Source organism: Equus asinus, chromosome 11 (genome assembly GCF_041296235.1).
Source record: "Equus asinus isolate D_3611 breed Donkey chromosome 11, EquAss-T2T_v2, whole genome shotgun sequence".
Classification (NCBI taxonomy): domain Eukaryota; kingdom Metazoa; phylum Chordata; class Mammalia; order Perissodactyla; family Equidae; genus Equus; species Equus asinus.
In genome coordinates, this window is record NC_091800.1 from 22,250,219 (window position 1) to 22,311,166 (window position 60,948).

Here is a 60,948-nt window from a genome sequence, read left to right on the forward strand (position 1 = left end):
AGAGGTGCAATGAAATGGCTCAGAGCCAGAAGACAGCAGCAGAGCAGGGAGAGAAGGATGAAGTAGACAACTGTTTTGATTGTTTTTAGCACCCAGCATTCATTCTCCCATCTGGAACCAGTATCTCTATTGGTCTCTGGGGAATTACTCCCATTCTTCAGTCTCAGTCTATGTGCAGATATTTTTAGTTTTCCCCACCACACCCCTACGCCAAAGATGAGTTTGTGACTCAGGCCTGGCAAAAGAGGTGAGCATGTGACTCAACTGGAGCTGCTAAGGCACAATGAAACTTTCACATGGACCGTTGTGAACGAGGTACCATATTTTTCAGCTACATTTGAACCTGGGAGGGTATTGTCCTGAACTTGCTGGCAGCCATCGTGCCACCATATAAAGTCTGAGAATGAAGCCAGTACAGAAGACAGAACTAAGAAATGGAGAGACACTGAATCCTAATGATGTCAGTGGAACCAGGTGTCAATGCTTCTGCCTAAAGCCAGTCTTTATCCAGGCTTTTCAGTTACATGAGTCAATATATTCCCTTTTGTATTTGGGCCATTGAGTTGTACTTTATATCACTTATATTCAGATTATTCCTCATAATACCAGGGAGTTCTCCATCCCTGGTTCCTGCTTCTGAGCTAGTCCACTAAATGTATGTTAACTTCTCTGTGCCTCAGTCTCTTTTTCTGTCAAAGGGGATGAGCAATACATAGAATTGTAAGATTAAATGGATGATAAATTTAAAAATATGAATTTGTTCCACAACATTGAGATGCAAAAAAGTCACATTAATTTTTCTAAATTAAATTAAATCTGGCTCTATACCCCCATTACTAAGGTAAGAAAACACCCAATATCAGTCATTTTGGGGGGCCCTTCTCCTTCTTTAGCATGATATACACTGCCCTTAAAAAAATCTTAAGAACGAGCATCTGGTCTTCAGTTGATCATGTGTTTTCAAATTCACAAAAGATATTAAGTTCCAGGATTCAGGAATGAGAAATTTCAACTCTTAGGAATTCTCAAAATCATAAGTTATTTTATAGTTTTATAACATTTTATTTACATATTTTTAATAAATGAGAAATGCTGTTTATTAATATTTTTAAGAAAATATGGCCTAGAAGAAACATTCAAACACTGCAAATGACTATGTAAACATTATTGAAGAACATTTAAATAGCAACTTTTGATGTTCTAGTAAAGTTAACAGTACTGTGTGAAATCGTGTCAAAAGTGCAAAATTAAAGACAGTTTCCGAAATTTGTTTCATGGAAAATCATTTTTAGGATTTGCATAATACATACTGTGTTTAAACTTACTAATTTTTATTTTATTTTCAAGAATAACTAGTTGTTGGTGGATAGGGCCATGAACACACACTCAGAACATGGCAACAGCTGCACAGTACTGGTTAGGTCATGACCCCTTTACTCTTACAGTAAGGAGATAGAGCAAGAATCCTTACGTAGGGAAATTATCCCCCTAGTCTTATCAGCTCAAACTTTTTCCCACACTGAATCATTGCCATGGGCCCTCCACCTGCAAGATAATCTGCCTTTCTCCAGTCCCCATAAGAAAGAAGGAACAGACCCTGCATCTAGGGGACAGCAGCCACAAGTTCCTGAACTGCCACTTAGTCTCCCTAATAAAACCCAAACTTGTTCTTGTGACCCAATGCATGGGACAGGTAATTTAAGCTCTGGATCCCAGTGCCAGTGGAAGTTCTGGATGGCAGGTCTCAAAAAGAAGAGGCCCTTTCATTGCTGGGGCCCCTGCCCTAAGCCTGAGGACTGATAGTGAATTCTCAATATTAATAACTATCACGAAGCCTGCCACTCTAGTGAGAAAATATAGTGCCAGCAGCTGGGCTCTGGGATCCTGCTCCCACTCCATACCCAAGATGTCAGCCCATTCATGCATTTTGATTGTCCTGATATTAGGTGTGGAAAGTAGGGCCTGGTATTGTCTAACTCCAAGGAGCCCTATTCTTATTGTATTCAATGTCAGTGGCAACTCTTGGAACAACACTCTTTTAGGAAAATGATTGATTCCCTTAAAGATGTACAAAACTGTGAGTCCTAGGCGTCAGTACGAAGTATGTTTTGGTAGGTAAATAGTTCCTCATCCTCCCTCTGTTATTTGGCTAATGAGATTTTTTTTGTTTCCCTGAAACCTCCTACTTTCCCATTGTGCTGGGGGAGTATGGGACATGGGAAAAGTGCTGGAAGCAGAGCAAGAGTGGGGCGTCCCTCCAGGATGTACCCCAACTTCATTTGAGATGTCAATTATTAGCTCCCTTGTGTGTGCAAATCCTGATTGCCTCTTCCTCTGTGTGTCTCTGGAAGTAAGCAAACACCTGTACTCAGAAGTGGAATTGCCAGGCCATATGGTAGTTCTATGTTTAATTCCTTCAGGAACCTCCTTACTGGTTTCTGTAGTGGCTGTACCAATTTACATTCCAACCAACAGGGCACAAATGTTCCCTTTTCTCCACATCCTCGCTAACACTCCTTATCTTTTGTCTTTTTTTTTAATAATAATACATCTTAACAGGTGTGAGGTGATATCTCATTGTGATTTTGATTTGCATTTCTCGGATGATTAGTGACGCTGAGCATCTTTTTCTATACTTGTTGGCCATCTGTGTGTCTTCTTCAGAAAAATGTCTATTCAAGTCTTCGGCCCATTTTATGTCAGATTATTAGTCTTTTAGCTATTAAGTTGTATGAGTTTCTTATGTATTTTGGATATTAACCGCTTATCTGATATATATGGTTTGCAAATATTTCCTCCCATTCTGTAGGGTGCCCGTGTCTTTTTGTGGATTGTATCTTTTGTTGTACAGAAGATTTTCTGTTTGATGTAGTCCCACTTGTTTATTTTTGCCAAGATCAACGTTGAGGAGCTATTTCCATATGTTTTATTTTAGGAGTATTATGGGTTCAGGTCTTACATTTAAGTCTTTAATCCACTTTCAGTTAATTTTTGTGAGTGGTATAAGATATGGGTCCAACTTCACTGTTTTGCATGTGGATCTCCAGTTTTCTCTTGCCCTCTTTCTAACTTCTTAAACTGGATGCTTAGCTCACTAATTTTCAGTCTTTATTCCTTTCTAATCCCAGCATATGAAGAAATAAACTCCCCTCTAAATATCGCTTTACCTATTGTGTTAGGGGACCCTAAGACCACTCTCAAGTTCAGGAACTAGCTTGAAGGGCTCACGGTACTCACAAATGCTGTTATACTCATGGTTGTGGTCTATTACATTGAAAGGATGTAGAATACAGTCACCAAAGGAAAAAAGCACATAAGGTAGAGTCCAGGAGGTTACCAGGCACAGCTTCTGGTTGTCCTCTCTCTGTGGAGTTGTGTGAACAGAACCTAATTCTCCTAACAATGATGTGTGACAATGTGTACAAAGTATCTCCAATCAGGGAAGCTCGTCCAAACTTTAATGGATTTTACTGGGGATCAGACACATAGGCTTGGAGCCCTCATGTGATTGACCTTAACTACTCAGTCTCTCGTCCCTCCCAGAGGTCAAATCGATACAGCATGACAAAGGGCCCCAGGCAAACAAAAACAGGTGTTTACCATAAATCACATTATTAGCATAACCTATCTGGCATGGCTCAAGGCCCCAGGTATGCAGACCCTCTTTTTTTTTTGTTAGTTTGTTTTTTTTTGAGGAAGATTAGCCCTGAGCTAACTACTGCCAATCCTCCTCTTTTTTTTCTTTTTTTGCTGAGGAAGACTGGCCCTGAGCTAACATCTATGCCCATCTTCCACTACTTTATATGTGGGACACCTACCACAGCATGGCTTTTGCAAAGTTGTGCCATGTCCACACCTGGGATCCAAACTGGCGAACTCTGGGCCGCCGAGAAGCAGAACGTGTGTACTTAACTGCTGCACCACCAGGCTGGCCCAAGACACTCTTATCAGGCAGGATATTCCAAGGATCATTGGTTATCTCTGGGGAGATGTCTTTAGAATGTACAGAGTTTGAACATCCTAAATCTGCTGAGTTAACCCTTTAATATTCACATTTTATGAGTTAGATCTATAGTTCTACTTTTAAATTTTATTTATTTCTGAATCTATAAACTATTACTTTTTACATTTAAAAAAATGTAAGTATATATTTATACTATATACTAATACTATATACTAATATACTATACTAAACTATATACTAATACTACCATACTATATACCATATACTAATCTACACCTTGCTTTTTTCACTTGAAGTTGTTCCATATCTGTAAAAAAAAAAAAGAACTTTTTCATTCTTTTTATGGCTGCATTTTATCAACCGATTTTCTATTGATAGATGTTAGAGTTTCTTTTTTTCTTTCAATTTTTTGTTATTTCAAATAACAAAGTATGTTATTTCAAATACATACTATATATGTATAATTTTATTCATGTTCTAACATATTTGTAAGATATATCCCTAAAACTAAAATTATTGGATAAAATTTTGTGTTCATCTATAATACTGATAGATATTGCCTATCAAATAAACTATTTTCTATAAAGCTTTCACCACCTTTTAGAGTCTCCTTCTAGCAATGTAAGAGAGGGCCTGCTTCCTCATGCTCTTGCTAAGTCAGTGTATTATAAAAAGTATTCATGTTTGTCAATGCTGTAGGAGTGATAACATTGTAGCATTACCTTTATTTCACTCATTGTGTGTAACGCTGAGCATCTTTTCACATTTGAGTCACTTTTATTCTTTTTCAATGAACTGTTTGTATGTATTTTTTGTCTAGATTTCTGGTGCCTTATTGATCTTTTCCTTATTGATCTGAGGGAGCTTTTTCATGCCAGTGATATTAGCCATCCATACATATTGTGAATTGGAGATATTTTTCCCTTTTTTGTTTACTTTTCTATTTATGTTAGATTTTGCTACACATTTTTTTAAGTTTATATGATTTAATTGATTGGTCTTTTATTTTATGTTTTTTGAGGGTTTTTTGTTATAGTGTACTTTAAAAACTCTTCTCTACTCTAAAATTCTGAAAATATCCTCTAAGAGTTTCTTTTACTAATTTTACTTTATTTTTAAAATTTACTCTTTGATCTGGAATTTTTTTGATATAAGATATAAAGTAGAGCTAAAATCATTTTTGTTCCAAATAGCTACCTAGTTATCCCAACACCATCTATTACATAATCCATCTATTTTTCACTGACTTGAAAAGCCACCTTTACATTGTATATACTGTCACACGTCTTCGGTCTATTTATGGATGTTCTGTTCTGTTTCAGTCGATCAGTCTCTCATCACATGTCAGTACCACACTGGAGTTTTTTTTACGGTTGGGAGATGCGGATGAGGAAGGCTGATGTTGACTTCTGCAGGTTGTAAAATTTTGGTCGAGGTATAACGACATACAGAAAAGTGCACAAATCCTAAGTATAAAGTTCAATGAGTTTTCACATTGTGAACATACAGTATAGTATGTACTTAGTACTCATAACCAGTACTCAGCTCAAGAAGCAGAGCATTACCAGTACCTAGAAGCCCCCATCTAGTCACTTCCCTTGTGAGGGTAACCACTATACTGGATTAATTCTGACTTCTAATAGCATAATTAGTTTCACCAATTTGGAAATTCTGTGAGTTAAATTACTCGGTATCTACTCTTGTGTCTGACTTCTTTCGCCTTACATCTTATGCAACATTACGTTTGTGAGAGTCAGCTACACCGATACATATAGTTGTGGTTCGTTCAATCTCATTGCTGTAGAGTATTACATTGCATAAATATAGCGCTTTTAATTTATTCATTCTACTGTTAAGGGACATTGGGGATTTTTCATTTTTGCTATTATGAATAGTGCTTACATGAACATTTTTAACACGTTATTTGGTGAATATGTTCGTATTTCTTTTGGACATGTAGCTAGGAATGGAATTACTGGGTTGTAGGGTATGCATATGCTCAGCCTAAGAAGCCAAACAGTTTTCCAAAGTGATCATACCGGTGTCTGAGAGTTTCCATTGCTCCACATCCCTGCCAATACTTGGTATTTATAGCAGAAGCTGTTGAGGGCTGCTCGTTTACCCTCAAGCCTTCCCATTTCAGTGCACACCAGCATCATAAACTCTTTCTCTGAGAGTTTCACAGGCCACCCAGACCCCTTTGATCTCCACTCAAACAGGTGAGAAGGGTAGGGGAAGCCCTGAGTAGAGATGTCAACCAATGACTGATGAGAGGTCAGCTCCCTTGACCTTTGGATAGTGTAATTCTGAAACACATCGTCTACACTTGCTGTTGGAGTTCCCCAGCAAGATTAAGCTCCATTTGGCGACAGCCTTTATCTCTTTCCTTTCTTCTCTTACTTTTCTACTCCCCTACTCGTGTTTTAAGTCCTTGTCCCAGGCCTGCTTCTGTGGGAATCCGGACTATCAAAGTCTATTCTTTTTCATTTTGGCCACTGTGGAGGAGAGGTGATTGGGGGGAAAATACATCTAAAAAGGCTCCTAAGAGGAGGAGGTAATAATGAAAAAAGGATTGAGAAACACTGGTTTAGAAATATGATCCATCTCAAATTTATTTTTGTGTATAGTGTAAGGTAGGCTTTCAGTCTCTCTTTTTTTTTTAATTTGCATATGTTTATCCAGTTCGATAATACCATTTGTTGAAAAGACTTTTTTCCCCATTGAATTGTTTTAGCACAATTGTCAGAATGATTGACTATATATATGTGGGTCTCTTTCTGGATTCTATTCTGTTCCTTTGGCTTCTTTGTCTATTACTATGACAATACCACGCTGTCTTGATTACTCTAGTTCTCCAGTAAGTCTTAAATCAAATAGTATAAGCTCTAGCTCTTTTCTTCTTTTTTGAGACTGGTTTGTCTATTTTTGGTGCTTGGCATTTCTATATTAATTTTAGAACCAGTTTGTCATTGTCTACAAAAAGTACCACTGAGATTTTTATTGGGGTTGTGTTCAATCTATAGATCAATCTGAGGAAATCAACAAACTTGAGTATTCCAATCCATCAACATGACGTGCCTCTCCATTTATATGCTTGTATTTTTTATAAATAGGTTTATGTATTTTATGCTATTGCAAATGGTAACTTTTATTTCATTTCTCAATAGTTTCTTGCTAGCTATAGAAATACAATTGATTTTCTTTTATAATTTGATAAGTCATGCAATTATCTTTCTAGCTGCAAATATTGAATTCGTAACAATAATAATATTGTTATTTACTTGTGTTATCTATTAAAACAAAACAAATCCAAAATACTGATGAATGGCAGGATTCACATTGAGTTTGGGGCATTCGTTTTTTGTATAAAATATTGTTGAGTGAACAAGTACCAATTCACACTAAAGTGATAGGTGGGAGAAAATGCTATAGAACATTGTGTTCCTATAATATACAGCAAGGATGATTTTAAACTTTAAGTTTCTTAAGTCCCCATATGAAAGCATTGTAATTCATTTACCTCTTTTTTATGCTACCAGACTTTCTCTACTCTGTAATATTCAATGTTCATCAGCATAATATACCTTACTATATTTATGCATATGTATCTATTTATACCAAACAATATATTTAAGTTACAATATTGTTTAAAGTTAACAAAATAGTTTTAAAGCATAGATAATTTTGTTGAAGCATATTATATGGTAATACTCATAGTACTTATCAAATTTTGCCTTTATGGAAAACCAATACATATCACACTTGGATAAAAATACGAAAGTAGAGTATACATGAAGGTTATGTTGCAACTGTATTCATTTCTTTATTTTATTTTTTCTTTCTTCTCTTTTTTTTATGCATATCCTTATATACTGGTACTTTGTTTCTGTAGGAGATATTCTTAAAAGTAGGATTACTGGGTCAAAGAATATGTATATCTAACAATAAAATAAACATCCATGAACCCATGACTTCACACAGATTGAAACATTTCTAATCTTCTAGAAGCTGCTGGAGGTTGCTCTCTGCTCCATTCCCCCTAGCCTCTCCATAAAGGTGACCATCATCTGAAGGTTATGTTCACAAATTTCTTGCTTTTCTTTATAGTCTACAGAAAGATAGACAGAGACTTACCTAAACAATATATCTTGTTATCTTTATTTTTAAGCTTTATAAAAATGAGTATTATGATGAAATAATATTTACTTTGAAGCAAATTTTGATGACTAAAAAGTTCTCAATAAACACTTAAATCAAATTGCTGGTATTATTTGCATAGTTTACAAAAATGTTACTCTATAAAATATCTAGATAACGTTGTGTTAATAAATATCAATAGCTCTTTGATTTAAAAGTGATGAAAGACAACCTAATTATAATTGTTTTTCATATATCCACATTTTCTTTCAGTGGTATGAAACTGTCTGGATATTTAAAAATAGGTTACTTTGGCAAGAGAAAACTTGCTGAACTCTGGAAAGTACAAAGTAGACACAATGGACGGTTTCTGAACCTGGAGAAGAAAAGATAATTTTCTATAAATGATTTTTTTCACATCTGTGTTTCTTATATTCACATGTAGATATCTCAATTGCTGTATTACCAATTTGCTTCACTAGATGGAGATATGAGGCATAATAATTACAGATGCCTTCAAAAAGGAAAAATAACAACTTGAGAAAATAATTATTTGTAGAGGAGAAACTATTGCTTGTAAGATGTCATCTTAAAGGATATGATCTTCCATGTAGTGAATTGTTCGCTCCAGGGAGAAACATTTGCTGGAGATTGATAATGAGTACTTTATTAGTGAATAATAATTCATTAGTGAACTGAGTGGACTCCTTCTTTTATTCACTCACTCATTTGTTCATTTTTTCATTCAGTGACTAAGCATTTTTCACACCTAGTGTGCCCAACATGGCCAGGCAGCGGGGATATGGAAATAGGAACACAATCCCAGCCCTCAAGGAGCTCACAGCCTCAGTCAAGTAGGGGAGATAAGTACATAAATGATCAATTAGAATACATTTGGGGAAGAACTATCGAACGGATTCACATGAGGTTCAGTGATGGCATCAAGAAAGAAATGACTAGCTCTTATTGAGTAGGAAAAGATGCCTGGGATGAGTTTTAAGGGATGAACAATTCAAGGATGGGAAGAAAACTATAGCAATAGTCCAGACAAAACTTGGTAAAGACCTGAACCAAGTGAGTACCTCTGGGATAGAAAGGAGGAGATAAACGTACAAGATATGGAGGAGGCAGAATAGGTTAACTAAATGACTAAATGATTGCAGGGATCAGAGAGTAGGAAGAAATTTCCTAGATAGTTTAAGGTAAGTGCTGTGGAGGTCAGGATAAAAATTCAACATGACAATGAGAAACTGAAAACAATTTTAATAAAGCACCGCTACTCATATCTTAAATTGTAGACTGCCTCCCCACCCTTTCCCTCTTCTTGAGATCTCACCCCATTCTCTGTTTGCTCTGGCATGTGAACTTGTTCTTCCTGCCAAATGAGTCAGTCTCAGTTAGATTTGTGCTGACATGTATTAAATTTCCTGTAAAAGTAAGAAACTAGTGTGTCATCCCTTTCTCTCCCTCTCCTTTTCCCTCTCCCTCTCTTTCCTTCTCTTGCCTTCTCTCTCTCTCACACACGCACGCCACACACATGCACATACAGGGAAAAGCATATAGAAAAAAGTATAGTGTCATTTGTAGAAAACTACAAATAAAAAGATGTGGAATGACTATTCATACAGCAGAAAAACAACCTTACACTCACAACGAACTCTAAGAAACTGCAGTTTTTACTATTAAGTGTTCTTAAATCCTGGAATGGAATATGGGTCTTACTGCAAGTATCTAAATCATGATACATACTCATCTATTTGCAATAGTTTTCTAAGCTGATTTTTAAGTTCTATTGTTTTATGCAAAAGATTAGAGATCTAGAATTTTAAAGTTTCTGTTTTTGGTCTTCCTTTGAATTTCCACTGTGAATTTAGCTATGTTTTCATTTAACACCCATATGTTGAAGTTTATCTGTCCCTAACACAGAGAGTATATTAATATGTCCTCAGTGAGTGTGTGAGAGTCAGCAAGAAGAAGACTTGCCATGACCCCACAAATCAGCCCAGACAGCCCTGGAGGCAACTTGAGGGAGTAAGAGAGAGCGAAGAGAATCTGAAGTCACAGAGAGCACCTTCCGAACAGGTAGAGTGGAGCAAGCACCAGAAAGAAATGAAACTTTAAAAATTCTGACTTGCGTTTGAAACTTTTGTGTTTTTTTGATTTGCATAATGGGGAAGCAGAATGAATTTACATGTGTATATTTGAGTCCCATCCAGGGATTCTCCCAGCCTCCCATTCATGTCTTCATGTATATCCACATCATTTCTGTCTACATCTGTACCCTTAGCTACACTCAAATCCACTTCTGTATCTTCTCATCTTCTTGCTACCTCATCCCAGCAATCAAATAGAGTGGACAGAAGAGCTTTGGGAGTAACCACAAGGCAACATCGGACGATTAGAACGAACTTGACAAGTACAAACTCCATTGACCTTTATAGTATATTTCTGAGAAAATTTACAAAGAGTTCAAGTCAAAATCGTTTCAAATGTAACACAAGCTGGTGGAAGGAGCATAAGAGGTTTATATCAAAATGTCTTGGGCCGGCCCGGTGGCATAGTGGTTAAGTTTGCTCCCTTTTGACAGCCCAAGTTTGCGGGTTAGGATCCTGGGTGTGGACCTACACCATTCATCAAGCCATGCTGTGGTGGCAACCCACATACAAAATAGAGGAAGATGAGCATAGATGTTAGCTCAGGGCCACTGTTCCTCAAGCAAAAAGAGCAAGATGGACAACAGGTCTTAGCCCAGGGCCAATCTTCCTCACTAAAAAAAAAAAGTCTTGATTTATAGTGATTGATTCTAGGGCTGGAGTAAGAGAAATCTAATCGAGCCTGGAAAATCTTGTGTCAGAAAATAAGGAAATACTCAAAACAATAACAGCCTCACAATGATGAGGCATGACAAAAGAATACAAGATCCAACTTACAAGAGTTCCCAATGGCCAAAGTTGAAACAATTTCAGCAAAAAAATAAATAATGATAGCCTTCGGTTATAATCCATAACAGAAAATAAAAATCCATCAGTCTATACATATTGATATAAATACATTACAAAATTTCCACCACGTAAGTATCACAATATTAATTGTTGCAGGCAAGATCCAGTGATACTGAAATCCATGGGTGAACGTTTGAGGGAAAACAGATATTAGCAGAGTCCCCATGTATCTCCTGCAAGATATTTATCAATTACAAAGGAAAAATAGTAAAATGACAGTGGAGAAACCTGGCGGACATGATCTCAACCAAGAGATCAAGGTTCACTTCACCAGTAATAAGACATATCAACATGTGTATTTCCTGATAAAATGCACTGAGAAAGACACTTCACCTCTGTGGTATTTGTGCCAAAAATACATAACTTCAATCTAATCTGGGAAAACGTTAGACAAATCCCAGTTGAGGGGCATTCTACGAAATACCTGAGAAGTACTGTTCAAAAGTGTCAAGGTCATGAAAGACAAAGACTGAGGAACTCTCCCAGATTAGAAGAAGCTAAGGAGACCTAACAACTAAGTGCAATGTGAGTTTGTGGACTCGATCCTAGAATGACAGTGTAGTCTAGTATAGACAGTGTAGACAGTCTAGTGTCTTTTTGACATTAGAGGGAAAACTGATGAAATTCAAATAGGGTCTGTAGTTTAAGTAATAGTATTGTACCACTGTTAATTTTCTGGTTTTGATAATTGAACTGTGGTTGTGTAATTGTTAACATTAGGGGAAGCTGGATGAAGGGTCCACCTGAACTCTATGTGCTGTTTTAAAACATTTCTATAAATCTAAAATTACCTTAAATTAAAAGTTTTATTTTTTAAGAATTTGGTTCAAATCTCAGCTCTAGCACCTTTTAGTTCTGTGAACTTTCTGGTTATCCTTTTCCTTATTAAACAGGGAGCTAGGATGGATGACCCCTAACCCATTATGGAGAATGGGTTGCTCTCTTACCCACAATATTTGCCTTCCTTTACATCAGCTGGCCAAAGGACCATTGATCAGCAGTTGTTGAAAAGGAGAATCTTGACAACAGTTGTAAAATGATATTTTCAGGTAATTCGTCTCTGCAGTTCAAGTTTCCAGTTTAAGGCAGAATGATATAATTCTCCAGAATGACTGGAGAATTGTTCCCAGTTTATTAAGGGTCAGAAGCTGCTTTAATACATATTATGCCAAGAGGAAACTTACTCTCCCAAAAGTATTGCTAAAGAAAGAGAATTATAGTCTAGAAGAAAACAGAAAAATAGAATACTACCAGTTAAAGAGCAGTGGAATTATGAGGGGTCGTTTTGTTTCCAAGTTTCTTTAATGTCATCATTGTCTTTTTAGAATTTAAAATACATCTGCTAGAAAAAAAATCCTTGTGCTTCTAATGCGTAAACATATTGCTGAAACTGGCCACCTCTGTAATCCTAGCATCTAGAGAGAATGTCCCAGGAATGCTTTGGCAGCTAGAAAATAAATCAGCTTGGCAGAGTTCATTTCCCTTGATACCCTCCCACACACCCACATGTGCATGTCTCTTGACCACTACGGACATTCCATGCTCTCCCCTTCCAACAGCATCCACCTCCCTGTTCTCATTCTCCATGGCCCTTTATCCCTGTAAATACACAGCATCTAATTCAAGCATGAATCTGGGCTCAAGGATACAATGCCCCAACTAGGATGGATCCCCTTTTCATTATGTTTTCCAAGTTTAACTAGGTTTAGTTGTTGACAATCAGAAAATTTCGTCTTATTGACTGTTCCATTTTTTCTCTAGTTTTGAAGTTCTACTCATCAAGGTTGTCCTTCAATGCAACAACCAAGTGTTTTTAATTTCTAAGTGTTTAATTTCTAAGTGTTATAGGAAGTTGAATTTTGGGTTTTTTTTTTTTAAGTATACCAGAAAGTTTCTGCAATCAAATCTCTGTAGAGTAGAAATCACCCAGAAAACTTTCTAGGAGCCCGTTTAGAATGATTTACTTTCAGAAAAACTAGCAAGACCTTTTCATGGGCCTCACCCTCTGGAGTGCTCACAGCCATGTGCCCCAAGGAAAGCACATGCTTTCTGCATTATTTAGCATCGTTACAGCGGTAAGGAAATTACATGGTGGTAGTAATGGTGTTAGGTCAGTACTTGTCGGGATTGCATGACCCCTTCCAGTTGCCTGGAGCTCCACTCAATTGTTTAATGGTAGCCATCTACTCAGAGGTGGCTCCTTTGACACCAGTCCTAGGTTCTACCAGGGAGTGCCTTTAATCTCTAACTGGGATTAATCCAAATATCTGAAGTTTTATCCCGTTGAGCACCAAAAAAAAAAATTATTTAAACTGTTCTTGATGGAATGTTCATGTATTTACTCTTACTTGAATTTAAAATAGACTATATTGCATATAATTTAACATTTCTGGGTAAAGCCTGTTATAAAATGTGATGCCCTGTGGCTAGGGGAATGTATAGCATTGTCTGATTTTGTTTCAATTATTCTAGGACCACACACTTTTGAATTCTTAGGTCATACTTTCAGTTTTTCTCTTTCTCCTTCACTGTCAGGGTGTCAGGCTATTTACTATTATCAATGTGCCTTCCTGTGTACTTTTCTGCTACTTCTAATCTGATGTAGGCTTGGGGATAAGATATCTGGGATCATAACACCGCGTGTACAATGGGATCCATAGATCCAGAGGGAGGCCTGCTAATGTCTCACATTATTAACATGCATATGCTTTTAATATGATCCAGAAGAAGTGAAGGAAGCTAGAAAGAAAAGAAAATGACTCAGTGGACTTCATTCTTGAAAAAATCTCCTTCCAGCAGCAAAATTACAAACACATAAGATTATATAGTTCTTTAATTGAGGCATATTTCATACACAATAAAATGCACAGATCTTCAGTGTACAGATTAAGTTTTGACCCTACCTAGGTAACCATTACCCAAAGCAAGATACAGAGCATTTCGATCACCTCTGTGAAACCAGCAAACAGGTAGACATTGATGATTAAGAAGTTAGGAGCAAAAGTCCTTTTCCTTTTTGCAATTACTGATTATAGCCTTTAGCTGTTCTCCCGCTCATTGTTAACTGTGCTGTTTAGGCAACATGCTATCTGACTCCCACTAGGTTCCTATAGATACCGTCTCCCTGGAGCCTGGGTCACCATAGTAATGGGTATTTGAGCTGTTTTTCAGGGATTAGAACCCCTTGTCCTCTTCAGGCCTGTTGAGACCACCAACCCATCAACTGGGCCAGCGCAGATATCCGATAAGCGACTTTTTGACGTCAAGAGGCTAAAACTCCTCCCTCAGATCATGCTAATGCCGCCTTTTTGTGAACATGCATCCTATGAAGAGCCATGAAGTCTGACTACGCTTGCGCAGATCATCAATTATCTCACCTCTCCTCACCTCCAACCATCTATCTCCACATTTCAGACCACTTTGCCCCCTATCCCATGTATATCCCTGAGTCCCTGTTTTCAGGGAAGTGGATTTGAAACTCATTCTCTTGTTTCCTCACTTCACTGCCTTGTGATTAAAACTCTCTCTCTGCTTCAATCTTGTTGGCTCAGTGTTTGGCTTTCTGGGTGACGGGCAAAAATGAACCTGGGTTCGGTAGCACCTGGAAGTTCCTTGTGCCATTTCAAGCCAATGCTCCCTTCCTTCCACCACCACATACACGTCCAGAGACAACAGTTGTTCCAATTTCTATTGCTATAGATTCATTTTACTACCCTCGAACTTTACATAAATGGAATCATGCAATATGTACTCTTCCATGTCTGGCTTCACTTGTTCAGTATAATGTTTTGGAGATTAAACTTATTGTGTGTTATTGGTGGTCCATTTCTTTTCGCTGTTGAGTAGTAATCTATGTACAAATATGGCACAATTTGTTTATCCAGTCTTCTGTAGATGGAATTTGGATTGTTTCCAGCTTGTTGCTTTTATAAATAAAGCCCTATGAATATTTGTCTTTTTATGGACATATGTTTTTGCTTCTCTTTTTTTTTAAGATTGGCACCTGAGCTAACAATTGTTGCCAAACTTTTTCTTCTTTTTCCTGCTTTATCTCTCCAAATCCCCCTGGGACATAGTTGTATATCTTAGCTGCAGGTCTTTCTAGCTGTGGCATGTGGGACGCCGCCTCAGCATGGCTTGATGAGTGGTGCCATGCCCACGCCCAGGATCTGAACCCACAAAACCCTGGGCTGCTGCAGCAGAGTGCAAGAGCTTAACCACTTGGCCACGGGGCCAGCCCCTGTGTTTCTCTTGAGTAAACACCTAAGAGTGAATTTTTTTAATGGGTCCAATCTTACTACTTGTTTTTATAATGACTTATATTTACATAATCATTTCTTAAATATTATTTATTGGCTTTTAATTTTTAGAATTAACCAAAGACAAAGCAAGTGAAATATAACTGTAATTTCAGAAGAGAGAAAAGACTGGAGAAAAGAGCATGGCAGGTAAAAAGAACAGTACATGCAAAGCCCCTGAGGAAAAAAGCATTTGACGTGTTTGAGGATCTGAGTGAAGGCCATGTGGCTGGAGCATAATGTGTGAAGGGAATAGTGGTAGGAGATCAAGCTGATATGTACAGCTGGGGTCAGATTATGCAGGGCCTGGTAGGCTGCATTAAGCATGCTAGATTTTATCCTAAACCCATCCAACGAATGGTTTTAGGAAGCTGAGTAATATGGTCCATTGTTCTCCATGGAGGAGATGGAAGTATAAAGGAAGAAGCAGACAAAGCTTCATTAGTAAAGCTTTGGAGAGATGGGCGTGGCCTTTTGTAGGCTAGAGATGGAGAAACACGTGCATATTTGAGATATATTTTGGAAGTAGAATTTGAGCTCATGGCATCAACCAAATGAATTTCTAAGTAAAAAATATGGGAAAATTATTTTTATTTTTTTAAATATTGGCACCTGAGCTAACATCTGTTGCCAATCTCTCTTTCTTCTTCTCCTTCTTCTTCTTCTCCTCCTCCTTCTTCTTTTCCTTCTCCTTCCCCTCCTCCTCCTCCTCCTCCTTCCTCTTCTCCCCAAATCACCCCCAGTACATAGTTGTGTAGTCTAGTTATAGGTCCTTTTAGCTGTGCAGCAAATTTTAAGTAAGTGTCCAGGCACTATTTTTGAAATCTTAAATTTATCATCTTTTTGGCGTGGGCTGGTTTTCTATAAATCATTAAAAGATATTGCCAGGACAGCTAAAAGAAATGAGACAAAGGAGAAAAGGCGAGCAAAAAAGCAAAGAATGGGATAGAAAAAGAGATTACCTATTTAATTTCAAGTATTAAGGAGCCAGTCCTAAAAACAGAGAAGTGGGGTATCAACAAACGATGCCTTATTGCAGCCCATCTCACTAAGCTTTTCGAGAAGGATGGGCACAGAGACCTGTTTCTTCTCTTGGTTTCATATCTGCCTCTTTGATGAAATAGGGAAACACTCAAGCCCTTTACTACACAGTGGTGCAGAAACGTTGCTGTCCCCAAAATACGTTTTGTAACACGAACATATGCTTCTGAAATCACTTTAAAACGCATTTTATTTCAGTGAAATAAGTCAGACACAGGAAGACAAATACTGTATGATATCACTTATATATGGAATCTAAAAAAGCTGAACTCAAAGAAACACACTAGAATGGTGATTACCAGGGGCTGAGGGGTGGGGAAAAGAGGAGATGTTGGTCAAAGGGTACAAACTTCTAGTTGTAAGATGAGTAAGTTCTGAGGATCAGATTTACAGTGTGGTGGGCCGGCCCCGTGGCCGAGTGGTTAAGTTTGCGTGCTCTGCTTCGGCAGCCCAGGGTTCAGATCCTGGGCATGGACATGGCACCGCTCACTAGGCCATGTTGAGGCGGCGTCCCACATGCCACAACTAGAAGGACCCACAACTAAAATATACAACTATGTACTGGGGGCGTTGGGGAGAAAAAAAAAAAGAAGATTGGCAACAGTTATTAGCTCAGGTGCCAATCTTTAAAAAAAAAAATTTACAGTGTAGTGATTACAGCTAATAATACTGTATTGTATACTCGAATGTTGCTAAGAGAGAAGATCTTCAATGTTCTCACTACAAAAAAGCAATGGTAATTATGTGACATGAGGCAAGGGTTAGCTAAAATCATTTCTCAATGTAAAAGTGTATCAGATCAATGTGTTGTACATCCTAAACTTACACAATGTTATATGTCAATTACATTTCAATAAAGCTTGAAAAAATAATAACACACATTTATTTTACTAGACTCATTCAATTTGGGATCTAGCCAGTGGCCATGCCAAGGGATAGTGTAAGGAGACTTTACTCATGCCCATCATCTCCTTCGGTCCCCCTGTTGAAGCTCCCAATAAATACACAATAAAGAATAAGATACATGCTCTACAAATGAAGCTTCGAGGCCTATCTGCTAACCCCACTGAATTAGTTTTCTAGGGCTGTTGTAATAAATTACCACAAGCTGAGTGACTTAAAACAAGAGAAATTTATTCTGTCACAGCTCTGGAGGCCAGAAGTCTGAAGTCAAGATGTTGGCAGGGTTGACTCCTTCTGGAGTCTCTGAGGAAGGATTTGTTCCATGCATCGTTCCTAGATGGTGGCTGCCAGCAATTCTTGGAGTTCCTTGGCTTGTAGATGCTTAGCTCCAATCTCTGCCTTCATCTTCACATGGCCTTCCCTACTATGTCTCTCCATGTCTTCTCCTTTTCTGTTCATTACAAGGACTTTTACCATTGGATTTAGGATGTACCCTAAAGCCAAGACAATCTCATGTTGAGATCCTTAATTTAATCACATCTGCAAAGACCCTATTTCCAAATAAGTTCCCATTCACAGATACCGGAGGTTAAGACTTGGGCATAACTTTTTGGAACCACAATTCAACCCACTACACTCACCTTCTAATCTGATTGCTGCCTCTAAGCCTCTCCTATAGAAATTCTGGAAAACCTCTGAGTGTGTCCTCCTGGTTCTCATCTACAGTTCACCACACAGCACGAAAATAACTACCAACTACTGAGTATTTACCAGTGACAGGCACTGTATATGAACATCTATATATGAAAAGAGTGCTGCTATTTTAAATTAATCATTGTTGTTAAAATCTTACTTATAAATAATTTTTAAAAAGCTAACGGTGCCACAAGATTTCTGATGAAGAACAGCAGTCCCTTGTCTCATCATCCTTTTCTAATCCCTTCCTATCCCCTAGAGGAAACTGCATTCAGTTCATTTGACTTTCTGCTAATTTTTACATCCAAGATTATAAATAAAATCCTTATGCTGCTATTTCTTGATTTTTCTATTTTAGACAGTATTTATTGACTTCTTATTATGGACTATGAGAATTTTGCCTCAACTCCTTCATTTCTTTTCCCATTCTCCCAATAGGGGGAGAATATGACAGTTTTGTTTACTTCTGAGCTGAGTAGAGTACTATCATCATGATATGTTTACTTGTACAAATTTTGTTTTTCCTGGAGTTAACAATTGCCTTGTCTTAGTTTTTTGTGTATATACATTTGTTATTCCCAAACTATCAAAATCATTGTAAAATCGCTCTTACTGCTATATTTTCTCATGGCCAAATGCGTCAGGTAATCCATGAATTCCATTTTTCTTGATGTGGGGGACTTTTTCCCAGAAGTGACCATTGTCCTGCTCCAGTTGAGGCCTTGTGCACAGTTGTCCTGACTCTTCCCTTCTCCATCTATTGAGAATTCCTCCTGCTTCTCTTCTATATTGGAGTCGCTGTTTCCTGCCCTTTGTGTCTTCTTGGTTCACTTGCCCCAATTTCATAAAGCACATTATCCAGTAACTTCTTGAGAAAGAAAACATAGGAAGTACCATTTCTGAGACCTTTTGAATCTGAAAATGTCTTGATTGATAGTTTAATTTGATACAGAATGCTTCATTTAAAAAACATTTTTTTCTCTACATTTTACAAGAGTTATTTCATTGTCTCATTAACCTCTGAGTTGCAGTTAAGATGTTTAAGTCTAAGTCTAAATCTGCTCCAACACACATTTTTTTAGCCAGTCTCCCTGTTTTAGCCAGTCGCCCTTATTCCTCATCCATGTCCTCAGTGGTGTTTGGTGCTGCCAAATCCTGAGCTCTCCCAGTGTTCTCTGGAGAAAATCAGCTTCTCCTCATTGGTGTCCCTTTCCTCAGGCCCTTAGGTTCAGCTTTCTTGGGTTGAGGTTTGAGCTTGCTAAGTCAATTACATTCCTCCATCCAGGGGTGACCACAAAAATACTCAACCACTAGGAGGGCATAAGCACTGAAGGGACATTGCCTAAAAACAATCAATAGGGTCATATTAATGTCAACTGATGAGTGCCAATTAAATATTTGCTCTGCCTCCATCCGATTTCTTTTTTCCAAAACTGGTAACATTTCATGTTTATTGTTGTCTCCTTTCCTATTCTCCTTGTCCTTAGGTGTGTTTGCATTTTTATATTCCTTTACTATCATTTTGGTGGGACTTCAGCATAAGTAGAAACAAATGTATGTGTTTAAAAGCTGTGTTTAGCAAAAAGTCTACAAGATGCTCTATTCTGTTATCACATTTACTCCTTAAACCAACCTTATTGTGAAAGGTATTAGCTCCATCTAACAGAAGGAAACTGAGGTACAAATATGTTTACAATGCTTTCTCAAGACTGGATAGGCAATCATTAGTATGGAACAAAGTTCGAATCAGTTGGTCTGGTTCCAAAGTCATGCTCTTGCCTCCCAAAGAGCAAGTATCTCTCAAAGTCCACGGGGGTAATTCCTATAGCCCTCTCTCTACATTAATATGCTTTTCCTAACCTTCTGCTAGTTACACGTTTTTCGAAGTAGGTCAGCTGTCCCCTTGTATTGGAAGCACTTGGAGGTGACTGTTCTAAATGTGGATTCCTGGGTTCCACCCTAGACCCACTGAATCTCAGTCTCATGGAGGTTAGAGATTGAGATTTGCATTTTAAACTAGTTCCTCAGAAGATGATGATTCCTAGACATTTTGAGAAGCATTGCTCTAGTCAATGTATGCCTCTCCAAAGCAGTAACACCAACCATGCCTTACCAACCTGAAATCCTTTTGCTCTTGGGTGAGTTGGGTAGGTCTTAGTGAGTCCAAGCTGTTACACATTAATAGTAGAAAAGAGTATCTCAGATAAGTGAGGGGCAATATTGAGAAGTAAGTGTTCAGAGTCATTTTTCCCAGTATAGAATATCTAAAAATGCTACAACGAAAAACCCCCATAAATATGCACTACAAAAAGTACATTTTTAAAAGCTAGCTTGGGATAAAAATAAGGCAAATGGTAAGAGGACCAGAAAAGACTAGAAAGCAAATCCAAAGGATAAGCTAATGTTTGCACTGATCCTGGTGGCTGGGACATCCCAGGGAGTCAGGAGACAAAGCCTGAAGACTGAGCAGGTGGAAGTCAGACTGTACCCCCACACAAAGTCAGGCTAAAGATGACGACATTGCAGTAAATGAACCAGATAGATTACCCACCACACTAATGTTAGTTGTGAATCTGTTAGAAGAGAATGTTGTGAATAAATTTGCTGTGAGCCCTTTTGAGGGTAAGCATTGCTTAGATACCACTCTAGAAGCCACGCCTCAGAGAGGCAGCTACAACACAGTGGTTAAGACTGTGACCTCTGGAGAAAATTGTTTGCGGTATGATCTTGACCCCATCATTTTCTCATTGTGATCTTGGACAAACTCTTTAACCTCCCTGGGTCTCAATGTCCCTGTCTGGAGACACATAGCTCACAAAGTTGGTGTAGAGATTATATTATTAAATACACGTCAAGCGCCTTCACCAGTGCCTACACAAAGCAAGCTCTCAGCAAATCTTACCTGGGATTACGTACAGTGGTTCCCTGACAGCAAATGTGAAGCAGACGAGGCTCTTTGGGCTTAAGCTTTTAATGTCCAAATAACACCCATTTAGCTTAGTATATAGAAATACAAAGAGTGGTCCTGATTTCTGGTATAAACATTGGCGAGTTATTTCTTTAACATCCTAAACACTGTGAGTATAAGTAGTAGATGCGTTCATAACTACTTCTTCATAGATATGCAATTCCACATATTAATTTCAGGGCCTAATTTATTCTGACTGGATCTAGTCCCTCCTTCTTGTTCTCTGTTCTCATCTCCTGCCATTGGCCCATCACTGCCAGCTCCGGAAACACAACCTCAACATGGCCTATGGCCCATCCCAAACTCAATTGTTCACCAGTTCTGCTGCTGCTATTTATTACCAAATTGGCTTCTTTAACACTTTCAAACATTCTGCTTTGCCAAGCCTGTATAACTTCTACATAAAGTCAACAAACAGCTGTTGATTTTTATAGTCACCACACCCTCTCAAACGCTAGAAAACCGTCAAATTCCCTGAAAGTAAATTTCATATTTAAAAATATTTTTTAAATGGAAAAAAAAAGCCCCCTCTTTTACTTGAATTGTGTCTTATGGGATTGGTCATAAAACTTTAAGTAATAGAACTTTGGATAGGTTATTCCTAGCACCCCAAATGTATCCTGCATTATATCCAGTCATAACTCACTGACGTCATAGGTTGGAAAGGAACATTCAAAATGAAAAGTGGTGTTACAGATCTGGGAAAATTTTTTTCTTCTTCACAAGCTTCCTTTTAGTCTTAAATCAAGTTTTAAATATGTGGAAATTAATTTAAAATTACTCATTAATGACTTTCCTCTTTTGATTCATGTAACTTTCAAACAACCATTATTTATGAATATCATCTTGTGAATCCCCAGAATCAATTGGTTTTTAAAAAGGTGAAGCGAACAATCTTGTCATAATGTTATTTTTACAACTGTGAGCAAGGAACCCACAGCAAATTCCTGCTGCATCTCATATTTTAGAAGGAATTTTTCCTGTAATATCCCATACTTGAAATTTAAATATTTTGTTCTGACATGCAAAAACCAAAGTTTAATGTAATGAATGAGGGGGCCATGTTACTGATTGAGAACACAGCACAAAAGCAACAGAAGAATCTTTTAATAAGAGATGGCTCAAAACAGCCAAAGTCCAACCTACATAAAGCATTGCTCTGCCTTGATTTGCTTGAACAAGAAGTTCTAGTCACAAAGCATTCACCATGGGGATTGTACTTGGAGGATAAGAACATCTGGACCCAGCCATAGTAGAGTAGAAACAGATGGCGACTTCACGGAGGGAGAGATGTGGCTTTTCTACTGCTGAGAGGTGCTCATGTTTTTCCCCCTGTTTTCCTAATAATAATAAACAACTAGGATAACAAGGAAATTGCTTAGGTGTCTCTATCTAATTAGCTTCAAAAAATACTTCATAGTTCTAGAACTTTCCAAAGAAATTGTACATTTGTATCACAAGATGCTATAGTAATAAAACATTACATGTTAAACAAAATATCAATAAAGATCACATCATTATCTTTATACCAGAAATATTTCATTGGATTTTGAATGCGGCCTAGTGCTTACTTTGCTGTCTCCCATCATCCCTCCTCCTTCACCAAATAAAAAGGAAATTACAACATTGTTTAGTGCATATATATAAACTTTGAAGCTAGACTGTCTGGGTTCAAATCCTGACTCAGTGGTTCACTAGCTGTGCCCTGGGGCAAACAAGTTATTTAACTTCTCTGTACTTTACTTTCTTCATCTGTAAAATGGGAATAATACCTTATAGAGTTGATGTGAGGATTAAATGAATTAACTTAATACATGTCAGCACTTAAAACAATGCCAGCACATAGTAGGCACTCAATAAATGTTATGTTAATTTTATTATAATCTTTCAACAGACCTTTCTTCAGGCTGATCATTGATAAATTATGAAATTCCTATCCTTCTTTTCAGTGCCCAATATGATAAGAAATCATGTTGCCTCAGGGACCAGTGGAAAGGACATGGTGTTGGGATCAGAAGATTCTTCCTCAGACACGGTGACAACTGTATAACCTTGAGTGAGTCCTTACTTTCTGCGACTCCCACAGTCATGCAAATTCACTGAGACGTCAGATGCCCATCACCTAAGCTGCTACCTAGGACTCACACAATAAGCAGTTCTTGATTACTGGAAAAAATGGATATCTGTAAGATTCTCTGGGATGTTACTCATAGTGAGCCCTTCTTTATTAAGTTTGTCAAAAGTTGTAGCAGTCAACAAAGCTCTTAAGAGAAATTAGATAAGGAAACAATGTCCATCAGTTCTGAAAGCTTGGTTAAGCCAATTTTGAAGACTAGATTCTAATATTAGGCCAGTTGGTACCCAAAGGTTTCTCTTTGGTTTCTGCTCCCTGTAAGCCAGGGGTTCCTGCCTTCAGGAGCCTCATATATTACGTAAATGAGTGAAACAGTAGAAGAGGGAGTGTTAGCAGCCGTGGAAAACTGGATTGCATGGGCCCCATCAGAAAAAGGATTCTAATTAAAACATTCTGTCCAAAACTCATCTGTAGGCCAAAGTCAATCCTCAAACAACCAGACATCAGCTTCTGTTTTTGCTTTTTAATTGGTATATTTAACTGAACGAGGTTTACATTAACTGGTATTTAGTCTTATTTGCAGTTTTATGCAGTTCTTTGCTAAACTTCTCTTACTAAATTCCTAGATATTTATTCAGGGTGTCCTTTCTCCTCCTCCGTCATCTACTGATGATGCTAACACCATGCATATCTTGCAGCTGTCAGGCACTGTTAAGGGGTATGGCTAGCTTCTCCTAGGAGCTCATTAAAGCCATACCCAGGGGAGTAACTGGAATCATTCAACACTCATTCAACGGGTATTTAGAGAGCACCTAGTCTGAGCATAACCAAACATTACGGTGACATCTAGGCAGGCTTTTCCATTTTCCAGCCCCCATTTTACTAAAAGGATTTGGATTTAGCAAATCATGTCATCAGTTTCCTTTCTTATTCCTATAGACAAGCTGGTGCCTTCCATTTATCAGGAGTAAAGCGTTTTTTTCCTTGTTACTTATAAGTAAAATCACGGCAAATCTGCTTCTAACCTTGCCATTTCTGAGCTTGCTCTAAAGTTGTTCTGAACTCTGTTCAAGTCACCCAAGCCAGGATCTATGAAGCACCAGATACTCTGCTCAACCACATGCTGAGGGTGGTAGGGCTTTTTGTCCCTCTGGGATCTGTGATCTAAAATGACCACCTGTGACTCTGGTAGACATAAAATGGATAAACAGAATTGTAATTGCACTACAAAACCAGACGAAATACAGGGCTGATTTTAGAATGGTAAAGCTCGTAAATTGGTTGTCAGAGGAGAATCACGGCTGTTACTTTAGTCCCACTTACATTTTTTGTTTGCTCTCAGAAATCAGGTTGTTCTCTCCTCATTTGATAGTTGAGGAGACTGAAGCCTGATGGGGTAAACACCCTGCAAATCCTCACAGAGGCTGAGAGACCGGACCTCGGGCTCCTGACAGACAGGACACTCTGCACTGCGCAAGGATGGCCTCCTCCTTTCTGCACTGAGCAACAATCGCCAATTGCCCAAAACCCAGAGAGTGTTTTAGGAACATATTAACTTAAGAATTTCATGTTAGATGTGAGATGACAATGATGATGATGAAGAGTAGGGTTTTTTTTTTTCAATTTAATACATTTGATTGAGTGAAAAGTTTGTGCCAGCCACTGCCCTGAGCCCTCAGGTAGCAAAGACGATTTTCTTGAGGAAGACAAACACGTGAAAAACACTGCAACATAATCAGTGCTGGAAGGGAGGTACTTAATGGGGGCAGGGGACACAGAGGAAGCTCCTTATCTCTGCTTGAGGATATCAGGGAGGACCTGAGGAGTCCCCAGATGGACAAAGAATGGAAGGGTATCTGTGCATTGGAAACAGCATGTGCAAAGTTTGGGAAATGAGACAGGGTGTGGCTTCTGTAAGGAACCGTACACAGTTTGCAGGATATTTGTGTCAATGTAGGAAATATGCCAGATCTTGAAGGGCCTTCCATCTCATGCCGAGAAGTTTGGATGATTTCTGCAGACATTTGGAAGTCACTAAAGAGGACTCCCTAAGAGGAATGTCATGGTCAGATTTGCATTTTAAAAAGGGTGCTCTGGCTGCCATGTGTGGGATCAATTAGAGGAGGGCAAGATAGAGGCAGAGCAATTTTAGAAAATTAATGAAACAATACAAGCATGAAACGATAAGGCAGCAATAGGGCTAGAGCAAGCAGGGATAACACTGACACAGCTTTGATGACCTGCTAGATGCAGGGGGCTAGTGAGAGACAGGAGAATTTCAGAGTGACTCCTAAGCTTCTGACTTGAGGGGTCAGTTGTGTGATGGTGCTTTCAGAATATAGGGTAGATTGGGGAGAAAAGAGGATGTGTTGGGTTCCAGGTTGGGAGGACCATTTTGAAGATGGAAGGAGCAGGTCAAGAGCTGGGAATATATATTGGAGAATTTTCATCTTGTGGGTGGTAGTTGAAGCTCTGAGTGTGGATAGGGTTGCCTGGAAAGATGTGGAGAGCGAAAAGAGAAAAGTAATGAGGACAATACCAGGATGGCCAATACTTGAGAGTAAGAAGAAGAGGTGAAGCTGACAAAGGGAAATAATAAGTGGTCTGAAAACAGGAGGAAATCCAGGAGAGAGTGTGGTCATGGAAGCACATGAGAAGTGAGTGTCAACTGTCACCAGAGGCCAAGTAGGACACAATCTGAAAGGGAGACATTGAATTTGGAAACCAGAAAGTCATTTATTTGTTCAAGTCAGTGAATACGCATTAAGCACCTATTAAGTGAATATGCTGCTCAAGGCACCAGGGATAAATCAATGAACAAAACAGAAAATAAAAACCCTGCCCTCTAGGCTTACATTCTAGTGGGAGACACAGACAACAAACAAATAAATATGTGAAATTTTAATATGTTGGATAAGCACTATGGAGAAAAATAAACAGGAAGGAGGTGTGGAGTTGGGGTTGAGAGAGATGTGGATGCAATGTAACATAGAGTGATTCAAAGGTTTTGGTGAGCAAGTGCAAAGGCCTTGAAATTAGAGTGATTTTTACTTGTATCAGTTTCAGTCTAGTGAAAGTAAAAGTAAGACTGCAGCGACTTGAAGAGTGAATGAGAAGAAAAAGAAGAAAAGAGCTAATGAAAGAGAAAGGAATGGAGTAAATAACTTCTCCATGAAACCTGATGCTAAAGAGAAGGCATGAGATCCTAAGTGCAGGTAGAATGGATGGGGAAAGAGTAGATGAAGGTTTGGAAACTGATAATTTCACAGGGTGGAGGCTGGGAATCGGGGCTGCAAAGCTGCACAACTCCAGGGACGTCCGTTGCTCCCTGTAATTGTGAAATGGGGTCTTCCCAACTCCCTCACTCCATTAACTCCATTTTTGCTATGAATTAGGAAGCAAGGATGTCTATTTTCAATAGAAAGAGAACAGTGATGTCATGTGGGGCTTCAACTGGTTGGGACACTAATAGTAAAGAAATAAGTAAAATTTCTCGAAAGAGTTGATGTCAGAAATAGAAATGAAAGTTGAATCTAGGGACAAGCAAAATGGTGGCCAAGTGGCACTGAGAGCTGGGAGGATGGTTGGGCCATACACTGCACCCTTCACTCACATCATCTCACCCAATCTTGCCAACAGTCTAGCAAGAAGAGCTTATTCTGACTTTCTGGATGAGAAATCCGAAGTCCACCGTGGGGAAGTACCATGCACAAGCTCATGAAGCTGGGAGGTGGTAGAGCCAAGATTCCAGAGATGATGAACTTTCCCCTACAACATGCCACTTGAGATACAAAGAGGAATAGAATATACAGTCGCTGCTCTCAGCTCTCACACACTATTGGGAACAAAAGCATATAAATAACTATAAAACAATGAGATGAACGTGAAACTCGTTTATGAGCAAAGTGCCGTGGGAATATAGGCTTGTAAATTCTCCCAGGCGGCTGTATATTTACGGTCAGCAGGAAGGGAGAACAGGAATGACGAAGGCAAGATATTAATAAAATCTCACGATAATACAATGAGTATCCTTCACTGCTACTTTATTTTAAAATATGTATCCATCATTTCTCATTTTGAACCAGCAACTTCTTTAGTTAATATGTAGTTGGTTATTATGAGCCTGATTTGCAGATTTTTAAAAGTAGAGAGTTTAAGACTCATATAGTTAAAGTGAAGTGCTTCGAGATACGAAAACTTTTACATTTTGTATAAGGAATGAGGGAAATAGGAATTTAAATGTATAGTTATAGACTAAGTGTATATATAGATATAGCAAAGACTATATCTAGTTTTTGCACGACGAAACGCTAGAAGGAAAAACCAAAAACCTCTCGGGTAGAGGTGTGGGGAACGATTAGAAGGGATAGGCATATAAGTGAGACTTTTCTGAGTACATCCTTTTACAGAGTTTTTGTTTGTGATCCTTGCAAATGTTTTACATATTTTTAAAAAAGCAAACCCTAAAATTAAAAACAGACTGAAACAAATTAATCAAACTATGTATCAAATGGGTAAGATAACCACACAGAGACAAGAATTTTGAATGAATTTTTTAACACAATGCTCTGATTATATATCTTACTCCTACATATTCTAAGGACAAAAATAATTTTGAAGACATCTTAAACTGCACCCTGTACTTCTATTTTGAGTTGTAATCATAGCATTTTTGAGAGTACTTTGTGTATATTGTAGAATAAAGCAAATAAATACTTTGAAATTATTAGAACCAAGATGTTTAGTGTAAGAAAAACAGTGTACAAATATGAAATTATAGAAGTTAAGAAAAAATGTAATGTTAATATCTGAACTGACCTGTGCATCAAAGGACACAATCAACAGGTGAAAAAGCAACTTAGAGAATGGAAAAAAATATTTGCAAATCACATCTCTGATATAGGATTAATATCCTGATATATAAAGAACTCCTACAACTCAATAATAATTTTCAAAAAACAGATAATCTGATCAAAAAATGGGCAAAGGACTTGAACAGACATTTCTCCAAAGAAAATATACAAATGGCCAACAAGCATGTGAAAAGATGTTCAACATCACTAATCATTAGGAGTATACAAATCAAAACCACATTGAGATATGACTTCACACCCATTAGGATGGCTACTATTATTTTTAAAAAACACAAAAATAGCAAGTGTTGGTGAGGATGCGAAGAAATCAGAACCCTTGTGCACACTGTTGATGGGAATGTAAAATGGTGCAACTGCTGTGGAAAACAGTGTGGCAGCTCCTCAAAAAATTGAACATAGGATTACCATATGATCCAGTGTTGTCATTTCTGAGTATATACTCAAAAGGATTAAAATCAAGGCCTTAAAGAGATAGTTGTACACCCATGTTCATAGCAGCATCATTCACAATGGCCAAGAGGTGGAAGCAATCCAGATATCCATCAGCTGATAAATGGATAAACAAAACGTGGTATATACGTACATTGGAATATTATTCTGCCTTAAAAAAGAAGGAAATTCTGACACTTGCTACAACATGGATGAACCTTGAAGACATTATGTTAAGTGAAATAAGCCAGTAACAAAAAGACAAATAATGTATGATTACACTTATATGAGATACCTAGAGTAGGGAAATTCGTTAGAGACATAAAGTAGAATGGTAGTTGCCAGGGGCTGGGGCAAGGGTACAACGAGGAGTGGTTGTTTAATGGGTTTAAGGGTTTCAATTTTGCAAGATGAAAAAGTTCTGCAGATTGTTTGTACAACAATGTGAATACATTTTACATCACTGAACTGTACAGTCGAAAATGATTAAGATGGTAAATTTTGTTATAGATATTTTACCACAATTTTTAAAAATCTGAATCAAAACAGCAGTATGAGCTCCTGATTTTTAAAAATATATTTCTTAGTGCTGTCCTTTGAAAGGACCAGAAGCAATGGCATCCTTAGTCTTGGTTTCTCATGCCATTTCCCACCAAAAGGACCAGAACTCCTTAGACAAATGCCTGATTTCAGTCCTGGGCAGAGAAATACAAGATGAGCCCAGGACATCTTAATGCACCAAAAAGCAGGAAAGCTCTGAAAGACTAATGGGGATGTGCCAAAAGGACACAAGAGCCAGGGTGAAGAGGCTCCCACTGGACAGATCCAAACAATCCGGACATCAAAAGGAATAACTGATTGTAAAATATTAAATTTTTAAAACTCGATGAGTTCATGGAGACAGAAATTATTACACCAACACCTTACTCTAATATTTGATAATTAAAGGGGAAGAATTAAGCATTCATCCTACCTTTTTGTGAGGAACTGTAGTTCATCGCCAGTGGATGAGGGGAAGCTCTACGGAAGAATGCAGTTAATAAATGTGGAAAGAATAATAGAAACAGAAAATCACCATTTTGCTACCTCCAATAAACTTGTTGATTCAGGCAAAGATTATATATGGAATCTAAAACCATTAGGTAAAGTGTTGTAGAGAAACAAGATATTCACACAGTGCCAATGTATCACCCATAGATTACTTACTAATTACAAAGGGAAACATTATCAAGAACTGTGAAGGGTCTGAGAAAGCCCTATCTGCAAACTGACAAGGTAGCCAGCCAGTCTCTTGGATATCTTCAAAAGACACAGGACTTCTGGCCTCATGAGAACTTATTCCTCACTGTGTATCAGCATTTTCGTTTTGGTTCCTCAAAACCCACAGGGCAAAGCAAAGAGGGCCAGGTGACACCTGCACACCATGGGTTGTATAACAATGAAAGAACCCTGAACTTAGGGAACCCTAATCTTTTATACTGGACAGTAAGCATGCCTGCCCTTGGCTGCAGAGACTGACACTATGTCTACCTTCCAAGGCTGTTTGCTATCCAAACTTCCTCGAAAACATAGTCCAGCGGGAAAAAAGGGCATTCAGTGCCTTGCTCACAAGTTGTCCAGAAAAACGAGAGACCTGTGGAGAACTGTCTCTCCATACATACACAAAGTGGAGAGGTCTGGCCATTGCCACCTTAATCAAGTGTTCAAACTTAGCATCACTAATAATGGGACACCTGTGCCTCCTGATGGGCTGCAACACAGAGCACACAGGCTCCCTATGAGTCTTCACACGGAATTGAATCAAATCTTTAAACATAACGTCCCGGTTACAAGACTTACCAGGAAGAGAGGGACAAGTTACCACCACCAGGAAGCAATCAGACAAATCTACATTTGACAAAGACAACTGGTCCAGTCAATTTAAAAAATCAATGTCGTTTTCTAAAAAGGGATACGTGGAGGGAGAATCTAGTATAAAAGAAGACATAACCAAATACAATGCATGAATCTTGATTGGATTCTGAAGCAGAAAAAAGACACTTTGGGGACAACTGGGGAAATTCGAATGTGGACCAGATATTAGATTATTTTAAGGAATTGTTTTCTTAGGTGATAATATGGGTTTTGCAGCTGAATGTCCTTATTCTTAGAAAATACATTTTGAAGAGTTATGTATATCTGCAACATATATTCAAGTTGTTCAGCAACACACCCACTCACTCAGACATTAGATTGAACTACAGGAAATTTTTCCTATTCAACCATTTTCTATTACAATTTCATATGGTTTAACCTAATAAATAAACAAAACAAATATAGCAAATGTTAACAGTTGTTGAATATGGTGGTTGATATACAAGTGTGATTGTACTATTGTTTTGACTTTTCTGATTATTTGAAAATTTTACTAATAAAATTTTGAGAAAACAAAATAAGAAAAGAGATAGTTTGACATAAAAACTCACTGAGGAAGTCAATCCTGCCTTTGCCATTTAGTAGCTATGTGACAGCCATGATGCCAAGAGAAGGTTCTTGGGGAGGGGAAGGGAACTGGGAAGGCTTGATTCCATCCACATCCTCCTTGGGGACCCCACCCACGCAGCCCCAATAAGCATAACCCTACTTAAGAACAGGGTAATTTAGCACAAGTTTCCTAAGTACTAGATTTTTGCTCCTAAGGCCCACCCACCAGATGCTACGTGACCCAGGCGAGTTACTTAATTTCTCCAAGGACTTATTATTCAGTAGATCTGAAGGATGAAGAGGAAAGAGGAGTTTAGGATGACTTCCAGATTTCTGGCCAGAGTGACACCTCAGGAAGAGGAGGCGTAAGCATCCCTGGGTGGTTGGGAGCTATTTCAGGCCAAAGGACTCAAAGAGGAAAGAGACCTTCTCTTTAGAAGTGATTTGGGTACTGTCTAATTTTAACGAAATGGGATTTCTTTCTGTACCCCAAGCTGATGAAGAGGAATACAGCAATTATGTCTATTTTCCAAATGTCCTATAACAAGTACATACTGCTTTACTTTTAAAGAAAAATTATAAAGTAGTTCTGGTATAAAGCTCAGAAACAGCAAAAGCTGACACAAGATTTTGTATATTATGAGCCATATTTTTAATTGAGCAATTATATGATTATGAGCTAAATAGTAAGCTTTCAAGTTCATGCATTTGAACTTAGGAAATAAATTTACATCAATCAATGAATAATAATAAGATGCAGCTTGGTGTGTTTCGGCAGCAGCTGAGGGAGAAACTGACAACAGCAATAACTGCATGCTCAGGGCACCCACACTGGCAGCAGAGGTGGCATACGGAGAAGAGGTGGGCAGTGAGAGACAGCTCACGGTTGGAATGCCGGGAGACAGAAGACATGACAGGGCAGCTGGGGCTATGAGCCATGCAAGATCCCCAAGGAAGGAAGAAACATGGGTGGGGCAGGTTGGAGGTCCAGTAACACCACCAGGAGCAAATTCTACTATTAGTAGAAATAAGAGCCACACGATGGCTCACCAGTTAGATTCCTAGGCATTAGTAATAGGTTACCCCTGACCCTCACCCTAACGCTGTAAAGCAGGATTGTTACGTTTGGTTTTTGTTTTGTCAAAGTTAAAAAAGAAAAGAAAGGCAAATAGTACAGGAAGACTTACAGCAAAAAGCAATTGTTCCTTGCTTTTTGCTTCCCAGCCTCAGACCCACTTTGCAAGTGCAAACCACTTTTACCTTCCTGGCTTTCCGTTGTCCTGCTGATGCTCTCCAATGGTGTATAGATAGACCATTGAGATGCTATTCATTTATTGACTCCTGCAATGCCAGGTCAAGATTCAGCTTACTTAGTATCACACCCACACACACAATAGTTACATCACTATTTTTAGTTCTATTGTTCACTTTTGAAACTCTCATTTCCTTAAACTTTTGTTTTTAGTTCTCTCAAACACAGACAGCATCTCTTGGCTCTCCATTTTGTGAGGAGGAGATTTGAGCTCCTACCTCTCCTAGACTCCCCTCCTCTACTTCTACCTCCAAACTTTTCATAAAGCTGAACTCTTAGATTTCCATGACTGAGAACATTTCCATTCCCTTCTGCAACCATAATTAAGTCTTCTATAATTGGTCCGCAGGTTAGAGTCTGTTAGATCTAACAGACAGTGACCAATAAAGAGCACTAACACCAGGATGTTTATGAAAACTTTCCTTCACGGAGAGCAAGAATTGTGTTTTTCTGTAATCAGTGTCACAACCTGTGCTGCTCAGTTGCTCAAAATCTTGGTTAGTTTGATTTTTGATGCTTACCGTTTTCTTTTCTTATTGAATGAGGACAGCTGTGCCACCTTGTCTGTTCTATCTATTGCATTCTTTTTTCTCTTTCTTTTTGAAGCCCACTGACGTCCTATTCTAACTTGATTCACAGTTGGATTTGGACTTTCTTATAGAGTCTTTTTAAAAAACATTTCTAGTTGCTTTTCTTCTTTTCATGCATTCTTTGCTTATAGTGTATCTTCAAGTTCCTCCAACTCTATGTTATATGAAATTCTTTTCTTTCCTGAAGCCCTATTCTTGCTGCAATATGAACTGGTGGCTAAGTCACCCACACAGCTGACATTCTTGGTCACATCTGGTATTTCCTGAATCCCACATCTTCCTCATGTTACTTTGTTGTTTTACTGATGGAATACATGCTCAAATAAGTTCTTACGAAAAGGTGTATGGCAAGTAAGCTTTCTGAGTCTTTAACAATGTCTTTATTTTGCCCTCACAAGTCATTTGACTGGGTATAGGTTTCCCAGGTCAAAAATCATTTTTCCCCTGAATTTTGAAGCTGTTATACCACTACTTCTAGTGTAGCTATAAGAAATCTAATGCCGGTATGATTCTTGTTTCTTGTAGGAGTTGGTGTTCCCTCACCCCAGGAAAGCTCTTAGGTTCTTCTCTGTATAACTTGTTCGAAAGCTTCAGATGATGTGTGGTTTTTTCCCTTCCCCCTAATCAAAATCCAGAAGGCCCTTTTTAATTGAAAGCTCCCATCTTTAGTTCTGTAAATTTTCATTGTATTGTTTCTTTGGTATCTTTCTCTCCTTAGTCTTCTCTGCTCTTTCTAGAATTCTTATTGGTCTCTTATTGAACCCCTCTGGATTGATCTTGTGTGTGTGTGCATGTTTATACTCTCATATTTTACACATTTTTGCTCAAGGTTTTGGGAGATTTTCTCTACTTTATCTTACAATCTTCTATGGAATATTTCATTTGCAAAAGTTCCTCCCCATTTTATGATTCTTGCTTTTTATAGCATCATGTTCATGCTTAATAGATGCAATGTCATTTCACATCTCTTTAGTAATAAAGAATTAGTTTTGTAGGGTTTTTATTTGACCCTTCTTATATTCCCTGAATTATATGTTTCCTCTGGGGTCAGTTTTTCTCTGTTTAGCTTTCTTCATCATACTGTAGGCTTTTCTCAAATATTTGGGCATTCTCAGTTGTCTGGCTATTCTTAAGAATGAGACAGGAGAAAGACTGACTAGACACTCTAAGCACAGGAGTGGAACTTGCTGACCGGCGGGCTTCAATTTAGGGTAAACAGCCAGAGATCTGTTTGTTGTGCTGTGGCCCCTCAAATGCCGGAATGTAGATGGCTTCGTGCTGGGGTACCAGTGATGACTCTAGATGCCCAAGTGTTCTCAGAAAGATCCTTCAGTGTCTTTTAAAAAGTCCCTGTTGGTCATTTTTTGGTTGGCTGGTTGGTTTTGCTCTTTTCTGTGGTCAAACTACCTAGTTGCTGGGGTTCTTGGCACCAGAGTTGAGGAGTGGTGTGGAGGACGACCATTTCATACACAGACCTTCACTGTCTTCTGTCTCCCCTTCATCCAGGAACTTCTCTGAGTCCCCAACCTCTGCAAGGTTCTACCACATAGGGAGGCACCCTCATCTCCTGCAAGACTCTTCAAGCATATCCTGAGCTATAGCTTCTTCTACTCAGTGCTCTTCCAAATACTCTGTCTTCCAGAAATTCATTGAAATCACTTATCCTCTTGTTCTCTAAACCCTTTTTGGTGTGTACCTTTTATATCCCATTACTATAAGTATAAGTGAGTCTGAGAAGGGATAGGAAATAAATATGTATGCTCAAATCCCCAACATGAACCAGTAGCAAGGGTAGGTATTCTTCCCATTTTACACATGGAAAACAGAGGCTTATGTGATTAAGTGACTTGCCTAAGATCACGTAGCTAGAAAGGGAAGGGCCAGGGTTAAACTTGTATTCTTTTGACTATGCTAAACTACTTCTTTTTGTCCAAACCATGACTCAGCTGGTATGACCTGGAAAAAAAAGAATTTACATAATACTATGAGTTTTAAATATGCTGTCACTTGTGCATAAAAATGACTCAGAAACTGCCCAGACTAAAAACTGTGCAACATCATTTTACAATTGCATACCTAGAATACAATGAGAAATCATCAAAGTCATAAAACAACAATTTTATATTGGGTGGGTCAGGTTGGAGTGGACCAGAACTCGAGGAGAGAAAATTGGTAGGAAAGGCTGGATTATCATTTGGGTAACGATGGCAAGGGCTTGGCACACTGAATGCTCTCAGCTCTAGCAAATCTACTTTAGAAGTCACAATTGGGGAGCAATTGCCCCAAAGAGGTGGTGCAGACTCCAGAGCAGTGGCATGGATGGAAGAGACTTGTTAGGAAGACAGGGCACCCCATCCACTTGGAAGCCACTCTCTCATATGCATTTAATAATTGTTAAGTGACTGCCATGTACAGACACTGCAATAGACTCTAGAGACACTTTCACCTTCAGCCAGGGTGATATCTGCAAAAGATGAAGATCTCTTTGTTTCTGGAGACTTCTAGAAATCAAAACCCTACAATATCTCATAGGAACACATCACATTCATAATGGTTTAAGATTTAAAGTATTAGAATTGTTCTAGTTCAACTGCAAAGGTAGTTTTGAGGGCTTTTGAATAGCTAGTCATTTATTCCACAAATCTTTATTGAGCTTCTAGTTAATGGCAGCCACTGGGGCTAGGACCTAGGGACACAATGGTGAAGAATACGAGATTATTTCTAATGTTTACCACTTATCCACCAAAGACAATGCTGAGGCACCTAGTTTTCTCTTTCTCAGAGGCAGAGGCCAAGTTATCTTCTAAGTATGAAATGTAGAGATTGACTCTTGTTAGGGCCACAGAAAACTGGGGAGGTGGATGGTGAACATGCTATTAGCTGGTATTAGTTCACTGTGATATTAATTTAGATGCATGATATCCTGCCAAAGAACAGATCTTAACAGAAGATCTTTCTGCTCACAGTGTTTTTCTCTAATTTTCACCTTTCCTGTGGCTGTTTTGGTCTCATTCTGACACTGTAGGAAAATTCACTGTGAAATCTGGAACAAGTGAGCATGTACCCTCTGTCCTCAAAGGTTGGGACACAAGCCTGTGAACTTGGAAAGAGAACAAAGCTTTCTAGTATGATAAACAAAGAAAATGGAGATTAAAAAGTCTGGTTTCCTCTTTTTTGCATCAGCACATACCAGCTGTCAGATCCCTCTGAATAATCTATTTCTTCTGTTCCTGAAAGGTAGATATTATTATTACAGCATTTCCAGAAGGAAGTATATTTTAATTTTCAATAAAAATGGCCACAAATGAAGTGGTAATGCAAAGAACAGAAGAGAAACTTTTACAGCTATAGTATTTGCATTTGTGACTTTTTCCCGTCTAATTCCACTTTCTCCACTGATCCCTGAAACCTCGCCAGCAGGCTGACACCCTGATAAACTCCAAAAGGAAGAAGGAAAACAGTCTGAAAGGCAGGGAGGGTGTGGTCGCTAGAGGGGTCATGGTGAACAAGAAGAAAAGTGCAGCTACTCCAGTGCATGCAGATAAGGCATGAGGTTCAAGGGCTGAAAGGAAGCACACAGATTGCAGCGTGCCCACTTGGTACTGGTGACAGACTTCCAACGGAGGAGCCCCACCTTCGGGTTCTTTTGTTTAGGCCTGACTTCCAAACAAAGCAAGCTGGACGACCAGTCCTAACATCAAGCAGCAGAAAGCTTCCTTCCTTTGGGAAAATCTAGTAAAGGCATCTCTCTAAGCCCTCTTATTGCAAAAACGGCCTGCTTTCTCCTGAAGTTTCTGCTGTTAGAGAAGACTTGCGAAGGCTGTGATAGCAGAGTGCAAAGAGGTAGGCATTTAGGATAAAAATATGAGTGCACGTCCATCCAACCCTACAGGGCTAATTCCCCTCCCTGAGCCTCAAATTCTTCATCTGTATAATGTGGTCGGGAGGTTGAATCAGAAAACAAAAGTGGTTCTAAATTTCTAAAAGACTTCTTTTCTCTATTTCCCTCTTTACCTCTTTCTTCCAATTAAAAAAGCTTAAGCTGTAAAATCATAATCCAGTCTACCTACTTTCCACATTTTTTTCTGAGTGTGCTGTGGAGTCGACTCTGACTCCTAGTGAGCCTACCCAGTCTTTATTGGCTCCATCCTTTCACCTTCCAGCTCTGTATTTGACAATGCTCCACTGCCCTTCACAGGGCTTTCACAATCAACTTTTTTCAGAAGCGGCTGGCCAGGTCCTTTTTCCTAGTCTGTCTTAGTCTGGAAGCTCTGCTGAAACCTGTCCACCATGGGTGACCCTGCTGGTGTTTGAAAACCGGCGGCATAGCTTTCAGCATCCCAGCAACATGCAGCTGCCACAGTATGACAACTGACAGACAAGTGGCGTGGTTCCCTGACCTGGAAACGAACCCCAGACTGCAGGGTGAGAGCGCTGAATCTTAACCACTAGATCACCGGGCTGGCTGCTTCCCATATACCCGAGATTAATTTAAGCACATTCTGAGTAACATGATAAAGTTATCTTTAGAAACATACACACACCAGTTTCAGAATGGCACCCCCTGGGGTTCCTGCTGCCAATTTGGTCCAGGAACACAAAGTCAGCATCTTGATGTCGGGCAGTGTCCTGGCCAACACCCACTACCCACTCCAGTTGGTGCTTTCTCAGAAGACAACACCTTGCTTTCAAAACTGTCTACTTTTTTGCTCAAAACAATGATGGATGGATGGATAGGTCTTCATTTGACTCACTACCTGAAAAATCAGCTTCTTATGTGATTTCCCCAAAGCAGAATTAACTCACATAATTTTGTGTCACATACCAGGGCTCTTCCTTGCATAAAAAACAGTAAGATATCACCAAACCCTGGCCTGAAAGTTCTTCTAGGATATCTTGTGGTATCACCATTCCTAGGTGCATGGTAGTCATAAGTGACTTCATCAGCCAAATATGAAACTGGTTCAATACTGCCCCTGTAGGAGTCAAATTCTTATGCATTTACAACTTAATAAATTACCATTCAGGGTTGTATTAGCAAGTTTGCTTTGTTCCAGCCCTTTTATAGTTGAGACTCCCAGATTTCTGTTTCAGGTTGGAATTGGCAAATGAACTTTTCAAAGCATTTCATCCTCACAAGTCACATCTTGTCCTCTTTCACATCCACATGAGACACCAAGCCCTATTTCACTCTTGTTTAAATTCTATTATCATTGTTATTAGGAATAAACCAATAGAAATAGGATTACAAAGGGAAAGGTTCAGGATAAATAACTTCTTCCTTATAAATTCAAACACAGGTGCACACACACATGCTGGTCTGTGTGAGTTACTTCCTCCCCACATTCTGTCCTCCTGCACAAACAGTTATACAAAACAGTCCGCACAACAATGTGAGCAGCTGGTACCACAACCTGAGCAAAGGACCCCAGTTGTGTCAAGTCTCAGGCTGACTCTTGGTCTAGATGACCAGCTTCTCCACGCTAAGAGTACTTGTGGTTTCATCCTCTTCATTTGACCCAAAATATCCCGGGAGGTCCAGCATCCTCTGCTCGGCTTCAGTGAGGCCGAATGATGTATTGTCGTAGAAGGCGAACTCGGGGTGCGCCGGGAAGCTCTGGCACTTGTCTTTCCGACATTGAGAAGGGCTCAGAGGACTGACCCTCTGGTAGCTATCTTTGGGGGCAGTGGGGGAGGGCTGCTTCCTTGAGACACTCCTGTGACTGGGGGACGGTCCCCGCCGAGCTCTGTGAGGCTCTGTTCTCTCGCCTCCTGCCACCAATCCCGCCTGACGATCCCCTAGGTCTGGCTTCCTGGTGGGCTGCCCCAAGGTGTAGGATTTAGGGAGGGGGCTTAGTGGACCAGCGGTTCCACCTGCCCCTTGGAAATGGTCCAGTTTCTCAGGAAGCGCGGCAGCACCCCGACTCTGAGGCCTGAACCTGTCTTCTGCCTGGTCCCAGGTCCGCGTCCTAGAACTGTAGGCGGGGGCCTGCCGTGGGGTCAGGGTAGACATGCTCCTCTCCCTGAAGGGCCGCGCCTGCTTGGTCTCGTGGAAACTGGCTGTCCTCCGGAAGTGGGAACTCCTGGGGTGGCTCCGCTCCGACAGCCCCCCTCTGCTGCCCACGTGCCTCATCTGGGATTTGCGGATCACGGTCTGGCTGGGGCTCACGGCACAAGTGGCCTGCGAGACCCCGACATCCAGCCTGGAGGGAGGCCTCTCCCCGGCGCTGACCGCGGGCTGGTCCAGAAACGGGGATTTGATCCTGAACTTGTTTGCGGCAGCTTCTTCCGGGTTCTCCAAGTCTAAGGGGGAGACGGCGGCGGCGGCGTCGATGGCCGTGTCTGTCAGGGGGCTCTGAGACACGTGGTACACCTTGGTGGTTTCTGTCAGGCCTTTCTTTTTCATCTCCTTCAGCTGCTGCTGGGCAAGGCGGTAGCTGAACAGCGGTGGGATTATCTTCTGCGCGTTGGACTGGAAGCTGTCACTGCCGGGAAGCGTCGTCCTCGGGAGTGGCCGGCACGCTGCGCCTGTAGGTCAGAGGGATGCCCATGTCCCCCGGGCCCCCCACAGGCCCGTCACCCCCATCCGAGAAGCTCCCGCGCTGCTCGCTCAGCTCGCAGATGTTCTCCTCATCTGAGTTCTTCCGGAAGCTGGGCGAGTGGAGGGAGTTGTGCCGAGCGGGGGTGCTGCACTTGGGGGGGCGGCCGAACTTCCTCCACAGCGTGATGAGGACGGTGGCCACGATGATGAACAAGCACAGCGAAATCCCAGTGACCGTCACGATGTTGTTGGACTTCACCGGGCCCTGCGGCTGAAGAGGAGACGGGCTGGATGGCCGGAAAGCTACAAAAAAGGGAAGAACAAATGTATTCTCTAGTAGTGTTTTCTCTGGTGGTTTTCAGGTCTCTGAGAGGCTTTTCTAAGAACAAAGATTTCTGGTCCCACATCTGCATCTCTGCTGGCAGCTTAAGCCAAACTAAGAAACAGAGACCCATGTAAGTGAGGTGACCAGATAAGCCACACTTAAGGTGATTCCTGGACTCGGGGGCTCCTGCTGACGCTTGTCTCACATTTTTCACAAAGAAGTAGCATGAGGAAAGTTTCAAGGTAAAATCTAGGTTTTTGCTTACAATGATGTAAACATGGGATATCTGTAGTTAAATGTACCTTTGAGATGCACGTTGGAAAATTCCTACCAAGTATAAAACTTGAAATGCAAAATAATTTAGGTAGGTTGTACCTAAATTTGCACATCTCGAGAGAAATTGATAGGTGAAAGAAGATCTTCGGTAATACAACAGAATTCATTCCTCCCTTCTAATACCCAGGAACTGTCTTTCCTAAATGTTGAAGCCTCTGCTTTCTCATTCCTCTATTTTCAGCTGTCCACTTCCCTTCCTCCCTTCCAAGTGGCCTTGAGTTTTCCTCTTCTTCTCTGCTCTCTCAAACTGGTTTGTCCCACAGTCATCAAAATGTTTCAGCAAGGCTCAGAGGCCAGCGGGGCCTCAGGCTGTACTGCCACCGAAACACCTGGGAACCTGAGACCACCTAATGCCACCAGGCCTCATCTCCCTTTCCTCCGTGGTCACTGTCCTCCATTCAAGCCCTTCCAGTCACCTGTCCTCTCTCTTCTTGCCTACTCTCTTATCACCACCAGCTCTCTGCGTCATCTGCTAGACCCACACTCTCCCACTCTCTCCTCTCCTTTCTACTGTACCCTGTGGTAACCAACCTCCTCCACATCCGGAATCTCTCCACCAAACACTCCCTTTGCCTCCTTGCCTTACCTGAAGACTGAATATCCTGCAGGACACAGCTTCCCCCTGCCCACCCTCTTGGGTGGAAGCTGTGACACATACTTTATAAGCAAACAGGGCCAGAAGTAGGGTGTATCCTGTCTCCTCATTCCTGACTGCCATTTTCAACCAACTCTTTCACCTCTGTATAAAACTTCTACTCTTTTGATGCCCGTGCCATCCACCCAAACCGCCCCCGACTCCTCCTTCAACTCTGTTATCTGCCAACCTCGTGGCAGCCATCAGTCACTAGTACTTGAGTCCTACTGGAGTCCCAGTGCTTCAGTGTCCATCCAGCATGTCATACCTTTCCGTTGTCTGCAGCTGCTCCTCTTCTGAAATCTTGAACTTCACAGCCCACTTTCTGGCTGTATCCTCCCCCTCCTTCACTCATGATTACTACACTGGGTATTCAACCTCACTGCAACTTCAGATTCCCCAACCCTTGCATTTTCTCCCAATCTGCCAGCCACCTCCTGGCCTCACTTCTCTCCCTACACCCATGATCCATCACTTAAACCATTCTCCTGCCAAAACCTCAACTCTCTGGCCACTAATACTGAGCTATAGCCCTTTCCCTGCTCTGCAGCAAAAGTCCATCCCTAGATAAATCCAGGAATGTGGGTGTGGGAATCCCAGCAGATTCTCAGCTGCTGCACCCAGGCCCTGAGCTCTGGTGGAGAAAATAATGCACCCATGCAGGCCAGTGCCTCTACGCACTGACAGCGCCCAACCTCGGCTGCCCATAACTCCGTCCATGGCTCCCTAAGCAATTCTCTCTTCCATCTTCCATTCCAATAAAACTGCCTCAAAGTTTCACCACTTTCCTCACGCCCCCACCTAATCCCCTTCCTTGGCAGTCTGCTAGGTCACAAAAATAGACACCATCAGGCAAGTACATTCCCAACTTCTTCTGCCATCCTCTCCTCCCCCATAAACTTAGCAGCAGGCACATCTCTATTTACCTCTTTCTCTATGGAATTAGTGGGAGAAGTCTCTTCTTATAAAGCAAGTCCGCCCAGTACTCTCTAGGCCACCCTTCTCCAGGGGGATCGTCCCTTGGTACCAATTATCTCCAGCTTCTCCTTTGTGCAGCTCCACAGAAACATGCTCAAGCTCTTCTCACTTTGTAAAGACCTTTCTAGAACCCTCTCACTACTGCCATAGCTGTATCTTGCTCCTGGTATTCCCAGCCAAGCTTACAGAAAGAGGAGTCCACATTTGCTGACTTACTGCTTCCACATCGTCGCCTCTGGCTCCTGCAACCTGTCCCCAGGATTCCAATGAAACGGGTCCTGTCGAGGTCATTAATGATCTAATAGCCAAACGACAAATGCAAAGGCGCTCTGTCCTGATATTCCTTGACTGCTGCAGCACTGGTTACTGTCTTGACACTTCCTGTGAGTTTTTCTCTTCTTGGTTTCAATGATAACATTCACTTAACTAACTGGCGAGAAGAACATGAACTTTGGAGCCAGGGAGATCTAGATCTCATCCTGGCTGCAATAGCTCTGCTCTCTCCATCAGCATCCCAGACACCTTCACCTCCACATGCCCAAGACTCATCCTCCTCCCCCCAGAACCCCCCAGTACGATATGTCCAATCTCAACGGCATGGCCCTGCTGTCCATGCAGTTGCCAGTACCAGAATCCTGGGTTTCATCCCTGATGCTTCCCTCTCCATCACTCACCACATCGGAGTCTTGGAATCCCTCTCTCCTCTGCATCCCCACTGCCAGTGCTTCATTTCTTACCTGGGTTAGTGAAGAACTCTTAACAGGCCTTTCTGCTGCCACCCCTACCCCTTCTGATTTATATTCCACACTACAGCCGAGAGATCTCTCTAGAATACAGGTCCAAACCTTCACAGCCCCTCAGAATCTGTCTCCTGCCTACCTGTCCAGCCTCGTTTTTACCACTCCCTCCTGACACACTATCCTCTAGCCACATGAAACCATTTTCCATCCTCTGGGTCTCTTAATGTGCCACTTTCTTCCATTGCCCCCTTTGCTAAAATTTCCCTTCTCACGTATTTCACCTGGTGACACCTACTCAGCTTTCAAACTTCAGTTCAATCATCACCTCCTACAAGAATGGAGGTGTTCCCAGCATACGTTATCACCCCTGTAAGCATCCATAGCAAGCTGTGGATACCTTCATCATTGTAGGCTCTCTATTGTACTGTGTATTGTGCCTGTTTATATGTCTGCTGAGCTACTATATCATAAGCCCCTTCCAGACAGGGACATGTCTTATCCATATATTCCCAACCCAGTCACAGTAACTTGCACATAGTTGATACTCAATAAATGTTAGATTAATTAATTGATTCATTATTAAAAAGGTAACTGCAAAATGATCAATATCCCACCAGACAGAACGTGGGTACAAGTGCTATTGGATCCTCCCACTCTTGTATTGAACAAGATGGACCAAATTAATACAGAACTACCCTCAGACTTTGGCACAAAAATAGCCTTTCAAAGCCAAACAAAACTCTAAACTCTCAACCAAGTGAAAATAGTTGAATGATGACAGACTTGATTGCTGACTCATCACTTCTTCCATCTGCAGTGGCTGCTTAGGTCAGTGGGTAGCAGCATTGCTCCGGTACATTATGGAACCCCTTACTTAGCTGTCATCTCTGACTCTGGCTGGTTCCCTGCAAAACTATGGCTGGAGGAAAGCCCAAAAGCTGCGGACCTCGCCCATCTCTGCCTCATCTAGCCTTTCCCCCTTCACCAAAAGTGATGGAGATTTCCTGATGCTAAGCAGCCTGCAAACAGATCTTTACATTTCCAAAGAGTGGAAAATAGGTTGAATAGGAAAAAGAGAACACTTGGAAGAAATGACCATTTTTACCAATGTAAGCATTTAACTGAGGACCACTTAGAGTAGAAGTAGGGTACCTGCAGCACTTACCCTTTTCACTAATTTATAATGTACAAATTTCTAGTTCCCGCCTGGAATTAAAGAGTTGAGATGCCAGAACATGAAATAATACCACATATCCTAAAAATGATTGCAAATTCCAGGCTGTCGGTGCTTCTAGAAAGCTAGACTGGCTTGGATATTAAGGCAATTATTCAAGATAGGTAGCTTAGTAGATAGGTGTCATATCTAGGTCCCTGCTTTCTAGCTTTATGGTCTCGGGCAGGTCACTTACCCTCTCTGGGCCTCCGAGTCCTCATCTGTATGTGGAGATCATGATGTACCTACTTCATATGTGCAAGGCACTTAGAAAAATGCCTGGCAGGCAGCAAGCTCTCAAGATTTGAGCCCAACATAATAATCCTTACCTCATAGAATTATTGTGAGCTGTAAGTGAGCTAATGTATTTAAAGTGCTGGCACATAGCAGATGGTCAATAAATGGTTGACACTGCTGTCACTTCCAAGGGTGCAGTAGAAGCCAGTGGCAATTAATTTTAAGTTCATCTTAGTATTATGGAACTCTACATGGAATATCTTAACCCGATTCTGTTCTCCCAGAATTGAGAGGAGCAGGCATATGTGGAGGAAGTTATACACAAGGAAGGAGCTGTGGAAAGTGAAGAGGACTTGAAAAGAGCAGACAGAGAAGAGAGCCTTAGACAACAGCATGAGACACAACTGGAGAAAGAACAATTCAGGGTGGGGCCCAGGGCTTATGAAAGAAGAGGGGCAGGGTGAGGGCTAGGAGAAGAGCCTGGGCCTGAGGCTGTAATAGGAAAACCCAGAAGTGAGGATATCCTCAGGATGCTAGAATAAAGAGAACAAAGCCTACAGTATTGGTTGGAAAGACGAGACAGCAACAATGATTTTCTAAGGCCACAGGCCGGGACACTGGCCAGGATGTAGCCAGATGCCTGTGGTTTTGGCTAAAAGGTGCTCTTTAGCCAAAAGTTGTGTTGGGAGCCAAACACAGAAAAACACCTAACTTCTCCCTGTCCCAAAGGGAAAAGGAACTAGGGATGGTTTTTTAACCTGGAACTGGACAGTGGAAGAAGGCAGGACTTGACAGAATGACTTTATCTGAGAGTTGGGACCAGAGCAAAGGCCAGCCAACTAAGTGGAGGGCTGATTGTATATCAGAAGGTGGGATGGTGTGTGGGACGAGCAAGGAGCCTTTATTACTATAACCTATGCCAAATGAATGGGATGCAGCTAACTAAGTCATGTGAGCATCACATCTATGGACCATACACATCACTTATTGAGCATCTACCAGTGTGTACCTTCAAGATGCTTAGACGATTAAGGAAAGGTCAGTCTCCAGGTGAAGGAAAGATGAAATCTCCCCACCTTCTCCTCCTGGGTAGGGGTGGTATGGAATACATGTAGAGCCATTCAAGGGACAAGACAAGCTGTCTTGCCTCGTTCTGACAAATAACCGTCTGTGTGGTCCCCTAGGGCTTCTCTGGGATGATAAGGAGAAGAAAACTTTTTGAATGTTTTCCCACAGTTTTGGTGGGGAGAAGTAACAAAACAAAAAAGCTCTTGGGAAGAAATGATCATCCCACCCATTTTTGTATTTTTAAAAATTATTTAATATATCTGAAGTTTTAAGTTAGATAGATTTCCGTGTCATTTCCTGATCTTCCACAGTGGTAAATGCCCTGTCATCCCACTGGCCAGTTACTCCCAGTCATAGACACACTAAGGAATACAGGGTTAGTACAGCCAACAGCAATAAGAGAACGTTAATGAGTCCACCCCCGAACTCAGACTGGTGACTTTCAGGCAGCTTGGGTTCAAGAATCTCTCAGATGGAGGCTCTGAGGAGAGACTCCTGAAGGCAGAATACCTACCAGCACACTCCTCCAGGGAACACAGGGAGGTCTCCAAGGACATTCCGGGGCAGCCAGGTCTGGAGCGGAAGGAAGTCAGGCACACGCGGCGACGCTCTCTGACACCATCCCCACACGTGACACTACACTGGCTCCACGGCTGCCACAGTCCCCAAGTTTCTGCAAGGACATTAGCCATGCTTTTAATGCTAGTTCATTTGAGAATCAGACTTTAACTGTACCCAAATGAAGCAGCCAACTCAAATCTCAGGTCTTGAAAAGTCAGTAAATAAAAACATTCCTAAAGATGTGAAAAAGCTGGAAAAGAGTGTTGCTCCTACCCTTAAAACAAAGAAAGGCTATATAATCTACAAAACACTAACCTTCCTAGAACCCCACAGAGGTAAGATCACAGGGCCACCAACTAGCCTGGAATATAAGGAAAGACAGGATGCAAACACTGCTTACCTGGGGCAGACACCAGGCCTCATATAAGCTGGTGAGAAGTCATCTAAAAATGTAATGAACTGCTAGAGGCCTAGTATGGGCTAGCATGGGAATATAGGACCCCTGGGAGCCACATATGCAGGGGGAATTTGTACCCATTTGCAGGCTCTTCCCGGATCTCAGCAGATGCTCACAAGGACTGAGAGCAGAGAAAGCCTCCCTTGTGATGGAAGCCCAAGCAGGGAAGGAGCAGCGCTGTGGGAAAGACACAGACCTCACCCAGACCCTCCTCCACATCTGCTCTATCAACAAAAGCCTCGACCACTGGGGACAAGGCAGCAAACCTTGTAACTCTAAGAGCACCGGTTGAAACTCAGTGCCACTACGGAATGGAGAAGGAAGAAAATCCTTCACCCTGGAAAGGAGCAGACAATATCCTGGGCCCAGACTATGAGAGAGCTTCTAGCACTGGGGAGGGGCAGGATCATCAGGAAGGCCCCATCACTGAGACTTTGGGGCACAGCACTTGCCTGAGACTAAGGCTGAACTGGAACAAGAGGATGCTCTCCCACACCCATTGCCCGACCCCCATGCTGCACCAGGCCAGCAATTACCACGTATCAAGTAACAACAGTCTACTGCTGAGGCAGGGGCAAGAGTGACAGGAAAACCTCTCTGATGTACAGGCTCAAGCCTAAAGCTGAGGGTGCAACAGAAGCATGGAGAAAAACCCTCTGGCAACCCAACTCCTACCCTAATCACAAAGTAACATTAGAAAATTTTGAACTCTGTCATGCACTGAAGGTAGCCATAGCAACAGCAAAAGCCCAAACAGCCCCAATTCCTTACCACATTGACCCAATCCCCACACTAAAGGCCTAGCAAAAACAGGGTATGCCCATTTCCAGGCATAAATACTATCTGTCGGTGTCTACAATTCTAAAAAAGATGTCCAGCTTTCAAACAAAAATTGTGAGATACACAAAGAAGCGAGAAAAAAACCATAAACCATCTAGAGACAAAGTAATCAAGAGAACCAGACTCAGATGTGACCCAGATATTGGAACTATCAAAGAGAGAAGTTAAAATAACTATAATTAATATGTTAAAGACTTTAGTCGAAAACATGAGCAAGATGCATGAACAGATGGAAAATTCATCAAAGATTCATAAGCTTAAAAGAATCAAATGGAATGAAATGAATAGCGTGCTAACAGAGATGAAGAATGCCTTCCAGAGGCTCACCAGGAGACACGACACAGCTGAGGAAAGAAGCAGTGACTCTGAATACAGATCAATAGAAATCACGAAAACTGAAACACAAAAAGGAAGAAAAGAGTGAACAAAACAGAATAGAATACACAAGAGGTCTGCGACAATATCAGATAGTCTCTTATACAAGTAACTGTAAAATAGCAGGAATGTATTATGTGTTTATAGGGCATATAAAGTAAAATGTATGACAACAATCACACAGAGAATGGGAGGAATGAATTGGGAGTGTACTGTCACAAGACCCTTACACTACATGTGAAGCAATATAACATTATTTGAAGGCAGACTGAAAGCAATTAAAGATGAATATTGCAAATTCTAGGACAACCACTAAAAAACATTTTAAGGTAGAAACAATAAACCAACAGTCTAAAGTAAACCATAAAAAATATTCAATTAATACAAAAGAAGCCAGAAAAAAGGGGGAAAAGAAACAAAGAACAGATGGAACAAATATAAAACTACCAATATGGTAGATCTTGGGGCCGGCCCCGTAGCCGAGTGGTTAAATTGGCACGCTCCACTGCGGCAGCCCAGGGTTTCGCTGGTTCGGATCCTGGGCACGGACATGGCACTGCTCATCAAGCCATGCTAAAGCGGGGTCCCACATATGCCACAACTAGAAGGACCCACAACTAAAATATGCACCTATGTACCGGAGGGCTTTGGAGAGAAAAAGGAAAAATAAAATCTTAAAAAGAAAAAAAGCTGGTAGATCTTAATCCAACCATACAATGATTACAGTAAATATAAATAATCTAAAGACACCAATTAAAAGACAGATTGTGAGACTGGATAAAAAAGCATGACCCAACTACATGCTGTTTAAAGAAAATACCTTAAATACAAATACATAAATAGGTTAAAAGTAAAAGGATGGAAGAAGTTATACCTTGTGAACATCAATCAAAAGAAAACTGGAGTGGTTATATTAACGTCAGACAAAGTAGATGCCAGAACAAGGAATACTACCAGGGATAAAGAGGGACAATACATAGAGATAAAAGGGTCAATTCAGCGAGGAGACTTAACAACCCTCACAAGACCAGAGCTTCAAAATACATAAAAAACACTCCCCAAACAGTCATTATTGCTTGAGAAATGCAAACTTCTCTTGCAAGCATAGGTGCAACCACTCCCAGATAGAATAACTGAGTAGTCCCCTCTTAAAAAATAATCCTAATTGCCTACTCTATCAGCACCCATCCAACCCCAAGACCCATCAGGTCACGCCAACACTAGGCACCAAAACAACCTCTGCATAAAAGCCCTTCTTCATCCTTTATGAAAAAAAACTCATACCGCAGTCAAAGGTATATAAAGCACTACGAAAACATGAGGAGAACGTGGAGGGCAGAGACATTCTCAGGTGAGCCAAGTGGTGCAATCTTTGGAGTGAGTGACTCATGGAATATGAGTTCTTCACAGCAATTAAAAGTTTCTGGGATCTTCACAAGAGTGGGAGCATTACAAACCAGTATCCTGGACTCACATCAACTGAGGTGTGGTAATTATGTTCCACCCAGAGGTCCAACTGAACACAATATCGGTTCTGTGCCTCCCAGATCACACTGCAGCTCCTCAAAGGGTAGAACAATGAGCCGGCTTTGTCCTCAAGCTTCAGAGCTGTCCAGACACTAAGCCCCCAGTGCTCGCAAAGCTTTGGGACTCTCATAATAAAGTCTCTCTAAGTTAAAGTATTATGATTTATTTTTCAAATATCTACTAGGAATTCCACTACTGTGAAATCTAAATTGAAAATTAAGTCAATGTATAGTTTATCCTTCCCTTGTGCTCATATTTAAGACCACAAAAGGGAGAATTACAAAAGCTGAGAATCTTTCTGTTATTCTTTCTTAACTCTGCCTTTACTTTACATAAATGTAATTTATTTAAATACTGAAAGTCATTTGTCAAACGGAAAACAAAAATTTCATTAGTAGGTGCCAGAAAAAAATGAAAGTTTTAATAAAAGCTTGAATCTTAATGTCAAAAATCTCATTTTGAAATGTTGTGTCCTTTGCCCTTGAAAGTGAAATCACAGCTTATATGATAATCAACAATGAAAATAAGCAAACATTTAAGCTACGTTTTGTCTTTTTATTTCCAGATCAAATTAATCAAATAAGAAACACAGGAAAACATTAAAATAAAGCAATGGAAAAATTTAATCAGGCAAATAAAAAAATGCCTTAAGTAACTCTATCTGTTCCCTGAAGATTTCTACTAATAACTTTGAGGGAAATACTTGGCAAAATGGGAAGTAATTAAATAACTGTAGTTCATGTTTTAGAAATGAAGAGCAAGATGACCAATATTCCAAATAGTCTTAACTTTATGAATGGAAGGCTGTCTGTTTTGTCCTGTTTAGATGTCCACACATGCGTTCACACTCCATAACAAACCTGTTTTGCCAGGATAAATACCTTTCAGGCCACTCGAGAGGATAGTAATTCTGAATGAGCAAAATTTTTCTGGAATAGTAGAAGGGAGATTGTTTCCACCCCAAGACTATCTGAAGGAACGCAGCCTGTGAAATATTCACATCTGCAAGACATTTCGCTCAAAAGACTAAGGTAACTAAACAAAACATGCTGATAAGAAGATTCTACTGACATGAGTGAGTAGCTACAAGCAGCAGTAGGAGCAAAGTCTCCTGGATAAGCAGTTCAGATTTTCTGGGCACAGAACAAGGCTCACTTATATTGGACAAATCATGCTTCTGCCTGGGCCAGTGGACTCCAAAGTGAGTTGTATGTCGCTCAAGGGGGTGGGCAGCACAAGACGAACCCGTGAGAGGAGGAGGAAAATATTAGAACATTTTTTTAATCTAAAAGCTTTATATTGTTTAATACATGGATTGACAGCTGATTATATGGGAGGCACCATAGAATAGTGGTAAAAGCAAACTGTCGAGCCAGTCTAACCACCAGTGGTGGTTTAGCCACTTAACCACCATTGACCTTGTTCAAGTTACTTAACCTTTCGGTGCCTCCACTTCTGCACCTATAAAATTGACAGTATAATAAACCTAACTCATAGGGCTGTTATGAAGATTAAATGGGTTAATATTCATAAAGCACTGAGACCAGTGCCTCATGCAAAGTAATCACTATATAAATGTTAGCTTTATCATGTCACATGGTCACATACAGCACGTCAGCTGTCCTAAAGGGATCCCAGAGGAAGAGGGGGAGCTGCACTGAATGAAAGGGTTTTACTGGTTCATTGACTTTCAGAGAAGTGACGAGTATTACAGCATCCAAGGGTCTGCTTACAGGGATTTTTAAATTATATTTTCTAGTTTTAGGTAAACTAACTCACAAAGTAGACAAGTGGCTTAATCCGATTTCAGCAAAGGATTAAAGATAAAACCATTATCGCAAACAGCTACAAATAAGAACAAAATGACAGGGGTGACAGCACTCCTATTCTTGGTAAAAAGCTCCTGTTTAGTCATTAGGAAGGAAAAACAAGATCATCTATTCGGAGAAACAAAAAGACGGCCAAAAATGTTAAAATATCAAGAAAACTATGTATTAAATATGTACAATTTTTGTCAAAAAATAAGTAAAAAAATAAAAATATGTGAATATGAATTTATACCCTCTATCAATAATAATTCTCAACTCAAATATATATATTTTTGGCCTTGAGATACAGGGTCCATACTCCCTATCTGAAACTCTTGGGGCAGATGTGTTCAGAATTTAGAATTTCTCAATTTCGATTTTTTCAAGTTATTACAGTGCCTGTGCTGTATATTACTAACACTCCCCTAGTGGGATCTCAGGCAGCATCCCATAACCAAACGCATTAACATTTCTGCAGAGAAAAATATAAACATTCACACTAAATAGGATAAATGAAAATCATAAACAATCATTTTTGGCAACATCTATTATATATTTGCTGTAAATCGTTATTTACACACTATCTTCAGGCCCCAAGGAGACAAAAATCCATAGGACTTAGTGATTTATTATTCATAGGAGCTGAAGGAGAAGAGGAAGACGCCTGGGTTTCTGGTTTGAACAATGAGATGGGAGGTGGAGTCCAGCACTGAGGAGCAAGATTAGGGGGTAAGATGATGAATCCAATTCCAGGTACATTGCTTTTGGGGTACCTGGGAGCCATCTGAGGGGTGACAGCTATTCAGCAGCTCTTGGATGCAGGGGAGAGGCGCCAATCTGGAGTCGTTGGCCAGGACAGTAATCACTTAGGAAGTGTGTGAGGAGTAAAACAATGCAGAGGTCCAACACTGAAGGGATGAGAGGAGGTGGTGGAACTGGCAGGCAAAGGAGACAGCCACGGAGGTAGGAGGTAAACAAGGTGAGTATGAGGTCACAGAATCAAGGTCAATGAAGATACGGAGGTCTGAAAAGCACCCCCGGATTTGGAGACCTGGAAGTCGTCTGCTGGCTGCTTTAGTGACACCATTTTCAAGGGAGGGGTGTGGGTTTCGAGTGGGTTGAAAAGTGAATGTGAAGTGAAGAAATGAACCCCAAAGTGTAGGCAACCTTTTCAAGAACCTGGACTATGAAAGGAAGAGAGAAAGAGGGTCTTAATTGTTGGAGAACCAGGGGTTGAGGGGCGGGGTCTGTTTTGTTTTTAGATAAGAAAATTAAGTACATCTCAAAGTTGATGGGAATGAGCCAGTAAAGAGGGACAGTTAAAGACAGGAGAGAGAGAGGATAATGATTAACACAAGTTTCCTGAAATGAGCGGAGAGGCTGGGATCCACAGTGGAGAGGAGGGTTGACCTTGTACCAGAGGAATGACACCTCTCCTCCGGTGACAGCAAAGAAGGGGGAGAGGATGGGACGATGCCTGTAGGTCTACATAGATTTCAGTGGGAGGGCGAGGGAGCTCACACCTGATGGCTTCCAGCGACTCTGTGTGGTCAGAGGCAAAGTCAGCTCTGAGAGTTAGCCAGGGAGTAGGTGAGGTCCAAAGAGAAAGCAGGAGGTCTAAACGAGCTATTGTGGGGAACAGGAGCAGAGCCGACCAGGGTGCCTTACTGGGTGGCATGGTGAACCCAGCTGAGAGGAGAGGCATGACCCACCCACACTGGCCCCAGTGTACTTGGGTGTGACCTTCTCGTCCAGCTTGGGTACAGTGGGCGGCTGGCAGATTGCTGGATCCATGCAGAGCTGGGGTGTGGCCTGGCAGGTGCAACGGAAGAACAACAGGGCAGAGGAGTTTATGGTATTAGTAGGAAAGTGATTAAAGGGATGGGCCACAGAATCTAGGCCAGATAGAGAGGTAAGTGCAAGCAGGGAAGTGGCCAGTGGGCAGGGACAGAGTTAAAGGAAGGGGACGTCTTCTAAAAAGAGAATGTGGGTGAATTTGGAGCAAAATACACTTGGAGTTACAAAGATGGCCCAGGTTTGGGCCATGAGGGGGCACAGGCTCAGTAGGGAGGAAGGTAAGAGCATATGTAAGTGACCCAGGCAATCTCTGCCAGATTAGCCTCTTGCCAAGACCAGGCCTGCACCCAGCAAAAGGGAAAGAAAGGCAGAGGAACATGCGGGGTGGAGGGGATGGTGATAACCCCCTTTCCTGTGATTAGCTAGGGCATTACCCAAAGAATCCAGAATTTGAAGAAGTTTAAAAATCTTGCCCTGTAATCTCACTAAACACACTTCCTTCCTCTAAGGAAGGAGATGTACTCAGCTGAAGGAAGACAGAAGTTACTAAACACGATTTGGGATTTAGCTTTGAACTCTGATCGTACCTGCCATGGATTTGCCATGTGACATAATAATATAATTTTTAAAATATAATGTAATAATAGCTAATGTTTATTGGTGCTTCCTATATGCCAGGCACTATGCTAAGAACTGTATCCATTTCCTTCATTCAATTCTCACAACTCTCTGAGGTAGATACTCTTACTATGTCCACTTTACTGATCGGGAAACCGAGACCTAGAGAGGTTACATGAGTGGCCAGCCAGGTCTGTTTATCAGGACTCTTGACTTTTTATATAAGGATGATAATGCCGTTTGGGACATTATGAGGAGTAAACCATAAAAATTATGATACAGTTCATAGAAAATTAAGTTCACTTAAATTCAAAATCATAATTTTGATTGCATGAAGGCATCAATTTGATTTAAAAATTTTTTTTAAAATCTCAATACCAACCTATATTTCTCTGAATTAGCATGCACTCCTTCTCCTTTGTGGAAAAATGGCTTCCGCTGGAAACACCAAAGTCAAAACAGTACTTATTCCTCCCCATGTCAAACAAAGTGCAGTTGAATACTGTTCTCCTCTCTCCCAAGTTCAGGCTGTTTTCAGCCAGTCGAATGATCGCTTCCCCAGGGTGTCTGGGGGCTTCCTTGAAGACGGCGACCACTCCTTGGACAAAGATGCATGGTGGGGGCAGCACCATCACCTCCACCCCAGACTCACATGTGAGTTCCGGCACCATCACTAGTTTGTATCCAAATTTCTGGGCCAGGTCAATGGGTCCTGTGGAGGTAATGACCGAGTCTCGGCCAAGCAGCTTCAGCACCACAGTGACATAGGCTTCAGGCCCCACAGGTGCACAGCCAAACTCAACCCATTGGCCTTGAGAGAGTTCTGTCCTCTTGCTAGTTCTTATCTCCAGTGGCTGTCCCTGACTCTTTCTTGCCTCGGGAAGACTGTTGCTGAAGATGACATCCACCAAGATGTTGGGCTTGTCCACAGGGAACGGGCACAGTGGCTGATTGGTAAAAAGGCCCACCTGGAAGGTACCTTCTGCTGCCTTGGATGTCCTATTTAAGTCAACGTGAAAGACAGGCCATTCCACCTTGGGAAAGGCACTTTTCTCCCACGAGGGGATGGGAGTGCTGTTGTCTGCTGCTTCTGGAGTCATCATGAACCAGTAGTTGCCAGCCTCTTTGAAGTAGAAGCACTCAAACTCGAGCGTCCCCTGGGACTGGTTGGTCAGAAGGTACTTGGTGGTAACAGTCTGGTTGGTGTCAGCCTCCAACAACAGGACAGATACATTCCTCAGCATCCCATTAGCACCATCGAAATAATGGAAATCCACAGACACCGTGTGGTTGCTTAGCGCTACATGGCCTGGCTCTCCCAAGAGGAGGTATTCAGCTTCTCCAAGAACTGAAATGAAATGGTCAGAAAGGGCTTTAAAAAGGTGTTTTGAGCAGGACTATTGGTGCCATTGAAGAAAACAGCATTTTAGACACAAGAGAAGTCTGAACTGAGCCAAGGATGATGTAAAATGATGCCGAGTGCTTATCCTGGGAGCTGGGCACTGTGCTGCTCCCATTCTAAAGGGGCTTGTTCCTACATTTCATCTTTCATGGTTATGTTTAAAGTAACTAATCAGCGATAAATACTCTGAACTCACAACACTGAATAATGTAATATATTTGCAATGAAAATCTACAGTGCAAGAGTAACGACTCTCAACATAAAAATCCAACACCTCACTTTTCTCACTGTAATCAAATTCTGGTGTTTAAGTATTTGGGGAAAATGGATTTACAGTGAAGTGAAAGAAAGCTTGGTTTAAATGATATAATATAAACTGCTCTAGACTATTTAAAATGTAAGATCCCAAATATACTTCAAAGTTATTATTTTCTGATATTCAAGACAAGTACTTGGGCATTTTCACCAGTAAAGGAACCAGTGGCCTTGGTTTGTATGAGACAGAAGTATTTAAAGGAATAAGAAATGTTGACACTATTCTCCAAGGATCATCCAAGGGGTAGAGTGACCATTTATGAAGTAGCCTGGCTTGCCCTTGACAATTTTAATGACATTACAGTAAGTCCTATTGGCCTAGAGAGAAGAGATGACTACTAGCCCACAAGTATCACTCAGTTAGGATCAATCATACCTTCTTAAAAAAGACCTATCTGAGCAGCTGAAGTAGAGAGTGGAGAAAACAGACACACAAGAATCCTTGTTTCTATTTTGAATCTTATCCAAATACATATCAAAGGAGACAGAATTTGGCAAAGTAATAATCAGCTGGCCCATGGTTGTGGTAAGAAATAATTCTAGACTTAAGGGGCTGCAGCATCCTTTTGGTTGAAAAACAACATATGTATGAATTTATTAGTCTTAATATGTATACATAATATAATACAATATATTATATTAATAATAATAACATACACATCCTATATGTCCAAAAGACTCAATGTGTTGTTTGGGTTGGTAGTCTTTAAATATACCTTACATGTATTCAATCAATGATTGTTAGACTCAGCACATGAATATATGGGCACATAAAGGTTTGGGTTTGTTTTTTTTTAATTAGTTCAGCATTTTACCCATTTCTTATTTAAGATGAGGTGAAATAAAATACATAAAACTTGGACAGACCTGAATGCTTGATCACCACTTGCTTGGAAACTGTAATATGATAAAGCTCTTTATTTTCACTTAGTCAGCACAGAAGTTGAGGGATACTCCCCTTTGGATGGAGATGACTCAAGTTTGAGGAAGGAAGCTGATTTTGGAGCAGCTTGGATACTGGTTCAGAGCCCACCTGGTAGCTTTTTGGGAATAGGTGGCTAAAGAGACTGCAGTGCTCACCATAGCCCAAGGAAGGAGCTAAGACTGAGAACACATGTCAGATTAATTTGAATCTGATGGGGCAGGATGGTTCTGAGATGCATTTTAAGATCGAGAGGCATACACCCCTTAGCTAACTAATGAAAGCCTACTGTCAAGGACAGAGATTGGCAATGAGGCAGATCAGATTCTGATTTGATGGGCAGCCAGCTAAAGAAAGAGACACACGTGCTCACTTGGAAATGGAGAAAAAAGATACAGTTGATGGGTACAAGCAGTGGCAAAGAGAGAACTTGCTACTTTACTCTAAAACCTTTGTTTTTACAAAGAAGAATACATTCTCATTTGGAAAACTACAGTTTGGTTGTATCATATCCTGACTACTACAGTACAGTCACAACTCGCTTAACAGTGGGGATATGTTCTGAGAAATGTGTTAGGCGATTTCATCATTGTGTGAACATCATAGAGTGTACTTACACAAACCTAGATGGCATGGCTTCCCACACACTAGGCTATATAGTACTAACCTTACAGGAACGCTGTCGTATATGTGGTCCATTGTTGACTGAAACCTCGTTATGGAGTGCATGATTGTAGAGTGTTCTCTATTCTCTCATTTCTTCTCTCTCCATTCCTTTATTGTATTTAAAGTAACTCATGTCTCAATATAAGCATGTTTTCTTTTAAAAAAACTAACTGGTAGCAACATATTTAATCAACATCAAGTGATATTGATAGAGAAGAAGGGAAAAAATCCAGCTCTATGAAAATATCTCCTTTTCCCTCAGTAGCTTGTGCACTCAACTTCTATGTTCTGCTCTATTTTACACTCATTCAACTTTTATTTTTACATTCCAGTGAGATATTTTGCTCTCAACAATGACAAACATCCTAGCAGATTTTATTTAAATAGAAGACTTTGGTGTCTTTATTTACCATTTCGAAACCAAGGACACTTTTATAATTTTTTGTATGAGGCTGTTACACATAGAACAATCTGTTTTTAAGTCGGGATCAATGATTCTAAAAGAAATGAATCCCAGATTGGTTTTCAGTAAATCAAGCATCTTCTTGTTTAACTAAACTTCTTAAAAAGAAAAGACTAGGGAAGGAGATTCCCCGGACACAATGAACAATATACACTCTGGTCTAATTAAGTGGATATGCCACTGATACGAGACGAGCCAGGATGCTCTGTCTCTTGAATCATAATTTCTTCATCAATTTGAAAACAATTTCCACTCTCATACCATCAACTGCTTAGATGAACTGCTATGAAATATTTCGAAATCATCAAAAGAAAAGAGTATTACATTGTTGAATCTATTGGTTCAGTAGTTGCATACAACTGAGAAATGAACTCTATTTTTTGAGGCAAAAATGCAGTCCCTTAAGAGAACCCAGGGTTGCAAGGATCACAGTCTAAAAGGTACTGCACTGGAGACCCTGCCTTGCCTCCTCCACACAGGGTCGACATCAATGCATTTCTAAACCTCACGCTGATGTTTCTTTGTTGACACCTATAGCATTAAGTATGCTCACAATACTCACCACAATCACAGAGCACCACCAACAAGCGATTTGAAAAGTCTTTCAACATTTGTTTCATTCTGATCAGCAAAATCCCAGGTCTTTGGTCTCCTCATGTCCTTTCTCGCATCCAAATTGTGAATTTTTTTTTCAAAAACACCTGAAACCAGAACCTCAAAAAATGGATGGCTCTGTTCAATGTGATTCATAAAATAGTAATCATGAAATGATAAAACCATTCTAAGAAGTCAAATTTCCTAGTTGGTACTGAAAACAAAATAAGGAGGACACTAATTTTTCCCGGGGAAATGATCTGTAATTCTGCATGTCCCTTTTGTTCCGTGATAGAGCACCTGTTAAGAACATTCAGGTATGCCCAACACCAAGATTGTCTTTGCGAGACAGCAAGTCTTTCTCTTTATAGCACATCCTTACATGGAGAGTTTGCTATTATTTGCTTAATTTCATCAAAGCCAATAGCCAATCTAAATGATACATCTGCTAGTCATTTCACAATGATTAATATACTAAATTTTTGCCAAAGTTTCATTGCACTGTGTAGACCTGCCTTGCTTCCACAAATGGGCTTACCAACACTGTCTCTCTTACACAATTGGTGTGTTAGTAGGATTGCTTCATTTCTTAATGCCTAGGAGCTCCATCAAAACTATCAGACCTTTAGAAAAGATACCCAGGGTATTACAATTAAATGAGAACTCCCTGTGACCCTGAGTCCCTTGTTTAGGGCACTGTAAAGAGAAAACACAAACAACAATTATCATCTTCTGTCAGTCTTCCAATACTTGCCGCTGCTGGTATCCGTCAGGAGACAGACGATTTCATGCGGCAATCTTCCCAAAGCACCTAGGAGGGCAGGAAAGACCCTGCTGGCCTGTGGTTCAGAATGACTTGTGGAAGGAGGCACTTTGATATAAACAGACTATTAGGTGATAGAATAAGATGTAGGGCATTTAAGTGCCACTTTTTTCATACCAAAGTCTAGGAAACTATGGGCTACTAAACATAACCAAATGTATATTTTCTTAATGTTTACATTCCCATTATGCACAGCTAATATATTTTTACTAAGCATATTATATTCCAATATATGTATGTTACATCCCTTTAGATAAGACAGAAATTAATGGAATGTAAAGAATTGATGGAAATAATAAAAAATTCAATGGAAAGAGAACTGGTGTGTCTCCACGAGCTTTTTTTTTTCCTTTTGAGGAAGACTAGCCCTGAGCTAACATCAGCTGCCACCATCTTCCTCTATTTTATATGTGGGACGCCTGCCACAGCATGACTTAGCAAGTGGTGCGTAGGTCCACACCTGGGCTCTGGGCCCTCGAACCCCAGGCCGCTGAAGCAGAATGTGGGAATTTAACCGTTGCGCCACAGGGCTGGCCCAGGAGGTTCCTTTCAGTAGAAATTAGCTGAACAAAGGAAATACTGGACTTCCTCAAAGGGAAGCAGAGATTTGAAGTGTAATTATGCAGATGATTAGAGCTCCCTCCCCTCCCTAACAAAAAAAAGGAAATTCAGTTTTGCTGGAATTAAGCATAGATTGGACCTAATCTTTTCCTTGAGCGGGGATGGGAAACTTGGCCAAAGACAGCAGGTGAGCATCATTGGATCTCCTGGGCAAGTGTGGGTGCTGAGGGCACTTTAAAGACTTCCTTTAAGTCACTGATCCTCAGTAACCAAAGAAAGGAGGAGCAAGGCTGGCCCTGTGGCTGAGTGGTTAAGTTTTCGAGCTCTGCTTCAGCGGCCCAGGGTTTCTCTGGTTCGGATCCTGGGCGCGGACATGGCACCACTCGTCAGGCCATGCTGAGGCGGCGTCCCACATGCCACAACTAGAAGGACCCACAACTAAAATATACAACCATGTACTGGGGAGACTTGGGGAGAAAAAGCAGGAAAAAAAAAAGATAAAAAAAAAAAAGAGAGGAGGAGCAGGTGATCTGTAGCTCCCAAAAGTTGAACTTGCTTCTCCCAAACTGCTTGCTTCCCCATGACAATCATTTCTTAAAGAAGCTCCTAATCACAACTGATTTTGCAATTATAACACATTTTCCTTCTTTGAAAATGACCAGTAAAACACAGAATTGTGTGATAATCTACATTTAGAGCTGAATGGAAATGGAATTATAAAATACACCAGCCTACCTGAAAATCATAATAAGGATGTTTTTTTAAAATGTTCTCACTTTTGAAAATAAATGCTCAATTTTTACCAGCTCAACCATTAATTTGAAGATATTAACAGAACACCCCAGAATGGAATGGAAGGCTGGATAAAAAGCACTACACTTTTTAAAGAAGATAGCATGCTTCTTTAATTTTCCTTTTTTTACACCTTGCTTGCTTTTCTTCCAACGTGTTCCCAATACACTACTGGCTACTTATGTTTGGCTTGAGAATCATTTTGAGAAAAGAAGAACTTAGGTGTATTTCATACACATTTTAAGATACTTCTATATAGCATTCACATACAAAAACGTTTACAGACAAATTTTAAATGTATCTGTTGTGAATATTCTCAATGGCTAACAGCATCATGCCAAGCTCAGATCCCATGTTTTTGCTGAAACCAGCTAAGAGAAACCCCTACAGGGTCTTCACAGCTGCCGAAAAAGAAAATAAATTACGCTAAAGTCCATGGGACCAATGACTTACCAAATAAAAGGGAAAATAAAAATAAGCAAAGTGATTTTTGACCCTTCTGACAACCACGCACACGCTCGTGTGTGTATATATCTAATAATAATATTTATTAGGAGGAAATCCCTAATTCCAAAGCAGCTCGTGTAAACAGGCCTTATTTATATATTCGATCGGCTCTACCCTGGTCCCCCGGGCTGGACGCAGCTTCCCTAGAAGCTGGGCGCTCCCCACCTCCACTCAGCTTTCCAAAGGCCCGCAAGTCAAGTTCATACTTGGAAATCCAGCCCTGCCCGCGTCGCCAGCACAAAGCCCTCTTAAAATGAGGACTGTTCTGAAATGCTTATATCTCAGAGAGGATTTCTTTTTAGAAAGACCCAAACTTGTTCTGAAACGCTTAGCATCCCAACTGGGACTCAACACCCCGCTACCGTCAGCCTCAGCCCCTCGGCCACACCTGCGCCAGGGGAGAGCCGCGCTCGCGTTAAAGCCGGGACTCCGAGATGCGGAGAGGCACACTTTTCCAAGCGCGTTCCTCGGCGGCAGAGGCTGAGCACTAAGAAGCGAAGGCAGGGGACCGGGAGCGTCCAGGGAACGGGAGTGTCCACCTGTGCTTTCAGGCTGCGGGGAGGGAAGGGGCGGCCGGGTCCGGGCGCACTGCCGGGCCCCGGCGGAGCCACCGGGAGCCCTCGCGGCTCAGCAGCGCCCGCCGGATCGCGGAAGGCTCTTCTTACCTCTCGGGACTGGTGGGCGCAGCAGCCCGGGCCGGGGCGAGCGAGGCGACGAGAAGGGTGGCAGGAAGGAGGCCTCAGGGGCCGCGAGGCAGGGCGTCGAGCATCCCGCGTCCCAGGACTGCGCGCCCTGGACAGCAGCGCCGGGTTCCCGCAGCCCCGCCCGGGCCCGCCCCGAAGGCGCGAGGAGGGCGGCACCCGGAGGGCCGCACCCGGAGGGCGGGGGACCTTGGCGAGCGGCCACGTCTGCCCCCGCCCTCTCTGGGCTGCGCATCCTTTCCTGCCCGCGCCGGGCGAGCGCGCTGCTGGACGGGAAACCCGGCAGGAAACGCTCCTGGCCGGCCAGGGCCTGCGGGAAGCGGGTGCGGAGCCCCGAGCGCGCACACACCCGCAGCCCGCAGGCTGGACCTGGATTTTAAGGACAAGCCAGCAGTC

At 41.0% G+C, this 60,948-nt stretch overlaps 1 protein-coding gene across 1 annotated transcript; it reads right to left on the bottom strand.

Annotated features, from left to right (window-relative positions):
* Positions 1-37,936: 37,936 nt before the first annotated feature.
* Positions 37,937-60,654, bottom strand: LOC106830967 (thrombospondin type-1 domain-containing protein 1). Its single transcript, XM_070520583.1, is given in 6 exon segments — positions 37,937-39,241; positions 39,243-39,595; positions 45,338-45,496; positions 53,189-54,154; positions 57,137-57,979; positions 60,517-60,654. Coding segments are annotated over 5 exon segments (2,565 nt in total). The 5' UTR covers positions 57,195-57,979; positions 60,517-60,654; the 3' UTR covers positions 37,937-38,212.
* Between the last annotated feature and the right edge of the window lie 294 nt (positions 60,655-60,948).